Source organism: Pseudonaja textilis, chromosome Z (genome assembly GCF_049901715.1).
Source record: "Pseudonaja textilis isolate UNSWEBS1 chromosome Z, rPseTex1.2, whole genome shotgun sequence".
Taxonomy (NCBI): Eukaryota; Metazoa; Chordata; class Lepidosauria; order Squamata; family Elapidae; genus Pseudonaja; species Pseudonaja textilis.
The window spans coordinates 32,546,087-32,618,175 of record NC_142008.1 but is presented as its reverse complement, the minus strand read 5'-3'; the positions used below and the strand labels follow the sequence as shown (position 1 = coordinate 32,618,175).

At 37.6% G+C, this 72,089-nt stretch overlaps 1 long non-coding RNA gene across 1 annotated transcript; it reads left to right on the top strand.

The window, feature by feature from the left end:
* The first annotated feature begins 16,404 nt into the window (after positions 1-16,404).
* LOC148123961 (uncharacterized) lies at positions 16,405-64,047 on the top strand. The gene is made up of 3 exons (XR_015740226.1): positions 16,405-16,512; positions 20,199-20,308; positions 63,977-64,047. It is a non-coding gene; the product is annotated as an uncharacterized LOC148123961 (long non-coding RNA).
* The last annotated feature ends 8,042 nt before the right edge of the window (positions 64,048-72,089 follow it).

Below are 72,089 nucleotides of genomic sequence, written 5' to 3'. Positions count from 1 at the left end.
ACAAAAATAAATAAACAACTCATTTGGGAAAAAAAGAAAAATATTTCCTATGCAATGCCAGGAAACCTGTTTTTAGTCATTATTCCAGCATAAAGTAATCATCTTCTCTTTGAATTAAGACTCACACCATCCCTTCTAATGTTCTAGAAGCTACTTATGATGGACTCTTTTGCAAAGAGTTTGCAGACTAACTATTCCCACAATTTTTAAATTTAACTATTGTATTTTGGTTTTTTAATTTGTTTTCTTTATTGTATATTGAACAGAATATACAATATTCTGTGCAATAAAGAGGGTTTAGAAACTATCTACAGACCCCTCATATCCTGGGCATAAATTCTTTCAACGTCTTACTATGGAGCTAGAAGAAATTGCATGCCAAAATAAGTAACACAGACAGGTTTTTCCCTTCATGCCATCACTCCGCTCAACACACCTAATTCCCACAGATCTGTATTATGTCTAAGTGTATCCATGTAGTAGGTTGTAGTATTATTATTATTATCTTCTCACCTTCTCAACTACCCCCTCTACTGACATCTTTATTATGTTTATTCTTACTCTATTGTTTTGCATGTATATTGTACCAGAGCCAAATTCCTTGTATGTCTAATCACATTTGGCCAAATATTCTATTCTGTGCTGTGCTGTGCTGTGCTGTGCTGTGCTGTGCTGTGCTGTGCTGTGCTATTCCATTCCACTCCACTTCACTACTTCACCCCACACACCATATCCCACCCCACCCACCCTACTCTATTCTATTAATTGTTGTTCTTATTTTTAGTCTATATGGATTGCAATTTTGGTTTTAATAATTACCAAGGACATTTTAAGAAGTTAAATGTTTTTATTGGATTAGTTTTTTTCATTTACAACATATGAAGTATTAATAATTTTTGATAGCTGAATGTTTATCAAATCTTTTTTTTTCATGCAAATTCAAATGAACCCAAAGCAATACACACTGTACATGATATTCACATAAAAATGCTTTGTCAACATTAAAAAAAGTTAGTCCAGGTTCACTGTAAGTGAAATTCTCTAGTCATTCCCTAAACCATCTATGATTTTAAGTGTTTCCTGCAAATATTCAATAGAATTGTCAAAAATCTGAAGACATGTGTTGGCTGTTTTATAGATGGCTAGGAAGCTATGAATAAAAACTTACTTATCATTTATTTGGAACATTCACTTAAATTTATATGTTGGACTTTAAAATTATGAAAGAGGCAATCATTATGCTTCTCTGCACATTCAATTTTTCATGAAATGGCAGCTGTATAGTTTTCATGTGTTTAAAAACATTTTGCAGAAACTCTGCTTAGTTCATTGATTCAGTACAATATCTGCTGATTTCAGCTGTGCAAAATTGCCTTGTCCTACATTTGAGAAAATTACTGAATAAGAGCTTTTCAGTTCCCCATTAACCATAAGATAATGCTACACACTTCTGATGCTAAAGATTTGAGAGCCTAGTGCATGATTTAAAAATATAGCTGGATTTGCTAAACTAATGATGGAGATGCTTTTTTCTAGAGCCAGAGCATGCATACTTTCCCCAAAGGAGAAGACAGATAGGACCTAGAGATGGCTCTTATGTCTTTAGAGCTGGTAATAAGCAAATGCTCTTTTTTAGGGACTAATGTATCTAATCTTCAATGATAACTACTTCAAAACTTCTGTTCTTTGACATGTGACAGTAATGACATTACTGTCATTAATTGATATTACAAACATAAGTCATTATGGTTATAAAGCAGGTCATCAAAAAGGCCAGTCTGATTTTATGACCTTTTTTTTTTTTTGCTCCATCCATTAAGTAAAACTCATTATTCACCATAGGTCATTTTTGCCAAAATCCAGATGAAAATGCTGGTTTTCAACAAAACTTTCATAAATTGCGATGACTGGGATATGCTGCACACACCATAAATTTGAATTGTTTGCAATCACATGGCCAGGAGTTGGCCATTGAAACTTTGAAACTGGGTCATAAGTCCCTTTGGGGGGGTTGTTGTAACTTAACAAACTTCAAATGGTTTCTAAGTAACAATCACAAGTCAAGGGCTGCCTGTTGTCTTATAGCCACATCATTTCCTCTAGAGTTTGGATTTTTCTGTTATATCCCTGCCTTTTATATCTTTTAGATTCATGGTGAATGAAGAACACTTCATTTGGTACAATGAAGTAGGCATTTTGAGAAGATGTGGAAGGATGATCACTGTTCTGCTTATGAATGTCTGGATGGCATAAAGCAGACAGAGTAACTCCACAAAGCATACATACAAAGTCTTTTATATTCGTTCATCAGGCATCCTATCAACTCACATTTATGATGAGGTTCTTCTTAATGTCCAATCCTTTGCATATCTGAATTGTGGTGTAGAAAGATGGTTATTTCTTTCATCCTATATCGTAGAGGCAGGGGGTAGAACTGCTACCATGAGGCTGTGTTCAGGCAAGAGTGAAGAAACTTCACACAACCCAACAAGGGTCAATTTAGTGACCAATCTGGATTACAGATGTGACCACATGACATGGACTACATTTCCCAGGATGCCTTAACTACATTTACCATGATGCATTCCCTTAAGGGGACAGCTCACAATTCCTAACTATCTCAAATCCCATTAACTCTAAACTGTCTGGACAGCACACTCCCTGCCTGGAATTGTAAATTCCATTAAGTAAAGAGAAATTAACTAAGATAAACCATAAATAGTAATACTAACTGAATAGCAGATAACTATATAACTAAAATAAACAGTTAGCTATATAACTAAAGGAAACAGTAAATAGCAATAAAGCATCAAACAAAGCAAAGCATGCAAAGCTTGAGGTTCAATCTTCAAATTCCGCCTTTCTCTGCAGCAGCACAAGGTCGGTGACCTGTCAGGGGTAGAGCTTATTGGTGCAAGTCCACTGATCACCTCTGGTGGCCTTTTAGGGTGGACAGGTACTCTTGGTGCCAATGGTGGAAGTCTGATGGTTGCTTCTGGTGGCCTTTTAGGGTTGGAACAGTACTCTTGCTTCCACAGTGTCAAAGGGCATCGGGAAGCTGTTGGAAAGGGTGTTGCAGAGACATATGCCCATGTAGAGCGACTTAGCGGAAGTCTGGTGGTTGCTGGTGGCCATTTAGGGTATTCTAGTGAAAGTGTACTGATCACAGGCAGCCTTTTAGGATGGAAGGGCAATCTTGTTTTCGACAGTGCTAAAGGGCGTCGGAAGGCTGTTGGAATGGATGGTGCTAAGGCATCTGCCTGGGTTGGGGCCTGCATCTGATCGACACTGACACTTCCTGAGATTCCCCAACCCAGGTCTGTCTTGAAGGCAAAGGGGAGTATCTCAGGCCTCTGACTACTTCAGTGTGTGCTAAGGCGTCAGGAGCATCGAATCCCAGCAAGAGAAAAATCTTGGCTTTAGGATCTAGGGCAGGAAATAGATGAGCCGTATGCTTCAGGTGAGGTATGTTGCTAGCTACCTCTGGTGTTGCAATGTGGCTGCGGTCATCTGGTATCCCATTCCATTCCAACACGGGTGGCAGTAGGAACTGGGAACTTCCATCTAATGACTTTATACAGAGTTCAGTAGCTTCCCTTCCCGCCGTGCATCTTGGTGCAGTGCACATTGATAACGTGAAGTGCACTTCTTCCTTCTGAACATCAAAGAGGTCAAAGAATGTGGACCTGGCTAGTGAGCGATCACTCTGAGGATCCAGTATTACATACATCTTCACTGCTTCTTCTAGGCATCCATCGGGGTAGACTTTGGCTAAGCAGATCTGATGACACGAGTGAGGGGCTGGTGTGCCATTGCACACCACCATGCAATTGACACTCACCACAGGCTCTGGGTGTGCTTCTGTAGCAGGTTGAGGCTCCTTCTTTAAAGGAGGACTACGAGATGACTGCAGTGGTGGATTGGTGTCTGGATGCAGCGCAGTTGGGTGCATGTCACTTTTGCAGATATGACATTACACTTTGGCTGTGCAGTATTTGGGCAAGTGTTTGGATTCACAACACTTGTTGCAGAATTGGAGCTCTTTTATCAACTCTTTCCTTTTGCTCAGGGATTTCACTGCAAACCCTTGGCACCAGTTCAGTGAATGTCAAGTGTGGTGCAAAGGACAAAACTGGCTTCTCTTTGAAGTCAGAGATCTAAATTGGGTTGTATCTGATGAGTCCTCTCCCAAACTGTTTATGGATGAGGAGTTGATCTCGGTTTTATGGACAACCGTGAAGGGTTTTCCCCTTGCAGTGGGCGTAGGGCCTGTGGACAGTATATAGTTGCTGTTGTATCTTTTTCCATTGGGAGGACTAACAGCTCTGAGTCCGTGGGCCCTGGGGGGTGTTGCACACTGTTGCCTGGTGGGCCATGAATTCTTCAAGAAGGGTAATGGATATATTGTTGTGGCGACTCTTGGCCATGAAGGCATCAGACAGCTGGAGCCACTGTTCAATTAACACCTGTGGGAGTTTTCGAATGATTTTGGTTTGCATGTCGATGTGGTCAAGACAGGCGAGTCCCGGTAACTGAGGATTCCATTGTGCCGCTTTCAGTTGTATAAGTGTAAGGCATCCAGAAAGTATCCATGATATCAATCACTCCGAGACATTTTCTCTCCAATTGATTTATTTAGAAACAAACATGGTATGTCTAAAGCAATTTCCCAAAGTGAAATTTTTTTGTGTGTTACACAGAATCCACCTTCTCTCCTCCCTTCTCTCCTCCCACTTCTACACTTCATAAATCATGAGAACCAATTAACTGCAACTGAAATTTCTTAATACGACCTACAGAATAACCTTGAACTTTTCAATTCTTTCAACTCTCTTTTTTAAAAAATGTGGCAGCTGAATTTCAAAGCTGACAAGCGTCCCCCCCTTGAAAACTCCTCCTCCTAAAAGAAAAGGAAAAAAAAACCACATACAGGGGTTAATACATTGTCCTTAATCCCCTCTCCCCCCTCCACGAGAACCCTTTGGTTTGTGGAGAAAATCCTCATGGAATTGGTTAACCAATTGATCAGCATGAACATCTCAACTCTTTACTCAACTAGCATCTGAGAGGGGATATCCTTTCCATAAGACCAAATATTGCAATCGGCCGTGGTGTAATCTAGAATTGAGAATTTTTTGAATCTCATAATGTGTTTCCCCATGTACCATCAATGGTTTAGGGGGAGCGAGTGGTAGTGGTCTTATCATCAATGTAGTAGCTGGTTTTAGTAAACTACAATGGAACACTGGATGAATTTCCCCAATAGTTGAGGAAGACTTAATTGGACAGTGACTGGATTGATTATCTTTGAAATTGGAAATGGACCCAAGAATTTTGGACCCAGCTTCTTACTGGGTAGTGTCAACATAAGATACTTGGTCAACAGATATACTTTAAAAGGAGGTTGAAGGGATCTATGTTTATCCACCTGTTTTTTATAATTTTTTGCAGCTTCGGTCAAAGCTTTTTTTATATCTTCCCATCCTTTCTTTAATGAGTTCATCCATTCTGTCAGGGACATGGATGAGGGAGGATGTCTAGGTAACTCTGGCATTCTGGACAAAGTCCATTCCAGTGTTCATTTGGAATGGAGTCAATCTCATGCTGCTATGTACTGCATTATTGTAAGCAACCTCTGCAAAATATAATAACTCAGCCCAATTTTCTTGTTGATAATTTATATAGCATTTATTGTATTGTTCAATCATGGCATTAGCCCTCTCCGTTGCTCTATTACAAGCAGGATGGAAAGCTGAGGATAACCCTTGAGAGGAACCAATGGATTTCAGAAATTCCCTCCAATATTTTGCGGTAAATTGTACCGCTCTGTCTGATATTACTCTATGAGGTACTCCATGTAGTCTATAGATATGTTTCACAAACAGCTTTGCAAGTTTTTTCGCAGATGGAAGTCCTTTGCAGGCTATAAAATGGGCCTGTTTAGAAAATAAGTCAATTATAATCCAAATGATCAGCAACTTGTTGCAGAAGGCTAGGGGTTTTTTCAGTTCTGTCTTTCATTGTGGCATAAATTGAACAACTTTTTACATAGTCCTCAACATCAGGTTTCTTTTTTGGCCACCAGAACTGTCTTCTCAGTAAATGTAGGGTTTTTAGGAATCCTAAGTGGCCTCCCAGCCGGGAGTCGTGGCTATGCTTTAGTACCAGTAGTCTGAAGATTGTAGGTACATAAAGCTTAGTCCCTTTCAAAGCTAGTCCATCATTCATTGTCAACACGGTTTGATAGTCCAGGAACCAAGGATCGGTCAATAGGGCCATTTTCAATTCCGCAGTCAGCTTACCTTCCAGGAGTTTGGGGTTATGGTTGGCTTGGGCTCAAGTGGTCACTTGGCCTGCTGTTTGAGTGCCTGAAATAAAGGCTTGTACTATTTCCTCTTGCTGGCTGTCAAACTGAGGTTTTCTGGACAGAACGTCCACCAGTACATTTTTTCTTCCAGAGATATATTTAATGTTGAAATTGAATCGCTTGAAATATTGGGCCAAGCTGACTTGTTTGGGCGATAATCTCCTAGGAGTCTTTAGACCCTCAAGGTTCTTATGATCAGTCCATACCTCAAAGGCCTAGAAAATGCCTCCAAGTCAATAAAGCCCATTGTACGGTGAATGCTTCTTTCTCCCAGACTGCCCACCTTCGCTCTGTGTCTGTCAGCTTTTTGGACACATAAGTGCATGGCATCAGTTCGCCTTGAGAGTCTTTTTGCAGCAAAATGGCTGCCACCGCAACATCACTTGCATCTCTTTGGACAATTAAAGGCTTGGTCATGTCTGGGTGCTGGAGGATGGGCTCAGCTGCGAAGAGGCATTGGTGGGTGACAGACCTGTTTTTAATAGCTTTGTCAATGGGAGGGCAACTTCGGAAAAGGATGGAATGAATTGTCTATAGAAGTTGGCAAACCCCAAGAAACTTTGAAGTTGTTTTTGGGTTCTGGGGGGTTGCCACTCCAGCACCACTTTCACCTTTCCAGGGTCCATTTCAATCCCCAGGTTGGATATTTGGTAGCCTAGGTAGTCTTGCGTCTCTTTGTGGAATTTGCATTTTGAGAGTTTCACATATAATTTGGTGGCTAGAAGTTTTTCTAGAACCTGTCGGACCAATTGAACATATTCTTCCATGGTTTTGCTGAAGATAAGGATGTCACCCAGCTACACTAGGACCTCCTGGTAAAGGTGCGGATGTAGCACCTCATTGATGAGCTGCATAAACACTGCAGGAGCCCCCTGAAGTTTGAAAGGCAAGACTTTGAATTGGAAGCTACCCAGAGGGCGGTTAAAAGCAGTTTTCCACTCATCTCCTTCTTTGATGAGGACCCGGTAGTAAGCTTCCCTGAGATCTAGCTTGGTGAATATCTTGCCCTTCGACAAGTTCTTCATAAGGGGGAAAGGGTACATGTTTTTGACACATACGGTTTTCCACACCTCTAAAGTCAATACACAATCTCACACAATCCCACCAACTTTCTTCTCCTTGAACAACACGGGAGCAGCTAGTCTTGATTTGGCAGGCTCAAGAAAACCTCGTTCCAAATTGCTGTCAATGTATTTCCTTAATTCAGTCATTTCAGCAGGCGTCATGGAATACATCTTTGGTTTTGGTAATTTCGCCCGGGGCTCTAATTCTATGGTGCAATCAGTGGCTCGATGGGGAGGTAAAACATTACACTCTTCTTCACTGAATGCTTCATCCAAGTCTTTGTATTGGTTGGGTACCTGGGGGTTATCTGGGAGAAGGTGGGATGCCATAGATGTTGACTCAGGCTCTGGGTTCAAGCTGACTGGTGGCTTTGTAATAGGTGGAAGAGGGGGAAGTCTGCATCATCTGTAGAGGTGGATTGGGTAAGGGGCATTGATGTAGAGGGTAGGTTCAGTTTGTATGTCAACGATGAGTCATAGTATTCTTCCCAGTGCTTATGGAGGATGTCATCCTGCCATTCCAGAGATGATGGTGGAGCTTCATGCTGCTGTGTAAGGTGGCCGCAGTTATCTTGTTGTGCCTGTGAGCTCGGGTAGTGTTGAGGTTGTGGCTGGAATGGTACTGCCTATGGATCGAGTGTGGAAGGTGTTGATTGCATGTCTACTTGTGGAGAAGTCATCATGATCACTGGTGGGCTAATTTGCTTGCCCGGCAGGCCATGAGACATTGGAGTAGGGTTGCTGATTCTGGGAAGAGAATCTCGGACCTTAGTACATACAACATCATTTGGGGAAGGTTTGCTCTTGGTGGGAAGTGAATCTTGTATTTTAGGTCTTACAATGTCCATTGCATCACTGATGTTTAGAGTCTGTGGTTGAGATTCTTCCCTGTACTCCCCTGGTTGTGGGAGACTTCTCAGTAACTGAGGCGGTTCCACCTGTTTGTAGTGAGTGCTGCTCATCCACATAGGCCTTGACCCGTGTATCTAGGCTCTCTGATCCCATCTCTTTGAGGTCGAAGTTGAAGGAAGCGTTATCTGCCATCTTCCACCATGCTGCGGCCCATGCCCTCTTTGTTGCAGAGTTTCTTTGACATTCGGCCAACTCCAATTGGGCCTGGCCAATTCTCCCTGTTGGTTGGCCTGAGCCTTGGCCATTTCTGCTTGTTGTTCGGCCTGGGCCTTGGCTATTTCTGCTTCTTTAGCTGCTATTTCTGCCTGCTGAGCCGTTACTGTCGCCTTCTGCTGTGCTACCTCCTCTGTGGCACATAGATTTGTGTCTGCTACAGCAGCTTCTACTTCAGCTTCTGCAGCCCAGTCAACATAACTTGCGGTTTTGGAGGACTTAGATGCGCTGCTACAACAGGAGGATGCTCTGGAAGGATGGTGAGAGCTGGCAGCAGAGAATTGGCGCGAGACACTGGAAACTGCTTGCAATCTAGCTGGTTTGGGATGGAGGGAGGAGGCTTTCTGTGAATGGTGGGAAGAAGGTGCTTGTGATTGAAAACCTATGTTGGATGTGGCCCTCTCTCTTGATACTTCTTCCTTCTGTAGCGCATTGAAGATCACGGCCTGGAGAGAGTTTCTGCCTTCCCGATTGCTGTTTTCGCATTTATTGTTCACCTCCTCAAAGCAATGAATGTGGTTTTAGAGCTCTGGGTCTTCCAGGCTTGATTGTATGTATTTAAGCTTATTTTCACTGCCCCTCCACTGTACAAGATGCTCCTCTAACTCCTTCTGCATTAGGAAGAGTCTCTTGAGGGGCAACTTGCTTTTGGGGGTGTCGCAGATCTTGACCAGCTCTGTCCATGCGTCTGCATGATGGTGATACTGCCTGTTCCAATCCTCTCTGAAGCGTGTCAATGCTGGTTGGGTAAGCTTCCTATGCCGTCTGAGGTCGTAGGCTTTGTGAGGTATCGCTGCTTCTCCAGAGGTTTAGATATCTAAAACTGTTTTTTGGAAACCAGGCTCCACATTTACATCTAGGGTGGGTGGAGGGTTCGAGTCTTCTGGAGGTCAGGGACATCTGTCATGGCTGAAAAAGTTGCCATGGTTCAGAAAGTTGGAGTTTCTGCTAAATTTAGTACTTGAGCACGTAGGTGGTGCTACACAATGTGACTGCTTTTAGGATGTGTTGCATGCTCGCTACACAAGTTGATGCTGTAGTAGGCATTGTAGCTGAGTCTGAAGACGTGAGAGCAAAATGCAGGTTTGCCTGATAGTGTTGCTTGCTATGCAAATGGGCACAATAGGAGGCACTGTTGCTGAGTCTGAAGACATGAGAGCAAAATACAGGTTTGCCTGTTAGCATTGCTTGCTAGGTCCGGAAGACACTGTTTGCTAAGCACAGGTTAGGCTGCTGGTAGTACTGGAACCTTGCATAAAGTTGATTTATGTTGCCACAATAATTTTGAAAAAATTATTGTTTTGTTTGTTGTTAAAATAAAAAACTTTTTTTAAAAAAAATAATTTTGAAAAAGAAATTTTCATTGATTAAACATGTTAAATTTGGCAAACTCCCTATAGTTTTTATAAAAATTTGTAAACAAGTTCTTATAAAAATGAGCAGACAAGTCTTTGAATTTTCTGGGAAATTTCTCCTACACCACCAGATGGTGCTGTGGGCTGTTTTGCTTAAGTTTGTGGGGGGGGGGTGAGCCCCAGAGGAATTTATTGCTTCCTCGCTGGAAGAGAAATTCATCGAACGAATACAACACTCCAAAGGTTGCATGCAGAGTTATGCTGTTAAATGTTTTGGTAAAGATGGATAAACCCTAGGGTTTTTAAGCAAAAAGATATTGCTCCTTTGTTCATATAGCTGCTTGAATTAGCTTTGCATCTTGGGAAGGGGGGGAATGGGCTCCTTTGCTTTGAAGATGGTCCTTCAACTAATGAATTATGACCCCCAATAAATGGCCAGAGTGGTTGTAAAAATAGCTGGAGAGGCTTCTCTTATTGCCTCTGAGCTGGAGTATAAAGCTTAAGAAATGGTAAACTTTTCAGTTAGAATGAGCAGAGCAGATTTAGCTTTTCTTTTAAAACACAAGAAGATACTACTTTTGACTCTTCACCTGCATTTTAAAGGAGTTTGTAGGTAGTAACTGAGGGAAGACATGAGTACATGGGTCGTACTTGGCTCCTCCCTTTGTTTTGCAAATTGGTTCTTTCTGAGTTAGGAGCTGTAACTTGAGACACAGCACTTCTTTCACTGAAGAGAAAGGGCGGGATTTGCCCCTTCCTGGCCACAATGAGAGGTTTGAGGGAGAACTACAAAGGAAGAGCATGCACATTTACTCCTGGCTTCAATATTGCAGATCTCTGGGCTTCAGGATCCCAGATTTTTTAATCCATCTTTTAACTTTTTCCAGGAATCATGATTAACATCTTTCTATTGTTCTGCTTATTAATGTCTTGATGACATAAAGCAGACAGAGTAATTCCACAAAGCATCCATACAAAGTCTTTTTATTGGTTCATCAGGCATCCTATCAACTCACATTTATGATGAGGTTCTTCTTAATGTCCAATCCTTTGCATAGCTTTGCATATCTGAATTGTGGTGTAGAAAGATGGTTATCTCTTTCATCCCATATGATAGAGGCAGGGGGTTCAGGCAAGAGTGAAGAAACCTCTCCCAACCCAACAAAAGTCAATTTAGTGACCAATCCGGATTACAGATGTGACCACATGACATGGACTACATTTTCCAGGATGCCTTAACTACATTTACCATGATGCATTCCCTTAAGGGGACAGCTCACAATTCCTAACTAACTATCTCAAATCCCATTAACTAAACTGTCTGGACAGTACAATCAGTTAGAGCCATACCCACTGCCTTCCTGAACCATAGTCTGGAACAGTAATTTATTCAGCCATTTTATTTTGAAAAACAAAGAAGCAATTGTGGTGTGGCTGTTGGCGAGAGTAAGGAAAATATAGTTCTAAAGAAAAAATAATAATTCTGCTTTCTATTTCTTTGTTACAGTTCTGATGCCTTTCTTCCCACCCCCCCCAAAAAAGTTGAATATTTAGGTGCTACATACCCCAGCCTTTAAGATCTCCTTTATCAGCCCCTTTCTTTTTCTCTTTTATTGCCTTTTGTTGTTTCATTATTCAAGTTACAAGAAATTGGCTGTTTTAATGTCCTTACTTCCTCCATAAGTCTATAGCAATTTTATAGCAAGAAAGAATGTATAATTCAGTTTCATAGAAACAAAGTAGTAATATTCCTATTTTGCAGTTTAAAAATGTGGTTTTTTTGCTTGTATGAAGCCCACTGGAAAAATTGCAAATAGTGATCACATGATTCAGGATCCTACAAATAAATACATGCCAGTTACCAAACATCCAAGTTTCGATCACATGACCATGTAGATGCTGCAATTATTTTAAGTGCAAGTACCAGTTGAAAATTACTTTTTCTGGTTCCTTTTTGAACCATCACTAAACAATATTCTACATTGAGGATTACCTGTAATTCTTTGACTGAATGGGCAATTATTTGATGATTTGCAAGACTCTTTAAAAATGCAGAGAATATAACAAACTGGTGGCCAGGGATGAAAAGGCTGTGCACAGTAGCAGCAGGCTATCAGAGGCCATGCCAGGCATTCTAGCCAATCAGAGCTAAGTCCAGTCCTAAAATCCTGTTAAGTGTGGAGACCCTCCACACTGAAAGCATTAGGACAGCTCATGTCGGAAAACAATAGTTTTGAATCAAAGGTGGAAAACAGATGTGTGATATATTTGCAATAGCCTGATGTTAAAAGGGGAAAATCATCTGCACCCAGAAAAGAGTAATTTTTAGAAAGTGCAGATCTGTTTCTAGACTGCTGCCTGTACTTTATTTTTTCCCTACAGATTTAAATATTTAGGGAGATAATTGTTTACATTTGCAATATTTCATGTGGAGAGGACTTGTTTGCATCTTTCCCTAATTTACTAGTTAAATAAATTGCGAAAGAAAATTTAGCTTAAATTGTTCACAGAGTTTTTGGGCGTGTATAATTAGTATGCTTTCAGTCAACACATGATGCAGGTATTTTCAAAGCAAATTCTCCTCAGGCATGCTTTTCAGTATCACTACCACTGTTTGCACAAATTGTCAATAAATGAAAATGTTAAGTGCTAGAATTCATTCCATTGGCAAATTTTAATGCAAGTGAACACCCAAATTCATTCCCAACAAAATGCATGGTGGATTTTTAATATATCTTCTCTGGAATTGCAAGTCCATTTCCTGGTTTGCAATTTGATCCTATTACAGCTAACAAACCCGTTAGGATCATATGAGATAAAAATAAACCCTGCCTATTATATATCGGATATTGACTGGTTTGTTTTTGGTAGTTAATCTCTGTTTCTCCCTGGCAAAAAGTCCTGAACAGCACAGCACCATCTGAGTTCTTGGTGAAAAATTAACATTTAAAATAATGTGGCAGAAAAAGTAACATAACCAAGTTTATATTATACCTTAGCAAGATATTTTTGTGGCACAGAGGTGACATTATTTACAACATTCCAAGACTTCATATCATAGTATAACTAAGTTTCTATTCATATTTCATTCCATTTCACCTTAACAGGCTGGTTAATTGAAACAAAATCACTAAGTATTCTCTGATCATGTCCCTATCTGGACTTTACAATGGTAGACTCATTTTTGGTGTAGGAAATTTCCATTTGCTCCACATTGTTGCCTTTCTCTTTATTTGCAACTCACAAATGAGAGTAACTTAAATCTTTAGCTGTATTTGTTGTATTTTGTAATAATACTCCGAACACATGAGTTCTCTGCACACAAACTGCTTTATTTTTCTTAACTCCTACTACAGTAAATCAAAATGTTCACCTGATTTTCTTTGGAGCTTATTGTGAGATTGCTTGCTTGCCTAAATCTCTCGAATCGCCGTATCCATTTTGTCCACTCATTTGGTTTGGAAAAAATCAAAGGGCTCCGGTGGTTGGATGCTAAAAGTAGCACAGGGTGTGCTAGCCATTCTGCTAGCTCCTTCCTCATTCTGCTCATCCCCACTGCCACTCATTTTCCTCTTTTGGGTAGTAGACCTCATTGTTCAGTTACCGCGTTACAGAACTTCTGACACCATGTCATATTTTGTAATAATACTCCTAACACATGAGTTCTCTGCACACAAACTGCTTTATTTTTCTTAGCTCCTCCTTTACTACTGTGTCACTTCAAAATATGTCCCTCACTACTCTCTGTCTAACATTAGTTCCTCTTCACAGTTAAACATCAACAGGTTCCATTTACCCTACACCACAGTATTGGTATTAACATTTTCTGCTGAATTCAATTATGTTTTGTGATCCACCACACTAGAGGTGAAACCATTACCTAGCAGTCAGTGTAAACACAGAGGCTCATTGCTATTCCAGGCTGACATAAGCCTTTGCCCTCTAATCTTCCCAAACAACAGGGCAGAGGCTGAAATGACAGGTACTTGAGGTATAAACTACCAAGATTCCTGCTTGTATTGAATTTGTTTTTTAACTGAATGTTAGAAGTTGCTTTGGAAGCCCCAATTGTTTCTATGGCCAATCAAATTCACACAAGAAAGATAAATTTTACTCATAGGTACGTTCATATAACTTATCTTTACTAAACATGTAAGACTCATAGTATTGAAAGCTGACACTAATCTAGAATATTATAGGGTTCAGAACACAAAGACTCTCTTCCAAAATGCAGGTGCCTTTGTCATTATCCTTGGTCAGCTTCTTCTACCAAGCAATCATCACCCCTTTAAATGCGCCTTTTGAACAGATGCAAAAACTGCCTCTATGTTGGTGATTGAGGGCAAAAAATACTGTAGTGCTAAATTGTACTTTTAAACCTATACTTAAAAAAAAATACTTTTACATACTGTCTTGGAGTTTTGCCCAAGGCTGCTATCATGTAACAACGAAATGACAAAATCATTTACTGAAATTTGAAACAGAAGAACAAGGGAAGGAATGATGATAACATGGGCTAAAAAAAACGATTATAAAGTACTATAGAGATGGAACAATGGGAAGAAAAGATTGAAATTTACATTACATTATTTTCTTAAAGAGAATTTTTATAAAATGATAAAGGTCGCACAAAATGGTGGTATATTAAAAATGAAGACAGGCAGGTAGGTAGGAAAGAAACTGTTTTATTCTATTTTTTATTGCATTATTAAAATTATATTACATGATGGAATTTACAGTGTTTCTAGCCACTAGCCTTTTCAAAGATAGAAAACTATGACTAATTCTTTATGAGGAAAAGCCATAAGATTTATTGAGACATTTTTATACAGTTTTTTTACTATTTGCTCCACTGAATAACCTTTGCAGGTGTAGGTGTTGAAAAATGTTATCATAAAGCAGCTTTTTATCCAAGATGAAGGCCAGAAACTACTAAAATATAGTCAGCTCATCCAGTGACGTGAGATTATACTTCAGGAGCAGTCTAGTTGCTCAATACATGCTGTCAACACAATCAACACATACTGTCAGAAAGACAACAAACGATCTCATCATAGTTTTTTTCTACTGCTATTACTAGTACTAAGAATTTCCATGCAGCTCCTCATTATAATTGGTCATTATATAAAAACAGAAAACTAACATGATAACATTTCATTTTGATAGAATACTTTCAGCACATGTCTTATTTGCCAAGAACAGGCCTTATTCTACCTGCTCTTTGAATCATCTTTACAGATTATGGCAATATCAAAGGGGCCAAATAGAAGGAAAATGCAGATAAGACCAATTATTAAATACTTGTTTAACTCACAAGTACATCGAGAAAGACTTTCTTTTTGATCATACCTTTTTGTCTTTCTTGTTTCATTTAAGGTCTTTGAAAGTCTTATCTTTCAAATAAATCTTCCTAATAGGGCATGGATAGACTTCTTCAATGCCTCCCCAAAATGAGGTAGTTTTTCAGTGAACTCTGCATTCTTGCTCATATTTAATTAATCTTCTATTTCTTCTTTTTGCATCTGTTTATACATGAAAGTGGAAAGTTGTAGTGCTGAAAAGTAACTGAAAAGATTACAATGGATAATATGAATTATAATGTGCAGACATTCATTTTGGCTTAGCAAATAGGAAGAAGCCAGTTGGTGCTTTTATATGAGTTTGTGATAAACCATAACCCACGATGCATATGTTATACTATCCATTAATCAGCTCAGAGTCAAATCTGGCTCCCATCCAATTTTTTAAAACCTGGTTTTGCTTTATAATTATCATTTATATCTGGGATTGCTGAGCTTTGCTTCAAGAATTGTCAAATATTGTTAATGTCTATCTAGTTTCTGAATATTTTCTCAACAATTTATGAAACTTATTTATAATTCCATAGTACGACTTTAATTTTAATTTTTCTGACTTCATATAAGTATACTGTACAGTTTGCCAGTTTCTAAATTTCAGGATTAGTTTAATTTTGAAAGATCCAATCTGGGTCAGTCACTGGGACCAGTGGTTACTCTTATCTCTGGTTCCAGTAACTGACCCAGATTGGATGTTGCATTATTATCCTGGGACACATATATTTGTTTTCATTGAGTTTTATTTCTAATCTTAAATTTTAAAAAATGATCCAGAAAAGAAGCTAAGTAGCCTTACCTAAATGTCAGACAATGAATTAATATTTAGGCGCACATAATGGAAGGGGTCAAAAAGATAAAGATGATGACTACAACCATGTGTTTGAACATCTGTCTTTATTTATCTGGGATGCAATTGACACAACTCAGAGAAAGTGTTGTTCAATGTTGCTATCATGATTTGTTTTTTATTTGTTTTTACCTCTCCTCTCTTATCAATGTTCCTGTTAATATCTCATCTGACTTTTCCCTCCAATTTAATTATACTTCATTGAATTTGTTAAGGGCATCTGTTAAATCGTGGGAAAGAGACTCTCAGAGCCAGCGTAATCAACAGTCATCTTTATTTTTGCCTAGAACTGAACTGCAGAAGAAACCGCGGCAGCCCTTTTACAGTCGGGCTGTTCACGGCTGTGGCCAGTGATGGCTCATCAAATTTCCCACTGCTGTGGACCAACCAATCACAGGTAAGTATGCTAATACATAACACCCCTCCCCACCTGGTCCAGTCTACCCAATCCTGTCTTCGCCAGTATATGTAATCACGTAGGTAGGCAGGGCTTCTATGGGTGAAACTGGACTTGCGCAGCTCAGTCACAGTTTGGTTTCTGGATTGTTGGAGGGATCTGTTGTTCCTCCCATCCTTCTCCTTGGAACCTCCTGGAAGGTTGAGTTGGCCATGCTGCTCCCGCCAAGAACCTCCTGGCTGGTTGAGTTGGCCAGGCCGCTCCCACCAGGGGCTGCTTTTCTGCTGTCTTTCTGGACCTGTTTCTGCCTCCCTATGCTACTTCTTCTGTGGTCTCAGGTACGTGCCTGTGCTCTCCGACCGGGGCTACTCTTATAAATGGGGGCTGTGTATTTTTAGTTGTCAGGATTAGTTTTATGGTTGTTCTTGCTTGTGGAGGGTCTCCCCTTCCCTTTCTACTTGTGCTGTGTCTGTTTGAGGGTCTCCCCCCTCTTCCCTGGTTGTTATGGCTGTGTGAGGGGTCTCCCCCTCCCCTATGGTTATGTTTTGCCTTTGTGAAAGGTTACCCCCTTCCTCTCCAGTTGTGTTTCATTTGTGTGAGAGGTCTCCCCACTCTTCTATGATCCTGTCTGTGTCACCCCTCGTTGCTCTAGTTCTGAGCTGGTCTATGTATCTCTTCCAGTTCCTACCATCTGTTGTATCTACCTTGCAAGAATGTGGCTCAGTTATTTGGGTCACTTTCGCTGGTATCCACAAGAATTCCCCTGTAAGTTTTTTGCGTACACTAGGTCCCCTGTTTGGAATGTACGGCATTTACTGGAGAAGTCTACTGGTCTTGTGGTTGGTGCTGGGTCTTCTATGTCTGGTAGGGGGCAACAGCTGAGTGTGTCTGCATGATTTATATCCTTTCTGGGTCAGTATATTAATCTGTAGTTGTATGAAGCTAAGAATTCTGAACACCTCGTCATCCAGGGTGACAGTATGTTTGGTATAGCTTTGTTTCTTGCAATGATGCCCAGGAGTAGCTTGTGATCCATGACTAGGGTGAAGTTTCTCCCATAGATATACTCATGGAAATGCTTGATCCTGGTGACAGCGGCCAACACCTCTTTGTCTAGTTGACTGTAGTTCCGCTCTGGTTTTGACAGAGTTTTTGAGTAGAATGCTATGGATGCTTCTTTCCCGTTGGGTAATATGTGGCTGAGGATAGCGCCAACGCCAAGAGGTGATGCATCGCAGGTTAGGGTTATTGGGACTGTTTTGCTGTATTGGATTAGTATGCTGTCTGATGTGATCAGGTTTTTATTCCCTGGAATGCCGTTTCTTCCCATTGCCCCCAGGCCCAGGCTGCTTTCTTGTCAAGCAACCTGTGTAGTGGTTCCACAATAGTTGCTTTCTGTGGTAGGAATATGTTATAAAAGTTAATGAATCCTAAGAAAGCTTGCAGGTCAGTTTTATTCATGGGTCTGGGGGGCTCCCTTGATTGCTCTGACCTTTCTCTCTGTGGGGTGGATTTCTTCATTGTCTATTAGATATCCTAAGAATTCAACCTTGCTGGCAGCTAATTGGCACTTCTCCCTTAACACCTTTAGCCCCGTTTCCTTGAATTTACTTAGAACTTCCCTCAGGCAGTTGCGTAATTGTCTTTTGTTCTTGACTGATACGAGGACTTCATCAAAATATGGCACCACCCCTTTAATCCCTTGCAGTAGACGTTCCATTAAGCTCTGGAACACCGTGGGGCAACGTTGACCCCAAATTGTAATCTGTTGAATTTGAATGCCCCCCTATGCATTACAATCGTCGGGGCTTCTGCTGTCCCGGGGTCTACTGGTCATTGTTGGTAGGCCTGTGCAAGGTCTAGTTTTGCGAAGATTCCTCCCCCACCCCAGGGAATGCAATAAATGCTGTACCACTGGGACAGGGTATGCACTTTGTTGGAGTGTGTGGTTAAGGGTTGCTTTGTAGTCTCTGCAGATGCACACAGACCCATGTGGTTTAACTGGTGTGACAATTGGGGTTTCCTACTTTGCATGGTCAGTGGGTTTTAGGACCCCTTGTGCATTGAGTTGCTTATCGATCTTTGGTTTGAGCACGAAAGGAACCTGCCTTGTTTTTAATCTTATAGGGGTTATGGTTGAATTTAGATTAAAGGAAATTGGGGAGCCCAAGTACTTGCCCAGCTCTCCATCGAATATGTCTTGGAATTCTTCCATCAGGGTCTCCTCCCAATCCATCTCAGTGATGCTATTTATTTCTGTGACTTCGATTCCCAATGGTGCAAACCATTTGAGTCCCAGTAGACTGGATTGGTTCTGGTCTACTATGGTTAGTAGTAGGACTCTGGTGTATTTTTTTAATGTTACTCTGAACTGTCCAGTGCCCACTATGGGAATTTTGTTTCCCTGGTAGTCTTTCAACATCAGTATTTGTCTTTCAAGTTGTTCCCGGTTTATGTCTGGTATCTGGTATCTGTCTTTTTATGGTGTCCCAGAATACCATGGATAAATATGAGCCTGAGTCCACTTCCATCTGGCAAGGCTGGTCTTCTATGATGACCTGGACACACCTTCTGGGTGTGTCATGTTTGAGTGTCCGATGGTCACTGTCTGGTGTGTTTCACCTCTTCCGTTGGTGGCCTCTTTTCCTCACCTGTTTCTGGTGGCTTGGTTCCAGCGGCTTCCTGTTTGTTTCTGTCTTGGGTGTATGTGGTCTGTCTTTGTCTGGGGACATAGTTCTTTGATGCTCAGCAGGCCCTTGCAATGTGTTCCCACAGTTCACAATGTTGGCATATTGCATCTAGGAAATGGCACTCTGAACGTGGATGGTTCCCCTCGCAGCCAGCACAATGGAATTCTTTTCTTTTTCTGTTTCGGTCCCTTATACTATGTTCTGAGCAGAGCTGATTTACTCCCTCATCTTCTGCTTCATCTTCCGATTCAGACTCGATGTCCTAGTAGTGGGTTGTGGTGGTGTTTTTTGATGAGACCAGTGGTGCTTTATTTATTTTCTGCATGGTGGCCACCAATTTCTGGGTTGCTTTTGCTGTGGTAGCCTCTTCTATTGCTTCTTTGAATGTTATCTTGGGCTTCATTAGTAGTCTGCCCTGTAGTGTTAGGTCTCTCAGTCCTAAGACTACTCAATTTCTCATAGCCTCATCCCTGTTGAGGAATTTGCATGCTCTGGCGATGTCCCTCAGGGTTGCAATGAAATTGCTGATGCTCGTGCCTTCTTTTTGGTCACGCTGATAGAATTCATGTTGTTTGATAAGGCAGGATATGGTCAGCGTGTAGAAAGCCCTCAGTATCCTCTCTAGGACTGGCCAGGCCATCGTCTTCACATTTGTTGGTGCCGATAAAGCTTTGGCCATTTTAATATGGCAGGACCGCAATGTGTAAGGAAGACAGCTCTCTTCCTGTGTTCTGAAATATTCATGAGGTCGTTCCCTTCAAGGAACATGAGGAATTGATCGATGTACGATTCCCAATCTTCGGTTGTTGGATCAAATGGTGCGGGTGGCATGTTTATCCCAGCCATGTCATCTCGATGTGTTGCCGGTGTTCCTTGATCACCACGTGCTCGCTGGTTCCCTTTGTCTCAGTATCCCACCCTCATTGCCAGTGTTAAATTTTAGGAAAGAGACTCTTGGAGCCAGCGTAATCAACAGTCATCTTTATTTCTACCTAGAACTGAACTGCAGAAGAAACCGCGGCAGCCCTTTTACAGTCGGGCTGCTCATGGCTGTGGCCATTGATGGCTTGTTGAATTTACTGCTACTGCAGACCAACCAATCACAGGTAAGTATGCTAATACCTAACAGCACCCAACTCCAAGAAGGCTCTGGGTAGCTTATTATAGTATGTCCAATACATACAGTATATTTAAAACACAATTACCACCTGACTGACTATAGTAAAACAAAACACTCCAACATGCAAGAAAGGTTCCACAAATACTCTAACCCCAGGCCTGGGAGTGGAGCAAGGTCTTAAGACACTTCTGGAACTTTTAAAAAAATGCAAGTCATGTATGTCTCCACGGAAATGTCAGAGGATAGATAGACATAGAAAAAGCATACACTTCCTCATTACCATTTAATGGATTGCCTCCCTTTATTAATATAAATTATTGTAGCCTTTAATTCAAATTTTCAGTATTTTTGCTTTCTTGGGCAGAATTCCCCTATTCAAGCTATCATGGATACCACAGTGCAATTAAGAGTTTATGTTGCCTCTTTGCAAGCATGACAAATGGCCATTTTGTAAGTCTAGCCATCATACACTGCATGTTCTTTAGGGCTCATGCATGTTCATCTAGACAACAGGATTTTCATGTCTCTCTTTGATCTTTCCTTCAGAACATAAGGATGCATTGGATACTAAAATATATATAAATAAAACAAATAATATCAAAGGGAGTTAAAAACAGAATTAATTGAAGAAGAGTTTTTGCTTTGAAGGCAGTTCCAATCCTTCTGAGAAAGAGAGAGAGAGAGAAAGAGAGAGAGAGAGAGAGAGAGAGAGAGAGAGAGAGAGAGAGAAATAACCAGGAGCAGGAAGAAAGCAGTATTAGGTTATATAATATTATTATTCTTTCAATCTAAAATTGAGGAAAAGGATGGTAGCTTGGGAGGTACAGCTATTACTGGCAAATCTTCAAAAATTCACTTTAAATAAATTTAGTTACTTTGCAAAGATAAGAAAAGGTTGAGTATGCTATTAGATACATTATGTTCTGCTTTCTAAAATCATTCTTGCAAATTTGAATTTATCTTCTTCTGCAATTGTTCCAAAATATATTGTTTGTATTTATTTACTTGTTGCCTTACAAATGAGTAAAAGAGGAAGGAAGGAAGGAAGGAAGGAAGGAAGGAAGGAAGGAAGGAAGGAAGGAAGGAAGGAAGGAAGGAAGGAAGGAAGGAAGGAAGGAAGGAAATGTCTTTTTTAAAGATCTGATTCTTGGCACCTAAATACGTGGAAATCAGCAAACTTTAGATTGTGATGAAGAGCTTGGGCTAACTCAAACTCAGCCAAAAATTGTAGGATGATGAAATTTGCTATCCCTCTGCCAATCACTATCCTGTCACTATTGTTTCTGTTCTGATTCACTGCCAAAATGGGCTGCTCTGATTTTGCACATGAGTTGATTCCTCTAACTGTGTTTTTTTTCTCTTCTCATGTAAGTGGCCAGCAGGGAAACAGCTATCAATCATCTTGTATCTCATAGACAATAAACAGGTTTTGCCCAGGGTGTTTTGTAAGTGATGCGGGTATAGCTGGAAATCAGGACCTAGTTGCTGACACATGACAAAAAGCAAATAATTGCTTGAAAAGGGCCTAAATGATGATGCCGGGAACAGAGGTACAGGTAGTCCATGAAAGTAATGTGGACTATAACTTATGTTACTAAGCAATAAGGTTGTAATGCACAGCATCATCTGACTTCATTGCTTAGTAATGGCAATGGTGGCACCTCGCATTGCAATTAAAGGAAGATGAAGGGTAGTTAAGAGGGAGGAAGGAAGGGAGAAAATGAGGTGAGGAATAATGAGAAAAAAAGAAAAGGAGTAAGGGAGGGAGAGAGGGAGGAAATGTGTCCTGTTCCCACTCACAAGCACCCACATCACAGAGGATTCAGGGGGTTACTGAGGCTTTCCAAGCCTTCCCAAAAGCCTTCCCCAGAAAATTATCAGTTCAGTTCCAAAATGTCTCTAGCATGAAAGCTAGAATAATCTACAAGCCAGGGGAAAAATAGAGGCAAGGTGAGGCACACACACCAAGGTCCAGAGTCCAGGGTATGTAGTACAGGGTTCAAGGCAAAAGCAAGTCTGAGAAGCAGATCCAAGGGTCAAGGCATGGGAATTTAGGGTCTAAATCCATGGTCTGGGTCAGGAACCTCACAAAAAATCTGGTGAACGCTAGGCACCACAACGGATACGTTGTCCCAGCATCACTTCCCTCCTCCTACTGTGCTAAATAGCTATTTCCTGATGTAGACCATCAAGAGGCTAAAACAAGTAGCTGAGCTGACTATCATTGCTCCTGCCTCTTCTCTATCCTGCATACTCTCCACATCCAAACTGGCCAGCTCCAGTTATGCACATTCTCTTTACCCTAAGCCTTGGGACCGACCTGCTGCAGCTGTGTCTTGACTATCCCATCCTCAACCAGCTCATCCAGATGCTTCCCCTGCAACCACTCCATGCTGTGTGGCCTTGCTGATTCTGACTTGGAGCCACCGGCCACCTCCAGGTGTGCTGCCACCAATGTGTTTGGGACTGGCTCACTCTCTTCCAAGCTGGTGTCTGGAGAGGCATCTGGGAAAGCATCCAGGGACATCATAACAGAAGGAAGGAAGGGAGAAAGGAAGAAAATGGGAAGAACAGAGAATGAGGGAGAAATGGAAAGAACAAGGTTTCTGTTGCTTCATGCCTGCTTTCTACAAGGAAACTGAATAGAGAAGTTAGCAGAAAATCAGAAGCCACTCCTGCTCCTACCCCTTTTTTGACTACCTGTGATCATTTTGTTTGTTGATTTAGGTAAGGAAATATCTTACATACTTTGGACTAAGCAATCCCTGATTGTTTGAAATATACCAAGAATAACTCACAATAATCATTTGTTTTTGGAAAAATTCACTATCACCGCCATTCCTACTAGATTGCAATTAAACTTAGAAAGATCAGAGAAACCAAGAAATCACTTTGCAACAAAGTGACAATCTTCAGCCTTCTTTACCCGTCCAACAATTTGCATATATGCACCATTTGCTCATTTGTTGACATTCATACTTGAGCAGGCATTTCTCCTGGAACTAGACTTACTCACATTTTTTCTCTCTGAGATATAGCACCCTTTTCACCTGCCTTGTACCTTTTATGTTTGTAAAACCATATTTTAATTTCCAATTGTAAATTAGACTTTGATTTGCAGATGGTGGAAATCAGAATAACTTAAGTTTCAGAATGGTGCTCACACGCCCAACTAGTATTGATTGTGGTAATCACCTTAAAGATATTACTTCTGAACCAGTGTGCTGTTGCTGGAACATTTAAGAGTCCATATGGTATCCACATTGAATGTCAATGAGTAAATTATAATGCCGGCTGTGAATGTGAATGCCAAATTAGCTGGGATGCTTTGATCTGCATTTTTTTTTTTTTTTTGCAGCCAATGATAATCACACAGACATAAAAGAAAGGAGGAGTTCTTTGATTTTCTTTGACTGTCGCTAAAACTGGTGATGGTGAATTGCCTTTATATATATTTGAAAACCATATTGGTTCATAGCCTGCTGTTTACTGTGTATGCAGGAATCTTCATCAAGCATCCTTGTCATTTGTTTATTGACATTTTTACATTTGTTTCAATGCAAATTTGTATCTTTTAGAATATCACAACTGCACATAAATTATGTCAGTTAAATATATTTAGGCTTTGTCTGACCAGAAAATTTGCAATGCTTTATTTTCATAGCCTAAGAAATAAACCTCCACATACCATTAAAACAAGGGTTGAAAAAGAACAAACTAGCTTGTAGTCTGGTTAAAAAGATTTAAGTGTTCCATATTAGGTTTGACCACCTCCCCCCCAAAAAATCTTCACATCATTGAGAATATCTGATTCCCATGGTTTTCGTCAAAGTGATGATGCAGATTCATTGACTAAACCCTTTACATTGGCTACTATCTCCTCATAGCCTCTTAACATTTCTATGTAGCCTCCTCTGCCCTTCACAAAATCCTCTTCCAGATCTGGCCAGGACTGGAGGAAATTGCAAGAGCATCTGAAGTGCTGGAAGAAATGGCTGACAATGAAAACCAAGCAGGAATGAAGCCTTTTCATTTTTTTTTCCTGAAGCAGTTTTGAGACAGCATTTTGCTCAAAGCTTTGTTGAAGGAAAGCATCCTTTTGCATATTTTCACAGCTCTACTGAGTTGTTTTTTTTAAAGTTGCCTTTAAATATATATTTTTAAATGGCATAGTACACATTTTAGTCCATTATTTTTCCACATACATATAGCTCTATTAGCATTATGTAATATTTGTAGATCATTTGTATTATAATGCACACTTTGTGTATTAATTGATTGCATATCTGCATTTTATAGACTTTTAATGAGTATATACAGTTCTTATAGTTAAACCATATTGCCAAGTATGAATTTCCAGTGATAACTAAAGTCTGGGGTACGCATATTAAACAATGTGCATTTTTTTTAATTGTGTGGTTTGATGGTCAGTTTGGTGTAGTACTTAAGACTACTAGTTGTTGTAGTCTCACCTTAGGCACAAAACCAGCTAGGTAATCTTGGGACAGTCACTGTCTCAGCCCTAGGAAGCAAGTGATAGCAAACTACTTCTGAAAAACCTTGTCAAAAAAAATGCAGGGATGTTCAGGCAGTCTCCAAAAACCAGGCACGATTGAATAGAAGAAAAAAAGTCTGTCAACCTTACTTACAATTAAGGACAGGGGTGTCAAATTCACATCGTCACAGTGACATCAAGTTATGTATGGGGACTTTTCCTCCCTTCACTTAACCAGGAGTGGGTTTGACCAGCATGTGATGCATCTGGACCATGGGCTGACAATTTGACAGCCCTGATCTTTCCTTCAAGGTTGTATATAACATTGAAAAAGAACTGCTACAACTCACATCAAAAGATCTGTTATGTTCTCAATATTTCAGTCTTAACTTGAAGGTGCTTTTCAAAAGGCAATTGGAGTTCTTCATGTTTTTTTTCCCTTTGAAAATGTTTTGCTTCTTATTCAAGAAACTTCTTCAGTTGAGTCTTAACCTGATTATCTGCAAAATTCAATACATTTAGATTTTGATATGAACTGAACAGCACTTTCTGTTAGTCATATACTGTAATATGGAGAATGGCTAAACACAATATTCCAAGCACTCATTTCCATTGGTCCAACCCTTCTTCAGCCTACACTGGAGAGTAATAGTGGCTCTTTTTTTTCATCAGCAATCAACTCTTGGTGGGAAAAGTAAAAAAAAAAAAAAGCTGAAGGGATCTACCAGTCATATTCTCTTAACTCATGTCAAGCTATTTTCTAAAGCTCCTGTAGGCCAGACAAGGAATAATGGAAGGAAACTGAACAAGGAGAGATTTAACCTGGAAACAAGGAGAAACATTCTGACAGTGAGAACAATCAACCAATGGAACAGCTTGCCCTCTGAAGTCGTGGGAGCGCTATCACTTGAGACCTTCAAGAAGAGATTGGACTGCCATTTGTCAGAAATGGTGTAGGGTCTCCCGCTTGGATGGAGGGGTTGGACTAGATGACCTACAAGGTCCCTTCCAACTCTGATTATCTGTTATCTGTTAGTTAATAGTAGAAAGCACTTTAAAATAATTATTTATGTCTTTAATTTGCAAATTTTATGGCTACACCATATTTAATTCTAAAAACTTGATTGGAAAGGTTAATTAAAATCTTACTTTTCTGTGTGAGATCACTAACCTTTAACCTTTGAATTCCTTCATAAATTCCAAATTTGTATATGAGATTTTTCTTTAAGACGTAGCACCTGCTTTCTTTGATCTCTCCCTTTGAGATTATAAATCAAAGGCATACATGTCCATGATGATTTAATTACCTGTCTCAATACCGTTCAGTATTGCAAGGAACTTTCTAAAAGTTTTAAGCTGGAAAGGGATGTTTCTGTCATACCAGAATGATTTAGAGAGATGCAATTTATGGGGCATTACAGAATAGATGTCCATTAAGGCCCATCATACATTTAGTTACAATAAAATGTTTTAAATATAATTTCCCTCTGGGTTATGTGTCAAAGAAAATTGCCAGTTTTCCTGCTATAGTCTTGTCGAATAACTGCTGGAAGGACTAAATGCTATTAAAAAATGTTGGTGAACGCGTAACATCTTTAAACTATGTCATTTCTTAGATATTTATTTGTAAAATTGCTTTCCTCATCTCCTCCAGAACTACCATTACTTGCATACCTTAATCAGTGCCTGGCACTGAATTAAAAATATTTATTTTCTTAACAAAATATATTTGTCTCTCTTGATCTCTTCCTTCTTCCAACTTTGGCTTTGGTGGCTTCACATAGTCTTACACTGAATTCCATTAAATTTTGCACTTCAAAGTCAAACAGAATTGCTCATTGAAAGTAATTGTGGGAATTATTATTAATAAACCTTTGTATTATGTTTTTTTTTTGTTATGACTTAGTATTCTATCACAGTTTAAATGCACTGTGGCTTATGTTGCTTGAAGACAAGAATGAAAGATTAATCAATCTTTATTGCAATTACATGATGGTACTTCAAGCCTCATCATTGCAAGGGCAGAAAAAATGCTGTATAATAAATATTCATTTCTAAGCGTCAAATGAAGTTCTTCTCTATTTTTTTTTATAATGCCAACATTTAAGTCCTATCTTAAATTTAAGTTACTTATTGCAGTGGAAATGAGAAAAATTCAGCACTTGCTTTTATGGTTTGACTATAGCAAATCCTTCAATTAATAGACTAATTAGGAAACAGAATATTCATTTAAAGCCAAAATAATGACTCAAATATTTCAAGCTTCCAACACTCCTGTCTTTGAAAAACCTTACTATATGCTGCCTGGAATTTGACAGAACTGAAACTAATAAAATTTATTACATCACTGATAATCTGATTTTTGAAGTTCTTCCAGTTCTTTTAACCATAGCTTTTTCTGTTACTCTACCATGGTCTGGAGAATCACATTGTCTTAACCATTTCATCATTACCAACTGTGACTATTTTACATTGGTTCTGTCTTGTATTTTTCCACAAGAAGAAATCTTGCTGGAAAGCACGTATTCAGCTCAGCAGGAAAGCACTGACAAGAAGGAAGTTAAATAAAAGAATAACCCCAGACAAGAATGTGTATTCCAAGGAGATATGCCTGTCTATAACAGTTACAAAATAGCAGCTATAGAGTATGTGACTCATGTCAGGTAAACTGGTCTAAAAGATTTACATTGTATCTCTTTACCTTTCTGTAAATTTCCTCTCTGACCCCCTCCCTTGAATTAGCACAATAAAAGAGGACAGCAAAAAGCCTGGGGGGAGGGAGAAGCAGAAGAAAGGAGCAGGAGAAGGAGAGAAGGCTGGATTTTTCCATCTGTTCCAGGGCAGCCAGGGAATCCCATCTCCCCCAGGCTCAAAGCGTTGCCTCATTTGAAGATTTCTTGTGTTTTGTGTGTTTTATTTCTTGTGCTTGCTTGGCAATCACTCTTGTGAGAGTCTTGCCTAGCCTCACCCTTGCGAGGGTCCCACTCTATCTCGCCTTGCGAGGGCTATTTTCTCACCCTTGCGAGGGTTACTTTAAACTTCATCCTTGAGGACTAATTCACCCTATGCGAGGGTCCCACTGTCTCGCCTTTGCGAGGCTACTTTAAATCTCACCCTGGCGAGGGTTATTCTCTGAGAGGAATTCAGCAATCAACCAGAAAGGCGAAACAACAGACCGGTCGCTCAACGCGACAACCAACTTTTGGTAGGATTCTGTAGTAGTCATTGACTTCAAATCCCATACCATGTCATAATGCAGGGGTTTTTTTACCAGCCATTTTTTCACGCTGACATTTTGACTATTTTCTAAATTGCTGCAGTATTGAAGGTGGACTTAAGTTATGAAAGTTACCCACTTAGGTCCTTTGTTTATCATATTCATCTTCTGGCATAACTATCACCTGTCTTGATCAACTCTTCCCATTTATTTTAGATGTCTGAATATCCCAGGGTTTTTGATATATGTATAATTCTTGGCATGATTTACCTAAAATGACTAGTGTTAATCTGTGCAATTTGTTTGTGTTTACACAAACACTGAAATCTGTTCTTTGCTTAATTTTTATCCTGCTGTTGATTTTTTTTATGTCTAAAGGACATAAAATATTCTTGTAAACCAAACACTAACACAAAAAGTCTTATCAGTATTGCAAAATATTTAATATTTTTTTATTTAAAACCTCTCTTTCATTGGTGTTTTGAATACCTCACTAAAGGTTTGCTTATGATTCATTGCCTTTACAAAATTGCCAAAGTCATCTATCACAGGCTTTGAAACTTTTTTCTTGTGGGTTTTTTAAAATTGTATTAGCTCCTTATCTTAGTCTGCACACATAAATACTGTACAAAGCATTGGATATCATTTCATCATCAATTTATCTAAGGCTACTGCCTACCATTTTCATCTTATCTTGCCCCAGTTTCAGCATTTTTATTGATAGCACTTACATCAAATAGCAATAATTCTTGAGCTTATATTTTGTTCTATAATTATCTAGTTTGTTTTTTAAAAGAATACTTGTCACAACTATATTGTAATTTCTTTAAACTCTACTTTCAGATCAACTCTTTTTTTCATTTGATTGATTAGCAACAGCAATAACACTTAGACTTATATATCACGTCAGAGTGCTTTTTATAGGCCTCTCTAAGCAGTTTACAGAGTCAGTCTATTGCCCCCAACAATCTGACTCCTCATTTTACTGACCTTGGAAGGATGGAAGGCTGAGTCAACCTTGAACCTAGTGAGATTTGAACTGCCAGATTGCTGGCAAATGGCAGTCAGCAGAAGTAGCCTGCAGTATTTTCATGCAGTATTATATTTTCACTATTTGATCCTCTTAATCACAGATCAGCAATATCTGCTATAATATCAGATACCACAACACTTTAAAAAAAAATAAAAAGCAAATTGTTTTAAAATAGACACATCTTAAATTTATGAGATTTCTAGAATTTTTTTACACAATCAAAACCAAATTGCATTTGCCAATCATGTGAAATTTGGGGCATCTTTTCTTATCTTCAGGTTTTTTTTCCCCATTTCTCATTTTCTAAAATTATCTGGGGCACATTTCCCATAAGTTTTGTTCCTGTTGGTAAAGAATTTAAAACAGTATACATTTTATTCACAGAAAATTTAACTCTGATCATTTAGCAAAATTTTCTTTTATTCTTTTCCTTAAACTCTTATCCAAACTATAAAGGAACTAGAAGGATATATATGGAGTAAACAAAGACCAGAAGACAGTAGTGGTCATTGATGTAACAATTCCAAGTGACAACAAGATCAGGAAAAATGAATACAAGAAACTAGAGAACCAATGCCTGAATTAGAAACTTGAAAAGATATGGAAAGTTAAGGCCAAAGTGTCTCAGTAGTGGTAGGAGCACTTGGTGCTGTGACTTCTAAGTTCTAAGTTGTCTATGTTGTCCAGATGAGCACAGGCTAGAAACAGTTGCACAGGTCTGATGGTTAAGGCATCAGATTACAAACCAGAAGACTGTGAGTCCTAGTCCCATTTTAGGCAGGAAAGCCAACTGAGTAACCTGGGCTAGTCACTATTTCTCAGTCCAACTCACCTCACAAGTTTGTTGTAACAAGGAGGAAGAAGAAATATTAGGTAGGTTGACTGCCTTATTTATGAAAATAATACTGCACAGAACCTCTAAGCCTCTATTAGAGGACCAGAGATTAAAGAAGATACATTACATTCATTATGTATAAAGAGATTTTTCTTTTACGTGTTGAATCTTACTGCAAGATATTGCCCTTGGTTGCTTTTTATATACAAATTCAACATAAGCCTCGGTGGTGCAGGCTACTTCTGCTGACTATCGGCTGCCTGCAATTTGGCAGTTCAAATCCCACCAGGCTCAAGGTTGACTTAGCCTTCCATCCTTCTGGGGTAGGTAAAATGAAGACCCGGGTTGTTGGGGGCAATATGCTGACTGTAAAACTACTTAGAGAGGGCTGTAAAGCATTGTGAAGTTGTATATAAGTCTAAGTGCTATTGCTATAATCTGTTAAAATGAGCTGCAGGTTTCTGAATCTACATCTACAGTATAAGACAGGGACCACTTGTTCAAATGCCTTTAATGCTGTAACTCATTCTATCTGTGGGTTGTTTCTGATTAACCATTTTTAACCCTTGGGAATATGAAATAAAGTTGCCAGACAGAAAATATCTTTCAGAAAAGACCTTGTGATTTAAATAGGTGGCTCTCTTTGGATAAACAGGAACACCATTAGCATCATTATGGGAAGGATGCTGTGAAAAGAAATGTTTGCTTTTATCCTTGAAGATTCTCAAGAGTACTCAGAACTTCTGCAAGTCTAATTAAAGTGAGCTTTCTAGATAAATGAAACTTCTACTTTTGCAGCCAACTATCTTTATATTACACAACAGTACCACTACACTTTGGAAAAAGAAATTTAGCAATCTATTGTATTCTAGAGAGGTTATGAAAGAGGAAAGGAAAAACAACAGATGCTATTTATTGTCAGGATGTTGAAGGATGATTGTGAGGAGCATCAAGTGCTATAAATGATTGAGAAAGCTTGCTTTCACTGAGAAGGTGTGAAAAGCCCTTGATAATTATATTTCCAGTATAATATAATAGTATAAAAAAAGATTTGTGCTTCTTCACTCAATGCAGTACATGTTCATACTTGCTTTTTATACCTGATACACTCTTTGACTTTCGTTTATTTCAATGTATAGAATAATCATCCGTACTGTTTATCTTTTATCTATTAATTTATGTATAAAGTTTTTCTTTGTTCAAACTTCCTTTTCTTTGTTTTCTTTATTATTTATTTATTTCTGGTCCAGTGGTACTTTCTATTTCTCATGCAGCATCTAGAAAACCATGATAAATGTTGTCTACACAATTTTCTACACAAAATTGTCTATACAATTTTCTAAATAATTATAAAAATTGTTAACAGATGAAGATATTATTACATTCCAATTGAATGTATTCTTATACTCTTCACAGCCATAAAGGATTCTGTGCTGTTTTAGCAAGTAGACAGACATATCATTCAATGCATGAATGTCAAATTTCTAGCTTCTACTATATCACATGACTTAAAATGAACACCAAACATCAAAAACATCATCAAAAAAGCACAACAAAGAATGTTCTTTCTGTGCCAACTCAGAAAGCTCAAACTGCCCAGGGAGCTGCTAATCCAGTTCTACAGAGGAATTATTGAGTCTATCATCTGCACCTCTATAACTGTCTGGTTTGGTTCTGCAACCCAACAGGACAGACACAGACTTCAGAGGATAATTAGGACTGCAAAAAAAATAATTACTACCCACCTGCCTTCAATCGAGGACCTGTATACTGCACAAGTCAAAAAGAGGGCTGTGAAAATATTTACAGACCCCTCACATAAACTGTTTCAACTCCTTCCCTCAAAACGACGCTATAGAGCACTGCACACCAGAACAACTAGACACAAGAACAGTTTTTTCCCTCACTCTGCTAAACAAATAATTCCCTCAACACTGTTCAACTATTTACAAAGTGTGCACTGTTAATCTTCTCACCACTCCTTATCATCCATCCCGTCCCACTTGTGATTGTAGGACTGTAACTTTGTCGCTTGTTTTCTTATGATTTATATTAACTGTTTCTTAGTATGATTTGATTGTTGATTGTACCCTATGACTATCACTAAGTGTTGTACGTTATGATTCTTGATTCTTAACAAATGTATCTTTTCTTTATATAGACTGAGAGTATTTACACCAAGACAAATTCCTTGTGGGTCCAACTTGGCCAAGTATTCTATTCTATTCTATTCTATTCTATTCTATTCTATTCTATTCTATTCTGTTCTATTCTATTCTGGAGCTAATTTTAATGGACAAATAGGTGAGGGAAAACCTATAGAACTTTAGTTTTGTGCATAATAATTGATTAATATATGAAAAAGGTGGAAAGACTTTTATCCAGAATAAGGAATGGATGGTGAGGATTATGGAACTTGCTGATATGGACACATTGATGTCTTTAATTGAAAACAAAACATTATCTAAATTTAATTCTGAATGAAAATTCTCTATGTACTTTTTATACAAAATAGAAAAAGAAAAAGAAATTATTGATAATTAGAAAAGAAATAAATGATAGATAAAATGTTTCTAATGTTGAAAAATGGATTAAGATTAATTTACATTTGCTATAAAACAATAGAGCTTTGAAAAAAATTTTCTGTTCTTTTTTATTCCTTTTTAATTTAAATATTAACATTGTTAATTTTAATAATTTTGATTGTGCATGTGTGTGTGTATTCAAAATTATTAAAACTAACAAGAATTAATGTTTAAAATAAAAAGGACACACATCATAATTGTCATTATCACCATTTTAGCCATTATCTATTCACTGCAGGATGAGTATATATAAAATAAAATGGATCTGACAATGACATGGTGGGTAGTGCCAGCATACTCTCTCCTATCAACCCAGTAATCAATACATACCTTAACATGATAGAAAGAAAAAGAACAATACTAGATTTAATAAAGATTTGTCTGTGTAAGATGCTGGTATTTTGGTTTTGTTTTAACAAACAGTGTGATTCACATGGTGTTTTTTTTTTTCAGAATCACTCTGTTGTTGCCAATTTATTGTCTTACTCCAGGATTCTTGCCAAATTTTAACAATAGCTCCATTAACAGAGATTTATTGCAATGCCCCATATTGTACTACCTTCTTTGTTTGACAATGAACTTGATAATCTCTACACTTAAGGGAAGCCTAATTTAACATGTTGATTGCAGCCTCTACTATTAAGGATTTCAACTGCTTAGCAAACAAAGACATCCTTCATGCATCAGCTGCAGGCATGGGAAACGGCTCTCCCTTTACAAACTCCAGTGGAGGAGGGGAATGTTCATTTCATGCATTGCACATCCTTGCTACCCCTCACTCACAGTTCTTGTATTTTTTCCGTACTGAAACAAAAATAATAAAATAATTTCCACAAAAAAATAAATGGTTTGCTACCAGAACATGTCAATTCTTAATTATAGAAAATTGATTCACTCCCAGGAAATAAAAATCCTAGTATTTGTTGACATGCTCAAACAGAATAGCCCCAGTTTCCATTCAATAATTTTATATTAATATAAGAGCCATATCTGTGAATTTTTATTTTTTTGTAACAAATTTGGTCCTGTTCTATTCCTGTATATTTGAGTTTTCTTGCCTAAGTGAAAAACTATACTTTTCTCACCACTAAATTTCATTTTGCTAGATAGGACCCAGTATTCAAGCCTGTCAAGGTTCTTCTGGATCTTAATCCTATCTTCTGAGGTATTGGCTATTCTTGTCAGCTTGGTGTCATCTGAAAATTCAATGAGATCCCCTTCGATTTCCTCATATAAATTGGTTATGAAGATATTGAAAACAATTTTATGTTCATTATTTGAAACAGGACAGATTTTAAAATATTGAGAATTTGTAAAAAGTGCAGAGAAGAGCAACAAAGATAATTAGGAAGCTGGAGGCTAAAACATATGATAAATGGTTGTAGGAACTAGGTATGGCTAGTCTAGTGAAAAAAAGGACCAATGGTTATATGATAGATGTTCCAATATTTTAAAGGTTGCCAAAAAGAAGAAGGGATCAGCCTGTACCAAAGGACATGTAAAAAACAAAGAATGGAAACTAATAAAAGAGAAATCCATTATAGAACTAAGAAAATTTTTCCTTAAAATAAGAACAATCAACCATTGGAATCGCTTGCCTTCAGAAGTTGTAGGTACTTCATCACTGAACCCTTTAATATGGACATTTATTTATCTAGAATAGTATAGGTTTTGCTGCTTAAGCATGGGATTGACTAAAAGATCCAAGATCCCTTTCAACCATGATATTCTGTTCTGTTCTGTTCTGTTCTGTTCTGTTCCATTCCGTTCCGTTCCGTTCCATTCCATTCAACTCCACTCCACTCCACTCCATTCCATTTATTTTATTTTTATTTTATTTTGTCAAGCGATTATAAAATAACAGGTATAAGTATAAACCTGGTTATGAATACATGAAATGGATAAATGTAAGAGAAAAAAAAAAAGAAACCATAGGACAGGTACAGTAGGCACGTTGGTACGCTTATGCACGCCCCTTACAGACCTCTTAGGAAAAGAGTGTGGTCAATAGTAGACAGATTAAGGTTAAAGTTTTTGGGGTTTGAGGAAGAAACCACAGAGTCAGGTAGAGTATTCCAAACATTGACCACTCTGTTGCTGAAGTCGTATTTCCTGCAATCAAGTTTGGTGCGGTTTAACTTGAGTTTGTATCTATTGTTTGCTCTTGTATTGTTATGGTTGAAGCTGAAGTATTCATTGACAGGTAGGACATTGCAATGTATGATTTTATATACTATACTTAGATCAGACCAAAGGCGGCATAGTTCTAGGTTTTTTAGGTCTAGAATTTTGCATCTGGTGGCATAAGGTATTCTGCAACGAGTAGAGGAATGGAGAACTCTTCTTGTGAAATATTTCTGGACTTTCTCAACTGTGTTAATATCAGATACGTAATGCGGGTTCCAGACTGATGAGCTGTATTCAAGCATTGGTCTAGCAAATGTTTTGTATGCTCTAGTTAATAGTGTGATATTACCAGAGAAAAAGCTATGCAGGATTAGGTTAACAACTCTTAATGCCTTTTTGGCTATGAAGTTACAATGGGCTCTAGCACTTAGATCATTAGAGACGAGTACTCCAAGGTCCTTGAGAGAGTTTGGATCCTCAACAAGGTCTTGACTATTCAGCTTGTATTTTACTTTCTGATTTTTTTTGCCAATATGTAAGACAGAGCATTTATTTGTTGAGATTTGAAGTTGCTATTTATTTGACTATTCTGATACATAGTCAAGGTCTTTTTGAAGGGTAGCAGTATTGTCTGTGGTGTTGAATAGCTGTACATCATCAGCGAAGAGAATGCAGTTGCTCTTAATATGATTTCAGAGGTCATTTATGTAGAGTATGCCTTGGGGGACACCAACACTGCCTTGGGGGAGTTCTGTGCGGAGTTCACAGGAGCGAATTCTTTGCAGTATGGATAATTCTGATTGTCAGTGAAGTTTGTTATGGATAGGATTGGTTTTAGCAATGGTATTTATTGTAGGAATGAATATCCGTTTGCTGGACTCATTTTTTCAAATAACTGTACAGAATCTTGGGGCTGCCAAGCCATCACTGTATTTGAACTCAGGACCATCTCTGGTTATTTCAATGATATCTTCAGGAGAGATGTTTGTTGTATTGGAATTGCTTATGATATTGCAAACTTTGGTGATATCATCAGATTCGTTGGTGTCTTCAAGACAAAATAAGATGGCATTTGGACGTTTCTGATCATGTTCCATGATGTCTCTGCTGAGTAAGAGGATATCATTTGTGGTATTATTTGATGGGTTAGTGCTTATTTGTGGCTGTGGTTTGGTGGTTAGTTTTGATTGTAGTTGTGATTGTAGTTGAGGTAGTAGTTGTGGTAGTGGTTGTTGAATTGGGATTTGATTTTGAGCTGTAAGGTATAGGCTTATCTGTGCTGTATTTTTTTTTCAAAAGAGATTAGGCTTGCTTGTATAGTTGTTTCAAAACGTGTTGCTAAGTGTTCTTCTATTGAATGAATGAATGATTCTATGCTTTCAACTCTGTTAGACAGGGTACTTTGTTTAGCTTAGGTAAAGATGATGGACATAGACAAGGAAATGTATCTGATGTTTGTAGAAGATCAGCTAGTTTTTTGGTTAAGTTTAAGCAGGTGAAGTGGGCTTGATTGTCACATAGGTGGCATTTAATGTTATTTTCACTTTCATTGATGGTTTCAAGACATTTGAAGCATGTGCAGGGGTCTGGGAGATCTTTGGTAGAGATATTATTCTTTTGTTGGTGTTTGGTAGTGGAGGGTTTGGAGTTTTTGGCTGGCATGGTCAATGACAATAGTACACTAAACAATTACAATAGCTAATTAATGTGATAGGTAGTGACTTAATGAATGTTGATAATTAATAAATGTTAACTGATAAGTTAGAGAACAAATCAAAAGGAAGGTTACTTATTACTAAAAAATAAAACAGTCAATCAACTAGATAATCAATGATACAGTATTAAGTCACTATCAACCAATAAATCAGTAAATTAGTGGTCATTTAACAACTAATTATTATACTATTAAATGATAAATCAATTATTTTAGTCAAAGCATTATCAATAATTGGTCTTGAGCCAATGAAATAGTGGGGGTAGTGAAATATTGGAGTTGGTAGTGAAAAGTTCATTTGTTTTTCCTTAAAGCCACATTGTTTGTTTTTTATTTTGTTTTGTTTTTGTTTTTAAAGAGGAAGTGTTGCTTGAGGGAGCTATGTTAGTGTTCCATGGAAGACTCTTTTATAAGTTACGTATTATTAGATCGTGGAGATTCTATTCCTATATATTTGCACTTGCCTAAGTACAATATTTTTCTCACCATTGAATTTCATTTTGCTAGATAGGGTCCAGTATTGAAGATAGGGCCTAGTATTCCAGCCCATTATTTTGTCAATGTCCCTCTGGATTTTGATCCTATCTTCTGAGGTATTGGCTATTCTTGCCAGCTTGGTGTGGTCTGCAAGTTTGATGAGATTATTCTATTCCTTCATGTAAATTGTTTATGAAGATATTGAAGAATACTGGGCCTAAGACAAAACCTTTGGTGTGTTCCACTGTTTACTTCCCTTAATTTAGTTCCATTAAGGATTTCGCACTGAGTGCAGTTTATCAGTCAGTTATGGATCCTTCTGGTGGTGATGCTGTCTATCCCACATTTTTCTAACTTTTCGAACTTGGGAGTAACCCATTTTCAACTCTTTTCTAGTCCTCTGGTAGTTCTTGGGTGCTCTACAATCTGTGAAAAATGTGGTTCAATGGTTCCAAGATCATGTGCACTCAATGCGAGGTCCTTAATGGAACTAAACTGAGGGAAGTAAGCAGTGGTACACACCAAGATTTTGTCTTAGGCCCAGTATTCTTCAATAAATAAACAATTTACATGAAGGAATAGAATAATCTCATGGTTCCAACTCATTCTTTATTCTGGAGTGTAATCTATCTGATCCTCGTGATTTGATTTCATCTAAGGTGAACAGGTGTTCTTTTACCATTTTTTTTGCCTATTTTAATTTGTATTCCTATGGGAACAAAACAACATACAATAACTGCATCTTCTTAAAAATCTAGATGACAGTAAATCAGTTAACTGTTGAAATGTTAATCTTTTTATACATGGTTTGTGGTTCTGTTTTGCCCTCAGGTGTCAGATTTCAGCATCCAAATTTGGTTTTTGAATGATGATGCTTCACCTAAACAACTGAAATCCAAGTCATTCACAGCATTGCTATCATTACTGAAGGAAGGTTATGGGCCTGCAAAGTATTTAAGAGAATAGGTCTTGATTTAGCAGCTTGAAAGTACATTATATGATACCCTCTGGTGAAAAGAAATCATCAAAGGATTTCCCTTGCTTCCTTATGAAAAGTAAAATATGGGCAACAATTACATAAATTGTCAGAAGCCAACTATTACATTTGACTGCTTTCAAGATGCAATGTATTTATCTTTTGTGCAACAGATTGCATCCTGCAAAAAAAACCAGCTTTCTCCTAAACAAAAAGAAGAGCAACACACTTTCCCTTTGCTTTTGATTAGGAATTATCAAAGCAGAAATGATGAGTTTAGTCAGGCATAAAAGAATGATTTACTTTTAAAGTGTAAAATCCCTTTTGAGCTTATGTTAGTTAATTAGCACTGGGCATACACATTTCTTTGGATGATAATCAAACTCAGGCTAATAGGAAATTGAGGGTGGGGGAATACTACTCCAACACAAGTAACTGGCTGTGAGTGAATAGAAAGGAAAGTAGTACTCCCCCTCCGCCCGGGACAAAACCAAGAGCATGCTGGCATTTAGAAAAGAGATTCCCACTCCTCTTTTGTTTTTAAAGAAAATCTATTAAAACATGCATAGATAATTGAGCGTTGTCATGCAATGAATAACAAACTAACTCAAATGCAATTCTTCTTTTCATTTCCTTTGCACTATCTTGCATCTGCTTTATTTTATTCTGACTGATGGATGATGCTAATGATACCATGGGGTTTTTGTTCTTAGAACGGAAAAGGCATTTTGTTGCTAGCTGCCTATCGTGGGAGAGCCAGTTGTTTTCTTTTGGCGTGTGCAATAAAATTATATAGGGGAGAACTTATCTTTGATGTATCCAACTGCTGAGTTTAACTGCAGCCAGTGTTCCCAGGATTGTTTTTCTACCCCTTCTTCTCCATCTGGAAGCACAACTATTGAAATGTTTGGCAAGATAACTAATAGCTAGAGATAACTCTCTCCTGTTTCCTGAACAGTCTTCTTCTGATAACTTTTATTATCCCTTTGTCTTATTCTTTTATTCCAAAGAAGATTCTGAGTTCATCTCTGTATTTTGCAGGATTTCTTCAGCTTTTTGTTTTTTTTGGGGTTGGGGGGTTGTTTTTGTTTTGTTTTAACTGAACCCGTTTCCTTGAATAATTTTCCTTTGAAAATTTTCCCTTGAAAATTATGACAGAAACATTGTATGTGCAGGCACTTCTTTGAATCTTCTTCCACTCCTTATATCATTGAAGAGGATTAAGTATTCTTCTTTACATGCTAGTAAATAGAGCTAAGCATTCTACTACATTCTCCAAAGCTAGGTTCATCTCCCCCCAAAAAGAAAAGGCCTTGGAGAATTTCTGTCAATAAGGAAGACCAGTTCTACTATATATTCTTTGGTTACCTTGGCCAGGAATTCAGGGAGCTATAGTCTTAATATTTCTGGTGGACACCAAATCAAGGAAGATTAGAATAGATAATGCTTTATTAGCTTTTACTGAATGTACAGTATATTGATTTCACCTGGTTTTTTATATACTGTAGCTGTCCATTATATAGCATTAAGTCTGACAAATTCCCACTTATCTACAATTATGTGTGGTCAATTCAGAATCAGTACATATTGTGCTTCTACAAGTAACATATACTTGCTTTTTTCTAAATGTCTTTTTAAATCCAGTTAGATAATAAATGTAAAAACATTAAAATAATTTATTTTAGAAGCAGAAGACAAAATAAAAATAAGGTATTAAGTATAATTAAATATATATTTAATATAAGGTATTAAATTGGAAACAACGTTGCAAAGATTCAAGTTGAATTTAACATGTATATTGACCTTGTGGCAGTTATGGATTGTTAAACACGTGAAGGCTGTGCTGTGTGAATTATTGTGGAAATATTGATTTTTTAACGTGTAATATAAACAAAACACACACAAAATTAACAAGACCCCATTTATGTAATCTTGGTATAGAGTAGAAGTGGCTCATATGTTTGGGTTTCCTGTCTGATTGACCTGGGAGGCCTAACATCTGTCCTTCTTTATGTATCTTCTATCTTTACTGCTGTTTCAAGTTGGTTTTTTTTTTTTAAGTATTACTTCTGGCTCCATCTTTAATTGCAGAGATGTCAACCCATTAGGTAGATCAGATTAGGAATCAAATATACAGAAAGACTAAAGCTACTTTCACTGAGATTTAGTAAGTCTGATTATGCCATCCCTGCTCACCTTTTTATAGTCATATGAAATAGGCAAGTGTCTGCCTGAGTTGAATACTTTCTGCTTGTTTCATTTTGGTAATGTCGAAAGGAAAAGCGAGCCTTGCCCTTTAAGAAAAAGGCAGAGCTCTCTCCTTTGTGAATACAAATTTTCCCGGCTGATAAATTCACTACGAAATGATTGGTCAGCTGCATTGGAAGCCAGAATCAGTTTTATTAATAGGAAGGCAGTAAGAACAGCGTTCCAGAGACTAATCTAATTTTGTAAGTAGAAAAACCCCTTTCTTATACTTTTCAGGTCTTTTGATTTGAATGTGAAGTCTTTGATCTGTTAAAATCTTTGATTTGTGTATGAACTCTTACAGTCTGTGATTTGTGATGAGTTTTTATGGTGTTTGAATCTTGTCTCTTGGGATTGGGATCTTTTCCTGGGATCTTGGTAGAGTAATTATTTTTTAGTCCAATCTCTGTTTTTCCCTGATCTTTTGTAGCTATCATTTGGTCGCAATATCCTGAGTTTTCTATTATGCCTTTTGGTAAATCTTTTCCTTCCTGCCATGCTTTTTATGACTGTGTTTTAGTGAGTATCTCCTTTTCTCATGTGTCTACGGTTTTTGATTCCCTTTTCCTTTGAGAGTTTGCTTTTGCTATTTTTTACAAGTTTTATAGCTTGCCATCTATTTGATTTCTATGGGAAATCAAGCTAATCAAGCAAATTAGCTAATTAGCTAATTTGTAAGGTTTTTCTCTGTATCCCATGGTGTAATTTTAGCCTTTCTTTGTGAAAAGTAGGCTAGCTCCAATTATTTCAATGGCCCTACTTGACAAAGGTGGGGGCCAAAGGATGGGGGCTGGGAGCTGGATTCCTACTTGTGTTTTCCACTTCTCCTTTCTTTTAGGGGAATTTTCCTTCCCCTTTTGATATTTTAAAATTTCTTTTCTTTTCCTTGGAGAGGGGTGAATGTTAACTTCCAACAATCCCTCATTTTTTTTCTTCTGTGTAGTTTTCCTCATCCTTTTCATCTAGCATGTTATCTCGATATATCTGGTATTCATGGTCAATTTGGACCATCATAAAAGCTGCCTGCATTTTTGGGGTGCTTGATTTAGAGATGGCAGGACTAAAGGCTTTTAGGTCACTGAGACAAGGGGTAATGCATTGACAGAGGCAGCACAGAAAGACTCCCACAACACAGACAGTGACAATGGTAGATATTGAGGATTTTTAGCCAATGGAAGTCTGGCAACCATGAGAAAAGCCAAGAAAAATTCAGGAATGATGAGTCATGGCCAATATTCTGGGCCAGCTCCTTGAAGTAGCTGCTTGGTTCTCTAGGGTGGCCTCCCTGACCTGTCTCAGTTCTCTGTTGAGGGCATCCAGGGCATGGGAAGTTGAATTTAAACTTTTGGCTAGGGTATATGCCAGGCTATTCAGGTTAGCCCTGGCACTCCCACTAGTGACACTGCTAATGAAACATATTCAGCTTTTGTAAGTAAGGAGACTTTTGAATCACAGTCTGATTCTAAAGTGTGGAAAGTTCTTCTGTGTCATCTTTGCAAGGAGGGCATAAGCAACCTTCCTAGGGTGCAGGGCCCACCAGTGGCATTTGCAGGAAGATATGAAAAAGCTTTCAAGCCACACAGGAAGAACCATCCTGGGGGAAGCCTCAAGTAACTGTAGGAGAATGGGATGGTTTCTGTGTGATTGCATTTGAGATCTATATTATTTAGGTTGATGCAATCAGTGATGATCTTTTGAGGTTGGCATCCTGTGAGGTTAAAATGTTGTTCAGAGGTAGTGGTTGCAGCAATGTGTAATGTGTACATACTGTGGTCTTTTGTTCGGAAGAATAATCCCAGTCAAAGAGAGCAGAGTAAGAATCAGGGAGGTGGAAATCCTTAAGCCTAGTGTAGTTAAAGATGATATATGGTCTAGATGCTACTCCCATTAAGCATGTGGTCAGGATGTTCTTAACTGATTTCCCCCCTGCTAAGCAAAAGCTGATGGTGTTGATTGGCTAGATATTCCCATGTTTCCTTTCTCTGGGAAAAGACTTGTTTCCAGGAATGCTGTTACACATGTTACAAATAATATACAGTACATAGCATGTTTACACTGAGGTTCCCATTTCCCATGGCTGAACCCTTCCCTATTCCCCTGCTCCCCTTCCCACCCCACCTTTTTTTTCTTTTTTCTTTTTTCTTTTTAAGAAGAAAGAAATAATAATACAAAGAAAGTAAAACGTATAACAGCAATAAAAGGCAATAATATTAATAAAGTCTAGAGTCCTTTTCTCACCCCTAGAGTGAGAAAGAGTTAAAAAAAGAAAGATAAGGGGGGAAGAGGAGGGGAAAGAAATCTTTAAAAAAGGAAACTTTAACAGATCAAAGACTTCACATTCAAATCAAAAGACCTGAAGGGTATAAGAAAGGGGTTCTTCTACTTACAAATTTAGATTAGTCTCGGGAATGCTGTTCTTACTACCTTTCTATTAATAAAACTGATTCTGGCTTCCAATGCAGCTGACCAATCATTTTGTAGTGAATTTCCCAGCCAGGAAAATTTGTATTCACAAAGGAGTGAGCTCTGCCTTTTTCTTAAAGGGCAAGGCTCCCTTTTCCTTTCAACAGTAAAGAATCTGGACGATTTCTGTCAAGCTTTTTTTTTTTGAAAATTTTATTTGGGTTTTCACAAAAACAAAATACAAATAAAACATCTTTTTTGAAAATAGCATGATCCCAGGTTATCACTTCTTCATACAGACAAAAAACTCAATTTCATGCTCATTTTTATATTCTATTCCATATCGTATTACCATTTTATATTTTCTACATAGTTTTTCCCCTCTTCTAATTTTCTCAAACTTTGTTTTAATTATCTCAATTCAAATCATTATATTTATACTTTTGTCTGTCCTGTTAGAATTTCACATTATCTTTTCTTATTAAGCAAATTTTTCCCTATAGTTACCAATTAGAGTATGACACCTTTATACCTTTAATTTTATCCATTCAAGCTCTTATTTAAGCCTCAATTTAAGTTTTAAGATTATAGCATTCAATATAATACATAACTTCCAATCGAATTCTGCTTGGTACATTCTTAAAATATACACTATATTCTTAAAAGAAAAAAATATTATATATATATATATATATATATATATATATATATATATATATATATATATATATATATATGTGGATCTTTGGTTGTTCGGGTTTCTCCCGCGTAAGATTCGAAGTATCTAGGCAACGTTTGATGAAGTCTCATTCATCATCTTCAGGCTTCTGTCTCCGTCTCTGTGCTTCTCAGAGTAATGTGAGATTGCAGCTGCTTCCTCCTTTTAACTGCCAGTGGGGGTGGGACTTGATTGGGTGGGGGCTTGGCTGTGTTCTGATTGGGTGGGGTGTGTTCTCATTGGTAGGGGTTTGGCTGTGTTCTGATTGGTTGGGGGTTAGCCATGTTCTGATTGGTTGGAGGCGTGTTCTGTTCAGGTGGGGGCTTGGTTGTGCTCAGGTTAGTCTTAGTTGCTGGGGATTTGAGCTGGTGAGTTGTGATCTTGCTGTTTGGCTTCTAGTACGTGGTCCTGCTGCATCTTCATAGTGGGTGTCGGTTTGCTTCATGTATGGCTCAGAGGGGTTTGAAGTGGTAGTGATGCAGCTGCAGTGCAGCTTCTGGTCCATGGTCGTGTCTCATTTTCTGAATGGGTGGGAGTCTGTTTTCTATATGGAAGTGTGGTGGTGGCATCTTGTGTGGCTCTCATGGGTGTGGGTCTGGTGTCCTTCTTCATGTTAGGTACTCGTCTGTTCATGAGGGCGGGTTTCCAAATGGCTGGAAGGCGGGAGGTGTCATCTCGTTTGTTCATGCTGTGTGGCGTTTTCTATCTCTATGGCTTCTCTGATTATTCTGCTGTTGAAGTGTTCGGTTTTGGCGATAGTTCTGGTATTTTTAAAATCAATTTCATGTCCTGTGGCTTTGAGGTGTTGGACCAGGAAGAGGTCGCTTTCTTCTTTTGATTGAGTTCTTATGTTCTTCAATGCGTGCACTTATTCTTCTGTTAGTTTGTCCAATGTATGTGGTAGGGCAGGCAGTGCAGGGGATTTCGTATACTCCTTGGTTTTCTAATTCGATTTTGTCTTTGGGGTTTCTTAGGATGGTGGATATTTTTCTGTTTGTGCAGAATGCTGTTTTGATGTTGTGTTTTTGGAGGATCTTGTTAATTTTGTCTGTAGTGCCTTTTATATATGGGAGGAGGCTTTGCCGTTTTCTTGTTCTCTGTCTTGGATTTTGGTTGGGGTTTCTTTTTGGATTAGGTGGGTAATCTTCTTTCTTTGGAATCCATTGGCTGTAAGTACGTTGGTGAGAGTGTGTAGTTCGGTTTTTTGGTGTTGTTCATCGGCTAAGCATTTTGTTCTGGAGATGAGTGTCTTGGCTACGGAATTGATCTGTGCTGGGTGGTGGTGTGAGAGTGCATGTAGATAGCGGTTAGTATGTGTTTTCTTCTGGTAGATGGTGTGTCCTAGGGAGCCATTGGATCTTTTGTATACCAAGACATCTAGGAAGGAAGTTGATTGTTGGCTTCTGTTTCCATGGTGAATTGTATTTTGGGGTGTAGGCTGTTGAGGTATGTGAGGAATTTGTTCAGTTTTTCTTTCCGTGTGGCCAGATTATGAAGGTGTCATCTACTATCTGAGCCAGAGTTTGGGTTTGTGGTCGTATTTTTCTAGAGCTTGTGTTTCAAAGTGTTCCATGTAGAGGTTTGCGATGACAGGTGAGAGGGTGATCCCATGGGTGCTCCTTCTATTTGTTTGTGATCCCCATGGGATCACCCTCTCACCTGTCATCGCAAACCTCTACATGGAACACTTTGAAACACAAGCTCTAGAAAGATACGACCACAAACCCAAACTCTGGCTCAGATACGTAGATGACACCTTCATAATCTGGCCACACGGGAAAGAAAACTGAACAACTTCCTCACATACCTCAACAGCCTACACCCCAAAATACAATTCACCATGGAAACAGAAGCCAACAATCAACTTCCCTTCCTAGATGTCTTGGTATACAAAAGATCCAATGGCTCCTAGGACACACCATCTACCAGAAGAAACACATACTAACCGCTATCTACATGCACTCTCACACCACCACCCAGCACAGATCAATTCCGTAGCCAAGACACTCATCTCCAGAACAAAATGCTTAGCCGATGAACAACACCAAAAACCGAACTACACACTCTCACCAACGTACTTACAGCCAATGGATTCCAAAGAAAGAAGATTACCCACCTAATCCAAAAAGAAACCCCAACCAAAATCCAAGACAGAGAACAAGAAAACGGCAAAGCCCTCCTCCCATATATAAAAGGCACTACAGACAAAATTAGCAAGATCCTCCAAAAACACAACATCAAAACAGCATTCTGCACAAACAGAAAAATATCCACCATCCTAAGAAACCCCAAAGACAAAATCAATTAGAAAACCAAGGAGTATACGAAATCCCCTGCACTGCCTGCCCTACCACATACATTGGACAAACTAACAGAAGAATAAGTGCACGCATTGAAGAACATAAGAACTCAATCAAAAAGAAGAAACGACCTCTTCCCTGGTCCAACACCTCAAAGCCACAGGACATGAAATTGATTTTAAAAATACCAGAACTATCGCCAAAACCGAACACTTCAACAGCAGAATAATCAGAGAAGCCATAGAGATAGAAAAACGCCCACACAGCATGAACAAACGAGATGACACCTCCTGCCTTCCAGCCATTTGGAAACCCGCCTCATGAACAGACGAGTACCCAACATGAAGAAGGACACCAGACCCACACCCATGAGAGCCACACAAGATGCCACCACCACACTTCCATATAGAAAACAGACTCCCACCCATTCAGAAAATGAGACACACCATGGACCAGAAGCTGCACTGCAGCTGCATCACTACTCACTTCAAACCCTCTGAGCCATACATGAAGCAAACCGACACCCACTATGAAGATGCAGCAGGACCACGTACTAGAAGCCAAACAGCAAGATCACAACTCACCAGCTCAAATCCCCAGCAACTAAGACTAACCTGAGCACAACCAAGCCCCCACCTGAACAGAACACGCTCCAACCAATCAGAACATGGCTAACCCCCAACCAATCAGAACACAGCCAAACCCCTACCAATGAGAACACACCCCACCCAATCAAAACACAGCCAAGCCCCCACCCAATCAAGTCCCACCCCACTGGCAGTTAAAAGGAGGAAGCAGCTGCAATCTCACATTACTCTGAGAAGCACAGAGACGGAGACAGAAGCCTGAAGATGATGAATGAGACTTCATCGAAACGCTGCCTCAGATACTTCGACTCTACGCTGGAGAAAACTCAACACCAAAGATCCACATAACATTGCTGAACTCAGAAAACAAATATATATATATATATATATATTTGTTTTCTGAGGTTCTAGGGTATTTGTATGTGGATCTTTGGTTGTTCGGGTTTTCTGGCAGTTGGAAAGAAAAAGCAGCTGCAATTTCACATCACTCTGAAAAGCAAAAACCGAAGACAGAGGCCTGATGATGATGAATGAGACTTCATCAAACGCTGTTTCTAGATACTTTGAATCTTACGGGAGAAAACCCGAACAACCAAAGATCCATATATATATATATATATATATATATATGTATATGTATATGTATATGTATATGTATATATATATATATATATATAAAAACACATTCCATTCCAATTCAATTCTATCATTAATATGCATTAAAGTCTTAACCTCTTTAACATTTCTTTTCAATTGAATATCATACTTCCTTGGGAACACTTATAAACTTTCCAAAATTAATTCTTTTTTTTTCCATATTTCTCACTTATATTTTTATAAATCATTACTAATAATTAAAAATGTTCCCTTTTAATTCTCTCAATCATTTAAATTCATTTATTTATTAACAAACATCCCACTGCATTACAATAAATATTTTATCTATCATCATATTTTCTAAAGTTATTTCTATTTGTAATGTAACAAAGCTATCTTATGTACCTTTGCAGAATCCCTTTTACATTTAAATTTTCACCCATTATCTCCAAACAAACTTATGGTTACAATGCGTATATCTTTTCCTGCTTCTCCATTTCTTGTTTCTGTCTTTACAACTTCTTTTCCTTGCCTTCTTCCCCTCTTCTTCTCCCTCCCCTTTTACCCCTCGTCTCTCTACTTCTAACTCTCTCATCTGTAATCCCTCTTCTGTTGCTTTCTAATATTATACTTATCTTTCAATTGTTCTTTTCTTTTGGTTGTTTTTTCTAATCTTAAACCTTTCACTCTTTTCCCCCTTTTCTCCCCCCCACTTAAAATTATTTGATCATTAAAGGTGGCTTCTTCTTTGTCCCAATCTTCTAGTTCTGCAAGCGTTTCTTGTTGCTTCTCATAGTTCCAGATCTCCATTTCTAAGAATTGAAACACGAAGCCAAAAGAACTTCTCCTTCTTGTGCATCTTCTTTCCATTTTTAAAGTTCCATTTTCAGTTCTTCTAAGAGTGATACCATTTTAAAAACTTTTAAAAACCACCCAATTAATTTTAGTCATCTAGATGCAAAAACCAAAAATCACCAAGTAATCCAAATTATCCAAGGCTGTTTCTTCTTGCTTCTTTTTTCCACTTTCTCTTCCTGGGGTTCTATTATTTTGTTACCAAGTTTCCATTAAAATGTATCTTTGAGGAATCTTGTTAAAGTTTCACTGTAAGTTCCTTTTAATTACAGTTCCATTCCTTAATTCCAGGCAGTCTCCTCCATTTTTCCAGATCCTGCCCTTCTATTCTTTTTTTTCTCCTTTCCAGTTTTTAAAAACTTTTAAATGTCCAGAAATCTTTATTATACCTTTGACTTTTATTTTCAGCTGAAATGCCTATTAATGTCAAAGTGGATTTCTTTTTCAGTTTCTTGCTTAAGTCTCTTAGCTGTCAGTATAAGGAAGGGAAGAAAAAAAACCTAATCCTTTCTCTTTTCTCTCTCCTTCACAGCATCAAAATCTTTGGGAACAATGTTGTTAAGTTTAAATTCCAGGGTACCTTATTTGTTGCTTTTGCTGTTTGACCCAGTAAACAAAAACTTTCTCTTCTTATCTTCCTCCTGCACATTCTTTTCTGGTCGAGTTCTTCTTTGTGGTGGCCATTTCTGACCACCGCTACAACCGCCTTCGGGAAAGGGAGTAATGGCCAGCTGGGGAGGAGAGATACGGCTTTCCTCAACCCTGCAGGCAGTCTCCCCACTCTTCACCACCTCTATGGGGTGGCTTAGCCCTGAAACTAGCTGGGTTGGGGCGCTCCAGTGGCAAGCATGGATGGTAGTTTTGGAGAGATGAGGTTTTGGTCTGTCGCTGAAGAAGCTCAAACTGGAAGAAGTTCATCATTCTTGATCTCTTCAAGGATTTCTGCAAGGGTATGGTCAAAAAAGTTAACATGACAGCCACAACAGTGTGAACAAGATTCCTCCTGATTTTTATGTGTGCTATAAAAATGAAGTGGAGTTTTGACAGAATAATAGAGTTGGTGTTGTTCTCATCCAGACCTCTGTTCAAGCAAGAGATCCTATATCTTTCCAGTTAAATGACTGTCCAATCTCTTCTTAAAAACTTCCAGTGATGGAGCAAGCTGTTCCATTCACCAATTGTTCTCATTGTCAGGAAATTTCTCCTTAGTTCTAGATTGTTTCTCTCTTTGATTAGGTTCCATGCCTCTGTTCCCTAAAATAGGCCACAGAAAGAATGATTTTGTCCTTAGTTTAGAAACAGTCCATTTTTTTCTTTGCACCATCTCAACTGCCATCTTGATTTTTTTGACCACAAGTTGGAAACACCCCTGCTTAACTTGGAGGAATAAAAAAGAAAGGCATTTTCAAAACCCTCCATTATAGTAAGGGAAGATCAACATTTCACATGCCCAATTAATCTGCTATATTGCAGACTTAAAATTAGATAAAATATGACACAGTTATTCAAACATCTGTGATCTATTCAAACATTCAGAAATGTTTCATCGAGCATCTTTACTGCCTAGCTAAATTAAGATTTTTTTGACAAGTGACTTTGATAAATGAAAGATAAAATGTAATGCACCTAGCCTTAGAAATGTTAATCTTTTTCCTGAAATCATATAAAATATACTTGGCTGGTAAATTCAAAACTTAATATAACTTCAGCCATTTTGAAAGGCTAAAAGAATGGGTGGGGAACTCATCTTGGCAGTCCATGATATTCCAGAGCACAGGAGCCATAACAGAAAAGGCTGATTCATACTTGCATTATAATTCATTCATACCTGTGTTAGAATTTTATGATCATTTCCCTGTAATATTATAGTCTAACTAACATTACAGATTTAAAATGCATGTACTTTTTCATATACTATTCTCTCTCTCTCTCTCTCTCTCTCTCTCTCACACACACACACACACACACACACACACACACACACACACAAAATATGTTTTGAATTACAGTTCGGCCATTGAATATAACTCTCTACTCATTTCAGAAATATTTTCCTCGGTAATTGTCTGTGTGCTGTGTGTGTTTTTGTGTGTGTACTCTATTTTGAACAAGATACACACAATGGTGACCCAGTAGATTCTAAAATCATTCACAGGGTAGGAAAAACTTCCTGCCTGCCTGCCAATTTATTATGCAATATTTTTACAATGAGGCTTTCTTGGCTCTCATAACACCATCTTTTCAACATTACATGAGACCTTCCTGTTCTACCAACTCAGAGTTTCCCATAATTTTTTAAATGATTACGTGTCCTTGTTTGAAAATATAGGTAATCATCCAGTCACTGCACAACCATTCATTTAGTGACAGTTCAGAATTACAATTGCACTGAAAAAAGTGACTTATGACCATTTTCACAATTACAACTATTGCAGCAATCCCATGGTCACACGGTCAAATTCAGAAGCTTGGCAATTGGCATGTATTTATGACTCAGCGGTTAAAGACACTGAGCTTGTCAGCCAGAAAGTTGATAGCTTGGGCTCAAGATCCAAGTGATGCATGATGGGGTGAAGTCCCATTATTTGCCCCAGTTCCTGTCCACCTAGCAATTCAAAAGCATGTCTTTTGACAGCCCTGGCTCCTTTGTTTAATAAACAGAAATGAGTACTGCACCATAGAGTTGGACATGACTGGACAGTGGACACCATTACCTTTAGCTTTTCCTGTGATCTTCTGACAAGGAGAGTCAATGGGGAAGCCAGATTCCCCAACAGCCATGTTACTAACAACTGCAGTGATTCACTTGATAACTGTGGCAAGAACAGTCATAAAATGGGACAAAACAAAACTCACTTAACAAATGTCTAACTTACCAACATACATTTTGTGCTCAAATGTGGTCATAAGTGAAGGACTACCTATAGTGGTTTTTACAACTTCCATTTATCTATGCGCTGTTTGGCATTGTACTGGATGTCTTGGTTTTTATCTCTTTAATTGCACTCTAACTCTTCAGTTATAACTCTTATTGAGTAGAATTGATTGACTGATGATTAAAATAGGGTTTTTCAATTTTAACAACTTTAAGAAGGGTGAACTTAATTCCCAGGTTTCTATAGCCAGTAGGAACTGAAATTCAATAATCTTAAAATTGAGAAACAGTGGATTACAAAATTTCAATATTTCAAGCAGCAATTCAGCAATGCTCCCACAACAACTTTATAAAGTACAGAAATATTTAAGTTACTCTATGGTAACTACATAGGCCTAGAGCAGGAATCTTCAAACTTGATTGCTTTAAGACTTGTGGACTTCAAATTCCAGAATTCCTCCTCCAATCATGTTTGCTCAGGAATTCTAGGAGTTAAAGTCCACAAATCTTAAGCTTGCCAAGTTTGAAGACCCTTGGCCTAGAGTTAATAACACTAACCAACTTTATTGGGTAATAAGTTGTTCTAATAACCCAACAGTAGGTTAGCCTTAAGGGACTACCAAACTCCAAACCCTAGAGAATGCAGGACTGCAATTATTTGAGCTGCTATTTATGCTTTGATTGCAATGGCTCTGGGATACATTCTTGGGATAAAAAAATGTTGTATTCAGCCACCTGCTTTTTGGAATTTCTTTAATTGATGCATTAAACTGGAGTTTGGATCTTAGATGTGCTGTTGCACTTCTCCTTTAAGCCACTGTTTTGTTTTTGTAAAACATTTTTCTTCTCAAGGTAACACACCCCAAACAGTACAGATTAAAGTCAGTTAAGAAATATGCTGATGGAGAGAAAGGTAATGTCACAACAAGCCTAATTACTTTGCCCAGAACAGCTGAGTAGACTAAGTGTGCTTAGGCCTGTCAAGACATGGAGCTGACAATGTATCTTTGCATTGGAGATGGTGTAGCCTTCAGTACCCAGTGTTCTGTTTCCACATTTGGGGAGGTGGGGAAGGAGGAAAGGCACAAGAAAATGAGAAAGGTGAACTTCAAGAAGCATTGTTATTTCTTTTAGTGTCATGGGAAATTGGAAAGTAGCACACCTACATGCATTGATATTCTGCAAAATTATTCTCCCCTCAAAAATATCCAAAGTGTATTTCATGTAATGTTGTACGCATATGACTTTCCTAATATGGAACTTAACACTTCTTATTAAATTTCTCTTCTTCTCATCATCATATCATTCCAGAGAAGTTTTTAAAATTAACACAGTAATCTGTCCAGTATTCTTGCCTGCAGTATTACCTTTTTTCAGTAATGTTTTTTAAAAAATCAATATTAATACATGTTAGGAAAGCTACACTCAGAAGTTTTACCTCCGAGTAAGCAATACAATTCTCCAGAAGAAGCTCAAAACATAGTGCTTTTTTGCAATGAAAATGCTTTCTTATCTAAGGATTTTATCTCATCTTCTTGTATCATATTTTTTTTTCTTTTGTTTTTGTGGGGAAGGGAAGAACAATATTTAAGGAATGGGTTTTTGAAACTACGTTGTGGGGGATTGTGTGTTAGTTTAAAACTAGCAAAAATGGGTTTCAGAACCCCAAAGGATGTATCAAAAACATTAAAATTTGATTTTCTCCTGTTAAATAAGCAATGCAACATTCTTTAATAAACATTTAATATATTTAATAAATAAATAACAAATAAAATATTTACATTGATGAAGAAAGGCAAAATATAGGCTATAATCAGTTCTATTGGGGCAGCCAGAGTAATGAAATAGTTAAGAAGTTGGATTGGAAAGAGCCAATTTCTATTCCAGCCATGGAACCCCCAGTTAGTTTTCAAAAACCTCATGAGACTTGGCTGTTGTTCAAGGCAAGGGGGTCAAGGATTAGTCAAGCCTGTGAAGTACTGCTCGTTTATTACTGATGGGCTTTGTTTGCATTTTTCTGCTGTATCTTCTATTCATTTATCTATTCATTATTTTTGTTAAATTTTTTGTGTGAACCATGTCACATTGGCAAGATGAATGGCCATATTTAAAAATATATATTTATAAAAATAAAATCCCTTGGGGAAAGGTTTGCTGTCAGAAAGAAGAGGAGCAAGGAGCCCTGTATTTACTATCTTTAGCTGGACCAGACTAGAAAACCAAAGTTATAAAAACGAATATTATTTTTATTATAAGCATGATAATCCTACAAGCATGAACATACTTCTTCTATCCCATTATCTTCTAAAAATAAGGGAGAGCCTTGTCTGAGACATTTACCTGGGTTACAGATCTTACCCAGTCCCAGATTTCTTTTATCTGATTATTGTCTAAGTTGCAGCTCTTTCTCCTGATCATCGGTATTATTTCTTCTTCACATTATGGTTTTCAGTCCTTTATGTGGGTGCTAGAAGATTATTAGCAAGGCAGAATTGTGTGAATTAGATGTATCAGTATTCTGATTGTCTACATCTTACAAGGCCAAATGTTAAGAGAACAATTATTATTCACTAGACTTCCTCTGTGAAACATAGAAATGAGCTTCTGTTGTGTGCCTAAGGAACAGAAGTTTTGTTCATGATATCCTCAGGGAAATACACCTTCTATGACATTGTCATTTTAGGTAACATTCTCAATTTCTGTGAGAAATTTTAGTTCTATTCTCACAAAAATTCATTAACTTTTCTAGGGACCTTTCACCATATGCCTTAGTAACTTCATTTTTTCTGCTTTGTCCGCATGACATTGCCTTCAGTAAGACAGCCAGGCTGAAGTTGTACTTAATGGTGTCCCTATTAAAATAATATTTTCTTCTTCGTGACAATATCCCAGGGCAGCCTCAAGGTGTACAAAATATTCTAGGCTTTGCCATATCTTGTCTTGGAGAAAACTCAGAAGATTGCAATGATCTGAATCAAACAATGGAAGCAAATAGGACTAACATCATATCCATATCGTTGTCTGCCAACTTTTACTCTGCAGTGGTTGCCAGGTTTAAATACAGAGCCTAAGAGTATATATTTCCAAACTTTATTAAACAGTTGGAAACAAAATTTCTGGATCAATTAATAATCTTAGAGTTTTTATTGCTGAGATTCCCATGGACTATATGAATCTTAACAGTTTTCTACCTTTACCAAAATTAAAAATTGCTAACAAGGAAATTATTTTTAAAAATCACAAAATGTACACATAATTTATTTTCAAGGCCTTAAAAAGGGAAGGGGAAGGTAAGGAAATATGATTGAAAGATGTCTTATCATGTTAATGAAGAAAGTCAGGATTGTGGTTGCAAAATTTTACACAAATGTTGCAATTCCTTTCCAAATAATACAGACAGACCAAACAGGACTGGAATCGTTAGAGATTTGACTTAGAAAGTAACAAGAAGTAAGCCATCTGATTCAGCCAGGATAAGCTTGAAACTGAGTTAAATTGAAATATATGTTTCTTTCACTAAGGGATGACTATTACAATTGAATAGTTACAATTTTAGCTTTTTAATGAGGAAAATAAAAAGCAAGATCACTATTTTCTCAATTAGTCATTAAGGGAATAGCTGTTTTATTACAAGAAATGGACATGAGAATTGCATCAGGCTTAGACTGTATAAGGTTCTGACAGGTTACTTTATATTCAAATCTCTTCTCAGTTATGATGTTCACTGGCTGACCATTGTTCAGCTTCGCTTACATTCTAAAACTGTTGTAAAGATAACGGATGGATACTAAGTGATTTTTCAAGAAAGAAATGGGTCTTCTGAAAAAAAAAAAAAGATGGAATGAAGATGGAATGAAGATGGCTTAATGGCTAATCCAATGATTGTGGCACAATGAATTGCTGGTCAGTAGATGAGCTCTTTGATAATTCTTCCCCAGACAAGGAGAAGACTTGAAATTATCCAAAAGTGGATCCTCATGAAGAGACTGCAAGAGAGGGATCTCTGGAGGGCTTAGAGCTCTGGAACCATGACTCAAAGAGTCATGTGACTCAAACCAGGGTGCACCACTAGGGCAACTGGTGCTATCTCCACACAGAGGCACGCAAGGAAGTATTAATTTTGAGATCGAGAAAACTACTTTCACTCCTGATGTTTGAAAAGGCCAGGAGAGGAATGAATCCAGACCACAGATAGCAGAAGACATTTTTAAGATTTCTCTCTCCAGTTCACCAGTCTGAGAATGCTAAATACAGGTAGCTCTTGACTTACTACCACAACTGAGCCCAAAATTTGCATTGCTAAGTGAAACAGTTGTTAAATTGATCTTGCTACATTTTATGATCTTTCTTGCTATAGTCGTTAAGTGAATCACTGCAGATATTTAATTAGTAACGTGGTTGTTAACTGATTCTGTTTTCCCCTTTGACTTTGCTCATCAGAAGCTTGCAAAAGATGATGATCCCTGCAGCCATTATAAATATGGTGATTAAATGGCTAAATTTTGACCACATGACCATGGGGATACAGCAATGGGAAAAACAGTCATAAGTGACTTTTTTCCATGCCACTGTAACTTCCAATGGTCACTAAATAACATTGATTACTACTTGTAAGAAAAAACAGTTCTAGATAATTTGACAAAATGATGCTCTTCTCATAGATTCTGCACAAGACTTGAGCAATCTGAATGACATTACTAGAAAAATGCCACACTAACTGGTTGCACTAAGTGAAGTTCTTACAATTCCCAAAATATACTATGACAATCTGTTAATGCACTAAGTGATATTTGAGAATAGGATTCATTCTGTTTTACATTTGTTAAAGATGAAAATCCTTAATTTAATCTCACAGGAATTTTTGTGAAAACGCTTTTATATTCCCAATTTTAACAAACTTGATAAACACATTTCCAGCTGTGACAGTATTGCATAAAGGAAATATTTACATACTTTGCCATATGCCCCAGTGGTCTGATGAATAAGCAATAACATGAATTATTTTGACCTGCAAGCATGTCAGGGTCCAAGGAAACTGCAAATGTCTTACCATTTTTTTCCAGAATTGTTTGATCTCCATCTGGAGAATAAAAACACTCTTCTCTGTAGTTCTGCTGGCACAAGCATCACAACAATCTAACTTTGAAAATTACATAACAGGAAATAAAAATCCAAACATAAATGAAGGGACACATCTGAAAACTGTTATATTTTCTATCTTGAATAGTTTAAACATTGCAGTTCAATTGCAATGAACAATTTCAATGAGCAGCAATGGCAATTTTACCACACCAATTATATAGTTCTCAGAACAAAAGAATTATGAAGATATTAAATTCCATTAAGATTAAGAACTAGAGCTGTGTGAAAAATATTGCCATTTATACTTTTAATATTCTAAATGTTCAGTGAACAACATTTTATGGTCATGTGTAAGTATAAGAAGCCGGAAAAGAGCTAAAGATTCTCTGGATATTTAATCTTCAAATTAGAAATATAACTGAAGAGAATTCCGATAAAGTTGAAGCTGCTTTTTTATTTAGGGAAGATCCTTTTTTATATCTATATATTCAGGCCCAGGCACCATGATTTGAAGGCAGAAGATTATTTTTATAGCAATACCTTTAGGCGAGTATTAAATCAGGACACTGGGAGAACATCTAAATGCTAGCTTCTGCAAACACATTATAAATACTATAAAATAATAACTACAAATATTCCATAGAATATGCAATTAAAGAAATTACATGAAAATGTAACCCAAAACTTACAATATCCTAATGTTTTGCTTATCCTTCCTTGCCTTGGTTGAAGGTGAGTAAGTTCAAATATCAACTGTTTAATCAGTATACATATCTTTTTATAATGACAAGCAGATTCAACCACAAAGATTTTGCACTTTTAAATGGAACATTGGCTTAAAGTTGTACTTAGTCAATTCATTAGTCTATCTCTAGCTTGCATTGGTTGTGCTCACATTGAAGATGTTATCTAGTCTGATGAAGAAGCAGAAACAGCCAAGTTCAGAGAACACCAAGGACTCTACAGTTAAACCCTGAGCTGCACATATTCTCCTCTGTTGGTAAGGATTGATTTGTAGATTCAGCATTTTATGAAGGCAGCAGAGTCAGAATGGAGTTTTTCAAAAATTTCAAGCCAACCCTGGTGTATTTGTTTTGATAATGTTGTTTGGATTTTGTTTTGAATCACTTTAATTACCCAGTGGAAATGACATGCTGTTTTAATGAATAAGCACTAAAATGATGGCTAGGGAAGGAGATATTGATTTTCAGCATGGTGACATTTCTCCCAGGCTGTGACTTAATATCAGTTAAAGAGATTCTCCAGCTGAGTAATTCAGAAAGATGGCCAAACTCACTGTGTGTATTTATTCCCTTTGCAGTACTTGGCAGAAAGAAAGAAAAAACAGAGACAACTGATTAAGGAGTCTTATGAATACACTGGATTCTTTTTCCTTTCATCTTTGGAACTCTGGAAAAAAAAAAACCTAAGTGAATACATAAATATATGCCAGTTCATATGGTCATGTTGAATACATTATTAGATTTCTAGGACATGTAAAGCATGTCCGAATATTTACCATATAGCACACCTTGTAATTTTTGAACACCTCACAAGTCTTGCAAAGACTTGCTAAAGCAATTTGAGGGCATTGATGTACATTATGGGAAGGGTGGGAGGAGGGCAGAGCTTTCTACTGCTTTGTTTACAGTAGACCTTTTAATCCAAAACATTTTGCTGGGAACACAAACAGTTGCCTTTTGTCAAATGAGATGTTATATGATCTAGCTTTTCCATTATTGTTTATGCTAACTATCAGGTATTCTCTATCATCTCAGGCCAGTTTTCTTCACTTCATCCAATACTTGCTTCTTAAAACTGAAATAATAATAATAATTCAAGGCTGTAAACATATAATACTCCAAGGCTAACTCTCAGGCCATCATATTTTTCCATCAGGTTGACATTTTCATTGAAAACTGTGATTTTGTAAAGCCCACATTTTTGGAAAGGAAAACTGTTTAGCACTGTTTTCACTAACAATGCCAGGTATTGAATTTGGAACCATTCATATGCAAAGCTGACACTAAAATGAAGTTTTCTCTAGCCTAAGTATGCAGAAGACTAATGAATCTTTAAAATGCAATGAAAAGAGAGTTCATCCAGTGCAGCTTCTCTCATTGTAATAGTGCCAAGATGGTAGAAACCATTCCTAGTGGATGTAGTAATCTTAGAAACACCAGAGTCCATTTGAGAACATGCCATTATCAGCAATGAGAAAGCATGTTTATAATCTGGGCATCGTTGTAACTATTTTTGTATAGAATGGTCTACAAAGAGGGAAAACAGAATTGTAACCACATCTGCATAAATTATTTTCTATTTTTTTTAAAATTTAAATTAAATTAAAAATTTAATTTTAGAATTAAATAACTTTTATTTATTTTTCCTCTAGCTGCTCTGTTCTACAAAGAAATGAAAGTATATAAAAATGAATCAAATGTTAAGAATAGCTCCAGCAATTTATCTCCTTATTATATATAAATTTGCCAATAAAGTGCAATGGTAGTAAAGATGTTAATTAATTAATGTCATGACATTAATGAACTTTGAGATTTATCTCACTTCTTTTCTTCAAGAAGTAAGATAAGAAAACAGGACCAAATTCTTTGAGAACAAGTATAAAAGGGGCTAAAGAGGCTTTGGAAGAAGTGCCATAAATTATTTTGAATGAAATGTTTTATTTATTATTAACATATCTGTATTTCTATCCAAATAAATAGCTGTTATAAGCCATTACATAGCCACAAAAGCCATTTCTAGTGATCAGGTGATCCCCAAAATGCCTAAAGTCATGAATAGGTTATTGAAATAGAGGTTGGGTACAAACAGGTAACAGAAAACAAACAGAGATCTGGATCATATCTTTTCTGTAGTTCATGTGTAATATTAAAGAGACTATGTAATTTGTCTTAGTGTAATAAGAGATGTAATTTGTCTTAGTGTAATAAGAGATTCTATCCATTAGTTTTTAATATCATTTGTGTATTTGGCTAAGTCATTTTTTTCATATCCTCATTTATCATTTTGTTTGACAAAACCTTCTAGAATTAAGAGCCAAGTTATTTTGCTAACAAGAATGGTTAGTGGCTACCTATAATTTTATAGAGTTTTTAAGCAAAAAAACATTAAACTACAAGAATTTCAGACACGAACAACCTATGCTTTTTATATATCTGAATTGGATATAAGAAGATGATAGAAGGAATAGAACAGAACAGAATAGAATTCCTTATTATTGGCTAAGTGTGAATGTCTCTGATGCATGAATATGACTTATATTATATTGTTGATTTTTAAATATGCACGTAGACAAATGACTACTAGTAGTATTCATAGGCCTGTGAGAAGCAGAATCTCTGTGTAGGCTTCTGAGATATATTCCTATTGATTCATAATTATCAGTTATAGACATTGCACACTGATGGTTTACACATGTATGCTTTCAAGTAGGCAAATTGATATGTTTAATGACTACCTTGGTATCCACAAACATTCATATTGTTATTTGTATGCAGTTTAATAGGATTTGTAGTTTGTTTTGGGTTTCTTGCTGGCAATCTGATCATGTGTGTAAATATTTATATATTTACTTCTGAGTAAAAATATTGCTATTTACCTGAAAGTAAACTCCAGTTAATTCTCAACAGACATACCAATTCAGAGCTAGCAGTCATCTGAGCTTGTTTTCCCAGGCGTGACTTTGACACTGTACATTAAAGTAGGATAAATAACATCAGTGGCAATGAGCACATATTTCCTTTCTTTGTGTGCTAAACATTCTAAACATCACAAGAGAACTCAACCACTTTTATAACTGAACTTGTAAAGTTTATTTAGATGTTATTAAATTAATACATGTCTCTGTAGATATTTTAAAGGGATCCAACTCACATTCCATTATAACCTCCTATTCCAAGCCAATGGAAGGGAAATTATTGATATATAAATATATAGTTATATTTTTGTCTGAATCACTTCTAAAATGTTGAAAAGAGAACTGACTCATTACTAGCAGACAAGAACTATATGTCTCTCAGCACATATTCCATTTCTGAAAGAACATATTTGAGATTGCATACATGGTTTAGTTTTTTAACCAATCCACTTTAGAGCTTAGGGGTTTTATATAAGCTTTACTTGTTTCATCTAGTATCCAAAGAAATGTCATACAATAATTGTCATTGGAGAGGTTGCATAACCTCTACAGATGACTCAGGATTATTTGGGAGGAAATTAAAAAACTGAATCTCAGTCGATCTTTGAAAACTTGCAGATTTGCACACAAACCACAAACCACCATGCAGAGCAGAAAGCAGGTTTCAAGGGTTTTTAATGTCAAACAAATTTTCCATCTGACAAGAATGGTATCCCAACCAGTCTAGGTTAGCAACGGGAGCTTCTGCCTTACAGTGTTATTGAAAGGTATAAATACACCCACCTAAATGCTTCTATCTCCTATCCACGCCCCTAATTATTCCCTTAATCACCCCTTATTCCCATCATCTGGTTTACCTGATGTCCACTATTTCCTTCCCTATCACCTATTTATTGCTCATGCTTCCTATCTCATTGAGAGTAAAGTGAATAGTTAAACTCCCGTCCCCATCACCCATTTCTTCAGCCCAGTTGATTCAATAGCTACACCGGCTATTATCTCTTTCAGTTTGGCTTCTGCAGAATCATTTAATAACGTCCAACAATCCATCAAACACAGGTAGGAATTTTCCTTCAAGTTACTGACGACTGAGGATCCCCTCAAATGTCATAATTCTCTGATGCTGCAGCTGTTGATGCTGAAGCTGTTGCAATTTCCCAGAAGCATATATCATTGGCAGGGTGCGAAGGCGGGCTCAGATCATCTATCATCCCTAACGGAGCCCGACACCGAAGAATATAATGACACTTTCAGTAGGAACATTCTAAAGCCCAAAATTAATCAACAGAAATATAAATCTATGTATTTCAAAAATAAGAATGATAGGAAGAAAGAAATTGGTAAACAAAGTGAGAATAAATAAAAGAACAATTTAGGTTACAATTTTCTAAATTCAATTTTCTATCAGCTAATTTCTTGATAATAGATGACAGAAAGCTGGTCCATAATAACTTAAAGTTTCTAAACTACGTTATGTTTCATCATATATCATGATTATATTTCCTAAAGCCATTTGTATGACATTGAGAAACAATACGTCTGTTTCACCAAGACTAGTCTTTGATAAGGTTTCAAGTGAAGCAATAGGACTTCCCCCTGTAGATGAAGATCAGAGAGACTTTCAGAAGCACAGTAGAAAATGGGCATATGGGTTTGTGCAAATTCACTGCAAAAATATACTACCCTGAGAATTTGTGAGTAGGTATATACAGAAAAAGCTTTAAAATTGCAGTTATATTGCCCTATTGTTATACAGTTGATAAGAAAAAGCCGTTATTGTTTTTATTTACTCTAGAAAATAGTTGAACTTTTGAATAAAGTCCTGAAGTTACATAAAATATCATATTTTTGCAAGCTGAATCTATTGCTTTCCATAATAAAGTCAGTAAGCAATTTGCAGATAAAAATGAATGGTGATAACATTCAATGAAACAGAAAGCCTTTAAATTATAGGAGCAATTGGGATTTTTCTGACCTTCTCAGAAAGGAATGGAAAATGTGTGGTATCAAATATTGATTACTTCTGCCTTTGCTTATGTGATATAGATAGATAGATAGATAGATAGATAGATAGATAGATAGATAGATAGATAGATAGATAGATAGATAGATAGATAAGGAAGGTAGGTACGTAGGTAGAAGGGATGGATGGGTGGGTAGGTGGGTGGATGGAGGGATAGATGGGTGTGTGGTCAGGCGGACAAGCAGGCAGGCCGGTAGACAGAAGTTAAGTGTAGAGGTAGACAGATAAAAATAAATAGAGAAATAGAAAAAGATATGAGACAGAAAGAGACAGAGAGAAATATATATCCTTTTTTAAATCTTATTTTGCAAGCTGGCAAAAATAGCTCAGCGCAGCACTGTGAAAGATAAAAATATCTATTCACAATCTATGAATAAACATTTCTTATGGAAAAATAATTTCACCAACTGAGGAACGGAACATAGTGTAGTGAACAAATTCCATGTTTACACTAAGCAATGTCCTACTTTTCACTTTATTTATTTATGTATTTACTTATATTTTACTATTTATTTATTTGTTTGTTTATTTGTTTATTTATTTATTTTGAAGATCATCCCCCATTCAGCTTATATTCATTCTTTAAGTTTGCATATGAGAAATTGTCAGGGAATACTTCCTAGCTAAGAGTGGTTAGGCAGGCTCAGATCCAAACATGTGGTTTCAATATGACTAGTGTTATTCTCAAAAGGCATCAAATATTTCTATGGGGAAAATTAGTTTCACGAGGAACAGATTTTCAATGTAGAATGTGGACTTTGGATGTCTTCAGGTAAGTAAGCCTGAAAATGTTTTCCAGTTGAGGAAGATATGAAATCTCTTGCAACATAGGAAACATTCTGACACAAGAATTGCAAACTTTATCATATTTTGTTGTCTTGGCACCCTGTTATATGTAATGTATTTAGAAGCCTACAACATACATGATAGAAAAGATTCCTAACTACACATAAGAGCCAATGTGGTTTAGTGCTTAGAGTGATTCACTTTTAGTCCATCTTTAGGCAAAAAGCACACTAGTGACTAGGTCAGTTACTCCCTCTCTAAGGTCAATCTACTTCACAGTGCGGTTGTGTGGGGAAAAATAAGATGAAAGGGTATTCATACTATAGCATATTTTTAAAGAAACCTGCTGCATTGGAAAAAATTATATATATATATATATATATATATATATATATATATATATATATATATATGTGTGTGTGTGTGTGTGTGTGTGTGTGTGTGTGTGTGTGTGTGTGTGTGTTTTCTTAAGTTTTTACATGTATGGCATTCAGCTTTGTTCAGGTATTTTGCCACGTCATTGTAGTTGTGCTTTTAAAGTTGTTAGCAACGTAGCAATTACAGAAGCCTGATGATGGCAGATGAGATTCTGTCAAAACGTTGCTACAACTTTAAAAGCACAACTACAATGACGTGGGAAAATACCGAACAAAGCTGAATGCCATCCATCCATATACATATACATATACATATACATATACATATACATATACATATACATATACATATACATATACATATACATATACATATACATATACATATACATATACATATATATATATATATATATATATATATATATATATATATATATATGGAAAAAAAGGGACATGAAAGCTTGCAGAATTATAAGAAATTATTTAGGAAATAACTTGTAAGGAAGAGGGTTGTGGTTTTTTAGTTGTTGGATTTTTTTTTGTTGTTTTGTTTTTTGCAGATTTCTGTTCTCCCCAAAGGGCTTCTATTACTAACAGTAATACAATAGTCTGGCATGAAACAGAAAACTCTATTGAATAGAAAGAAAGTGAAGGTGCAGAATGGGAAGACAAAAATCAATTGAAGCTGGACACAAAAGAAGCACTGTGGAAGCAAAATATTCAGCATTCATTCAGCCAAGCCTTGTTGTTTTATTAAGTATTCTGAAATGCCAATAGTACTTGGGCATCTAACAAAAGAGAAAATCTACAAGGAAATTGAATTTTTAGTTCATGTAAGAAGAGACACTTAAAGTATACACTTAGGCACATTTACCTGGAAATAAGTCATAGTGAACATTGTAGGCCTTGCAGTTGAATAAATATGTAGCATTCCATTAGCTTGGCAAATTGCTGCCAAGCTCTTCATACTGGGTAGACTACTTGCATTAGAAACTTAAGAAATGCCACAGGGCAGGTCACAAATATTTGCAAAAGGAGGCCTTTCCTAGTCTGTAATTGCATTACTCTTAAAATTGTAACAGTGGAGAATATAGAGCAGCACTTATACAAATAAGCAGCCCCAGGGAGGTTTTCAGAAAACAGGTTGCATCAAGAGGAACAATTTCTTTACAGAAATTCAAGAAGGGCACACCCCTCATCAGAGACTCTTTAATCAGAAGCTTGGAAAAACAAGAGCATATTTTGCAACTCATAAGTAGATACTGCCCTTGATGCTCTTTTTATATTTTGGTAACTTTTGCAAATCTCTCTCTCCATCCCCCACCACTCCACCTCCCCTCCTATCTCTTCCCTCCTATCCCTTCCCTTCCCTCCCTCTTGTTTTCCATTAAAAGCATGTATCCTTCAATAAGTTAATTAGAGTAAACCTTATAAACCCACTACAAGCCCAAAATGACTATTCCAATTTACATTGCCCAACATGACTATTCCAATATGCATTGATATAAAACACTACTAGGTGAGTTTAGCAGGCCTTCGTGCAAGAATAAGCCTTTGTGGAGATGGGAAAAACAGCACATAGTGATCTTCCAAGCAAAGAGTGGCAATAAATTATTGATGAAAATGTCTACACTATTAATTCCTTAACTACATACAATCCATTGTTTCCACATATCCTGTCTAGACAGAGATAAACACAAACTCCAGAAATGGAATCTGAAAGAACCTGCCTTGAAGCAAGAAGGATGGAGGAGAATTTAAATTCAAATAGGTAAATTCTCTTTTTCTTTTCTTATGAGGAACATTGAGGTTGGAGAGAAATAAGCTACATTATTTCTGCTTCTCTTCCTTTGGATCACCCAGATATGCTACTTAAAGAATGTCCTATATTTTATGGGATTTCATTATAGCCACAAGCTCTGAGGTGATCTGAGAAGCCAAACCTTACATTCTAATGTCTTATTTTAAGAACACTGAAAATCTTACAGTACAATTAGAGTGCTAATATCAGTGGGAAAAGGCAATTATTATTGCTAAAATTTGTTTTTGACAAAATTGCTAACCTTCTGTATCCTGTAGCATAGCATAGCATAGCATAGCATAGCATAGCATAGCATAGCATAGCATAACATTGCATTGAGCTGTTCAGGGAGATATTTTAAATGCTAGCCTGAACCTTCTGTAATGGATATTATAGAACAGATGAGTCATAATTTGCATTTTATAATTGTTATTTTAATATTTAATGTAATTATTACTTTGAAATTATGTGAAAAAAAACCTGTAGGTTTATAATGTCTACCAAATGAGATTCTCATTTTGTGTATGTTATTATGGACCCATGCCTGCAGATGCACACCTCATAAACACTATTCTTTGGAGCAGCCATATAATGGCCACAAGAGAATATGTCTGCCCTCTTTCTTTAAGAGGAGGAGAGCTTGACATCCAGATAATACTTTGCTTGTATTCATTCATGCTATGAATTATGCATATGCAGAGCTTTTTGAAGAGATAATAAGGTGCTTTGGGCTGCAGGACTGCTTATATCCAAACATATAAATTTCTAGATTTTTTTTTTTTGTACAGGTGGAATAACAGCTTAAAATTTTTCAAGTTGAATGATCAATATATCTAAAACAAATTCCCTAACATAAGCTAAACCAATACAAAGTGTTGGTGTCATTGACTTAATTGCCTTCATTCTTCAAAGTCCCCAAATCAATAATATTGGTTAAGAGCTTTAATATCTCATTGATATCAACATGATTATCAGTTGGTGTGAGAATAGTTGGGCATGTCTTCAAAGTGCAAAATTCCTCAATTTGGAGAGGCAGAAACAGTTTCTAATCCCAGACTCTTTGTGCAACAGAAATTTGAAAATTTACTGTCTTGTATATTAATTATAAACATTATTTGAGTTGGCTCTCAGGAGATAATTTAATTTTTTTCTGATTTATTCTTTGCAGCAAAGTCTTAAGAAGGAAATCCAGCCTAGAAATGATAGTAGGAAATATGCAATCAGATCACATTTTTTAAAAAGTTAATTTATTAATTGTTGGATGAATATTCCACTTTTTTTTTCAATATGTATATGTTTATTTACATCCTTAATTTTACCCATATGAGAATTCTTTGTGGTAGATAGGATTGGAAGTAGATGACTGGATAATTGACTAGTGTGTTTAATAATTACCGTAATAAATTAGGCTGTTTGTTGCCATGCCCACCAAGCCACGCCCCCCAGAACCAGTAGTAAAAAAATTTGAATCCCACCACTGGGAGACATGCTCACAATTATATAATTTGTTTAATGCCAATAGAAGGATAATTAATAGGGCAAATGAAAAATCACACTCTTCTGAAGATGGTTGTTAAATATGGATGTAGAAACTTGCTGATTCAACACATTGCTATAAATATGAAATTTATGATTAAAGATTAAGGTATTTTATCTTTAGAAAGGACTTCAGGTGAGAAATATGCACAAATACTTTGAAATAATATTTAAAAAATAATAGGAGATATAAGCAAAGTGACTAATGCAAAAATTAGATGTAGAAATCTATGTAATTCTCTCAAAATGAATGGGTAATTGGGAAAAATTTAGATAAAATGAGTATGCAGTTTGAGAGTTAACATAGCCCTGTCTACCTCTATTGTGTGTATTAAATATTTCTCTTTAAAACAAATTACTTGCTAGCTTTTGAGCAATAGAAGCATTTCTCCAAACAAATGCAAGCTACAATTGAACATTGAATGGTTTATTTTACAATACAGAGCATTTCTCTGTCTCTTCAGATAAAAATAAATGCATTCTGAAATTGTTAGGAGCCCACTTAAAAAAAGAAAATATGTTATCAATTTGTCCCATTCTTGAAAGCAATTTCAAGCAACAAAAACTCAATATTTTCCCTATTTGTCAATGTACAGTTGATTGAATAGAACATGTTAGGCAAAAAGAATAAAAGTTGTGCCATCAAAAAAGGAATAAAAATAAGTTGTTCACATTATATAAATAGTATCTAGTCACAGCTTATAACTTTCTCCAAGAAAGACAGGTTTTATATTTAGATGTAACACCTTAATTATATTTTCCAATTATTTCTTAAAGATTAAAATAACTTTTAATTTTAAATTAAAACAAGTGCTGTTCTTAATTGATCATTGTCAATGAATATCAATTAACCATGTTATATATTGAACCACTGAACCATTATATTGTACACTGAAATAGTCCTGAAGTTTCTTTTTTCTTCAAAACTCATCAGAAATATTTATGCTCCTCAATTAAAAACAATTTCTTTCTCTTTCAGCTTTAATGCATACTCTGCTCTAGGAATTAAAGACATTTCCTGTTTTACTTAGTCAAGATTGCAAACTCAACAAGATAGAGAATGTCAAGCACGTAACAAATTTGAAGACATACCCAATGGATCACTAGTTATGCAAACCTCCTTTATTGGGTCTAGGTCTTGGTCATATTGTACACTTAATTCAGCTGCCGTTTATATCAACTTCGGATCATGCACATATAAAAATAGCATCATTATATGATAATGAATCAGAATAGTATAAAAATCTTCTTGTGCAAGCTGTAATGTTGATTTGAATCATTATGAAGACTTTTCAAATGACAGACTGAGGACACCTCTGAAAAGTGTAGCTGATGAGCACTGTGAAAAATGAAGATTTAGTAAGTAGACTAGCTCTCTGAACCTTTTTGGGCAGGGACAATAGAGCAGAGTTTCCCAATCTTTTCAGTTTTACAGACTAGCAGGGTGTTGGGAAAGGAGTTGGTTCCTCATGTATGGTCAGCAAGCACACACACACACACACACACACACACACACACACCTCTATTTGCATGAATGATAGGTTGATATCAGTCTTACTTGGTTGGCCAGGCAGTAAATATAACCAGATAAACTAATTCTAAGTTATTGTAAAGCTACATTAACAGAATATTGCAAATCTGAAAATGCAATTCTCCTGTCATTACCTTTCTAACCCAGTAATTTAGGGATTGTCCCTCTTGAGTCTCTTACTCATCATTATGCAACTATGGGGTATACTTCCTCTTATCTGACCATTCCCTAGGTAGCATCTTTTCACCAAAACTCCCAAAGTCATATCTATAACAGTTATATTGAGAGAGAATGGACTAAAGCTACCAAGTGAGTTGCCATAGTTGAGGGGGAACTTGACCATGGTTTCCAGAGTTCCAATCTAACATCTTAACCATTAGAATTCACTGTCACTTTTTTATATTTGTCCAGTCCATATTTATTTTGATACTTAAATGTTTAGACTAGCACTAGTCCAATTCAAATAAATCAGGTTTGCATCTTGGCAGAAATTCAAATTCTCTAATTTGTTTTTAGATGTTTTATAATACAGAACCAAAATATGAAACATTTATGCAAGCATGTTTCTTCCCTTAAAATAAAGCACACTACACAATTTGTTTGACCACTTGTTAATCCCTTTTCATCTATCTCTTCTATGACTGTTGTTTTTATACCAAGCTTCATGGAAAATTATTTATCTTCTTGCAGTGATTACATAGAGGACTTTCTCCAGAATGTTCTACATTTAGTCCATCCATATTGCTGTTCTTCTTCTCTTTCTTTCCATATTTCCACCATTATGAACTTACCAAAGATTCTGGCTCTTTGTCCAGAATATGATAGTTATTCCAGTCATATAGATGTCATGTAAGAACTAAACATTTGTGTGTCAAGTGGAAACTCTGAATTGATTTATTCCATGATCCAAATTCTCAGTTTTGATATATTCTCATTTTCCTGGCTAATCATAGTATTCTCAAAAAACTTTTCCAATTACAAGTTTTGACATCTACCCTTTGCATCCATAGTGCATCACACAGAAAACCACTTTCTTCGTGATTCTAATCTCTATTGGAATAGATACATCATGGTATCTGAATGTCTTTCACAAAACCTTCAGGCTACCCTATCAAGAACAAACTCTAATGTGAGTTTACACACTATGCTTTGCACACACAAACAACCTTACTGCAGTGTAAGAGTTTACCTATTGATTGTTTATGTTAGATATTAGTATATTCACCTCTGATTGGTTGTGCCCTGGGAGCAGGAATTCAAAGAGCCATCACTGGTTGAAGCCACAGACAGCTCTACTGTAAAAGGAGATGCTGCAGCTGCAGTTCTTCAGTTCTATAAGAATGAATAAAGAGAAATTGGACGAGCTGAGTTTCCTGCATCTTTCTTATCCACAATCTAACACTGGCAACAAAGGTGGGATCCTGAGACAAAGAGGAACCAGCAAACATGTGGAGACCAAAACCTCGAGTGAAGAATTGAACAATGGCCGGAACCAACACGCCACCTGCACCATTCGACCCCACAACTGAAGACTGGGAATCGTACGTCGACCAATTCCACATGTTCCTTGAAGGAAGTGACCTCATGAACATCTTGGAATAGAGGAAGCGAGCTGTTTTCCTCATGCAGTGTGGACCTGCCATTTTTAAAATGGCCAAAGCACTATTGGCACCCAATGACATGAAAACAATGGCCTGGCAGGACCTGGAGAGGATTCTGAGGGCCCACTACACCCCACTGGTATCCTGCCTAATCAAGCGGCATAAATTTTACCAGAGAGACCAGAAAGAAGGAGAGAGCATCAACGATTTCATTGCAAACCTGAAGGACATTGCCGGAGCATGTGCGTTCCTAAATGTGGACGAGGAGATAAGGGACCATGTATTCCTGAGACTCTGAGACCTTCCTGATGAAGCCCAAAATAACCCTAAAAGAGACCATTGAGGAAGCGTCGGCCATGGAAGGGTCCCAGAAATCTGCTGCCACCATGAGAAAAATGAACAAGGCACCACAGCCACCACCGAAGGAAGCCATTCACCACTAGGATATTGAATCCAAGACTGAAACAGACAATGACGATGAGGAAGTGAACCAACCCCATTCGGAGCAGAGCCAGAGGAGCCGAGATGGGGGGAAAAAGTGTGCAGGATGCGAGGGAAACCATCCCCAGTCAGAATGCTGTTTCCGCGATGCCATTTGCCAGTTGCGACCGGTGAGGACACATCCCTAGGGCAGGCCGAACATTGAAATCCCATACTAAAAGACAGAGGCAGAACACACCTCCACAGAACAGAGAAACCCAGCCTGATAACTGACGGCGCCAATTCAGCTGAAGCCAATGAAACAATGAGTCAGCCACAGGAAGAAGCGAGATGCACCAGACAGTGATGGTGGGCCACTCCAGCACAACAAGCACTCAACAAGTCCATGTTCAAATCACCATAGAGGGTAAGCAATGCTGGATGGAAGTGGATTCCAGATCCTACCTAGCGATGGTATCCTGGGACACCATCAAATGGCTAAAACCCAGCCTAAGCAAAGGGCAACTGAAAAAAACAGAGACGAACCTTAAAAGACTCTCAAGGGAACAGGATTCCCATGATAGGCATAGGAAAATTCAGGGTGAGCTTTAAAAACTACTCCAAACATCTGCCATTAACTGTAGTCAACCAGGACTGACCAAGCCTGCTGGGGCTTGAATGGTTCAAACCGTTGGGGATAGAAGTCCACAGCATCACTGATAGTGAGTGGGAAGACAGCCTAATGGAAAAATTCTGGGATGTCTTCAACAGAAAATTGGGCAAGTACTTGGGGTCCCCCTTTTCCTTTAATCTAGACCCCACAATTGCCCCATAAGACTAAAGGTGAGGTGGGTTCCCTTCATGCTTAAACCAAAAATAGACGAGCAGCTAGATAAGCTTATTGCTCAGGGGATCCTAGAACCCATTGATCATGCAAGATGGGAAACCCCTATCATCAGTCCCATAAAGCCAGATGGGTCAGTGCACATCTGTGCTGACTGTAAGGCCACCTGGAACCATAACCTACAGCAAAGTGAGAACCCTGTCCCAGTGGTGCAGCAGCTTTTACATTCCCTGGGGCAGGGGAAAGTTTTCACAAAGCTTGACCTCACATAAGCCTACCAACAACTACCTGTAGATGCTGAGACAGCAGAGGCCTAGACAATTGTAACACAGAGAGGGGCATTCAAATGCAAATAATTACAATTTGGGGTCAGCATAGCTCCAGGGCTATTTCATAGTCTCATAGAATGCCTGCTACAAGGGATAAAAGGGGTGGTGCCTTATTTCGATGATGTCCTCATATCAGCGAAGGACAAAGAACAATCGCAAGAATACCTAAGGGAAGTCCTAAACTGATTCAAAGAGGTGGGGTTAAAAGTAAAAAAGGAGAAATGCCAACTAGCAGCCAACAAGGTAGAATTCCTGGACTATCTGATAGACAGTGAAAGAATCCACCCCATGGAAAGTAAAATCAAAGCTATCGAAGCCCCCAGGCCAACCAATAAGGCAGAGTTGCAAGCCTTCCTGAGACTTATTAACTTTTACAATATATTTTTACCGCAGAAGGCGACAGTTGTGGAGCCACTTCACAGACTGCTTGACAAGAAGGCAGTCTGGGCCTGGAGGCAAAAAGAAGAAACAGCATTCTGGGGAATAAAAAACATAATCACATCAGACCGCGTACTCATCCAGTACAGCAAGACCTTCCAGTAATCCTAACCTGCAATGCAATAATCAGCTACATACTTCCAGATGGAAAAGAAACCCCCATAGCCTTTTATTCAAAGACATTGTCCAAACCAGAATGCAACTATAGTCAACTAGACAAAGAAGTGCTAGCCGCAGTCACCAGAATCAAGCGATTCCATGAATACATCTACAAAAGAAAGTTCAACCTGATCACTGATCACAAACCACTACTGGGAATCATCGCAGGGAACAGAGTCGCCCCAAACATCCTGTCACCTAGGATGACTCATTGGACTGAGTTCCTAGCCGCCTATGATTATGACTTAATATACCGACCTGGAAAGGACATCGATCATGCTGATGCACTCAGCCAATGCCCCCTACCCATCCTGGATGAGGACCCAGTGCCAGCCACATCCACACTCCTGATAGAAACTCTTGAAAAAGCACCACCAACAGTGGCCAACATCGCGAGAGCAAAGGATAAAACTCTGGCATGAATATTGAACTGGGTAGGGAGGGGTTGGCCCAAGATGGAGGCAGCTGAAGACACCAAACCATTCCGAAACAGAAAAACTGAGCTATCGATGCTAAAAGGGTGCATGCTGTGGGGGGATCATGTGGTAATCCCTAAGAAACTAAGGGATGACATATTGAAAATGTTGCATGCGGGGCATCTGGGGATAGTTAAGATGAAATCCTTGGCAAGAAGCTATGTATGGTGGCCAGGGATGGACAAGGAGATAGGGGTCTGGGTGGTAACCTGCAAAACCTGCCAAGAATCTAGACCTGCACCTCCCATAGCATCCACCCACAAATGGGAAACACCACAGGGACCCTGGTTGAGGATTCACATCAATTTTACCGGACCAGTAAAAGGGCAAATGTTACTAATAGTGGTGGATGCATACTCTAAATGGCTGGAGGTCAGCATCATGCAGTCCACCACAACTGAGGCCATAACTAGAACACTTAGGAAGCTATTCGCAACACAGGGCCTGCCAGGCAAAGTTGTATCTGACAATGGGCCACAGTTCATGGCCACCCAATTTGAAGGGTTCTTAGCACAAAACAGAATACGGCACTCCCTATCACCACCAGGTCACCCCTCGACAAATGGACAAGCAGAACGCATGAAGGAGACCTTTCACAAACTAGAACCAGGGGGGGATAAAAGCTAAGATAGACAAACTATTAAGCTTACAACACATAACAC